General features: G+C 37.9%; 1 protein-coding gene across 1 annotated transcript; it reads right to left on the minus strand.

Moving 5' to 3' along the window:
• Window positions 1–7042: 7042 nt before the first annotated feature.
• PIG-L (phosphatidylinositol glycan anchor biosynthesis class L) lies at window positions 7043–45620 on the minus strand. Its single transcript, XM_083140664.1, has 7 exons — window positions 45364–45620; window positions 41950–42043; window positions 34388–34484; window positions 25806–25905; window positions 17614–17744; window positions 11357–11507; window positions 7043–7379 (listed from the first exon to the last, which is right to left on the minus strand). Exons 1-6 carry the CDS (start codon window positions 45590–45592, stop codon window positions 11367–11369), a joined length of 792 nt encoding a protein of 263 aa, XP_082996790.1. The 5' UTR covers window positions 45593–45620; the 3' UTR covers window positions 7043–7379; window positions 11357–11366.
• Window positions 45621–72089: the final 26469 nt, after the last annotated feature.

Below are 72089 nucleotides of genomic sequence, written 5' to 3' on the forward strand. Positions count from 1 at the left end.
GTTATCTTAACACAAGTGTGGAGTATTTTAACAAAGTTTTTAACATGCTGAGATTTTTTAAGTTTGAATATGGCAGAGTTTTTGTAAGTGTTTTTAACCTTAACCCTTAACCAAATCCTCATTCAACACTTCTTTTATGCAGAACTATGTTATGTGCCTAGAAACATCCACGAACCTGATGAAGGAGGCAGTTTGACCTCCGAAACGTTGTCCTAATAAGACTCCATACTCACTCACGTAAGTAGTTAAATTAATCAATACTTTTTAACGTATTTATTTCCATTAATAGTAAGTAACACGCACAAATCTACAATACGTTATTGTTACAGTTATTAACAGTATACAAACCGACAATCCACAAAAGCAATACCAAGAAAATGAAATGCAATACAATGCTGTACTGAATCTCTTAGGTTCAAATGCAATCATTAAAATACAAGTTTCATATTTCTAAAATGTCTTCTGTAATTAATTAATACATTTATGCCATCATCATCAATATTCTACTATCAATTTTTTTTCAGATGTGAAATGATTTTATGCATATTTAATGAAGATACAGGGTTATTCAAAAAGAAAGAGCAACTTTAAATGTTTATTTCTCATGAACTCTAATAGAAACATGCCATACATCAATGGATAGAGGAAGGTTCAAAATTTTATAATCCTGCCTATTAGTTCCATTCAATACCTGCAACGGTGTTTTTCTTTACAGGTGAAATGGCGACGCCACAGGAGAAGTCGTTTTGTGTGCTGCAGTTTGCGAAGAGTGAATCCATTGTTAAAGTGCAACGTGAATTATCTGTGGGGCTACATTAAAGACAAAGTGTATGTACCACCTCTGGCTGCTACTCTTCAAGATCTGACACATCGAATTGTTGTAGCTATCAATTCAACAACTAGGGAGGGACCAGTTAATTCGAGTGTCGCAAGAAATGGAGTACCGTTTGATGTTTGTCGGGCAACACATGGTGCTCATGTTGACTGCATACATTAAAACTTTCAACAATAAAACTTTGAACCTTCCTCTAGCCATTGATGTATGGCACGAGTTTCTATCTTTTATAGTTCGTGAGAAATAAACATTTGAAATCTGCTCTCATTCTTTTTGAATAACCCTGTATAATCCAAAGCTAATAGAAACATGGTCTCCACTTAACGTTTCACAAAACTTACGGTATAACCTCTGAAAATTTTGAAACTACAACACTGTGTACTATTGTTTTTAGTGTTTTATCAAACTGCAAAAATTAATGCAACTTGCACCTTGGGGTAATTACATAAGGATGAATGCATGCAGGACATAAATTGCCAAATACAACGGGTAGTAGAATCCAAATGAGGCTTCTACGAGCAAGCTGTTACTCTTGCTGTCCTATACACATTGTGAAAGTAGTCTGTGTTGTATGGCGACACCCTGTGTATTTGTGCTCAAGATGCTACGGTCGTCATAGCACTGCACTTGACACCGACGATGTGAGAACACTGGTGCAACTTACCTTAGTGGCTCAGTATAACATAATGGTGATATCTCGGGGTTACCAGTAGAAACACTTGGTTCCTTCCCTTTACCTCCATCTGTGATGCAGTTGTTCAGATTGCACTTTGAACTGTAGGTCCAGTCCCGATTAGCAGAGGCATAAAAGTGGGCTTGAAAAACACACGCAAAAAAAACATCTTCTGGATACTTTGTGATATAACTTTATTTTTACTTATCTGTGTTTACAGATTCCCATGAATATCTGATGCTGCTTTACACTTTAATCGTGCCCTAACCCTTAAAGGATGGGCTATGACACGGGTGTCTCGGCAGGTATTTCCCATAAGGACAGCTTGTGACACCGGTGTCACAAGCAGCTTTTCTCATGTGTTACTTTTTTAACACACTGTATCTTGGATAATGATCAGAGATACATGTTTTGAGTTCTGCATGACACTAGAGGTATGTAATTAACAATTAGTAAGGTTTAATTTCATTGTTACTATTTGGAGAGGGGTCAAATTTTATGCATGCAGGATTTCAAATTTCCTGCTGAAAACAAGCTCGGCGTTAGTGCATTAAAAAAATGTTCTTTCTCAGACAATACGAGGGTCACTATTTATATTTTGAGGCTAACAATGAAAAAACAGGAATTTGACATTGAAATGCTTTATTGTTTTTCGAAGTATTCTCCTTTATGGTCAATACACTTTTGCATTCGTTCGAACCATTTGTCAAAGCAGTTTTTCCAATCTTCTTGAGACACCTCCATAATATGGTTTTTGAACGCATCAACGGCGTCTTCCGCCGACGAAAATCGTTGTCCACGCAATTTATTCTTGACGTTCGGGAACAAGAAGAAGTCATTGGGAGCCAAATCAGGACTGTACGGCGGATGACCCATCAATTCGATTTTTTGACTGTTCATAAAGTCGGTTGTTAGACGAGATGTGTGTCTTGATGGAGAATGATCCGACGGCATTTGTTTGTTTTCCGTATTTGACCGAAGACCTCTGGCAAACAAATTGTTGTGTACCATTCAGAGTTGACCGTTCTACGTTCCTCTAAAGGCACAGTTGCCACATGATCAGTTTTCCCGAAAAAACAGGCGACCATTTGTTTCGATGTGCTTCGAGCGTGAACAACTTTTGTTGGATTGGGTTCATTTTGAAACACCCATACAGTCGACTGCTGTTTACGTTCCGGCTCATATGCATATATCCATGATTCGTCACCTGTTACAATCTTATATACGTCTTTTGAAGCACCACGATTGTATTTATTGAACATTTGTTTGCACCAATTGACGCGAGCGTCTTTTTGAGTTTTTGTCAAATTGTGTGGGATCCAACGAGAACGTACCTTTCTCACAGCTAAATGATCATGTAATATTTTATATATGCTGGTGGAACTAATGCCTATGGTTGCCTCAATCTCACAGTATGTCACATGACGATCTTGCAGTATTAGGTTTTGCACAGCATCAATGTTTTCTTGAACAACAACTGATTTTGGAAGACCTTCGCGAAAGGCAGCCACGATTAAATTCGTTTTACCAGCGTTTCACAGTGGCAAAGGATGGGGCTTCATCGCCAAATGTAGAAGTAAGTAGATCGATGCACTTTTGTCTTGATAATCCACGTCGAAAATCGTAACAAATCATCGCACGGAAATGTTCACGAGTTAATTCCATTTTATTGTTGTCGCGCAATCTCCAAGGCAACATAAACAACACAAATCAAGCTATTGACAAAACATTTGAAGTACGTTATGGTCAATAATGCCAGACGATTCCATGCAAACGTCAAATCGTGCCTAACTTCAATCAGTGTTGCCAAGGCTCAAAATATAAATAGTGACCCTTGTATTAGCAATAAGTGCATAAATTTTTCCACATCAATGGCAAACATACCAGGCATTATGCGGGTACCTTTTGGAGATTCACGTCCTGGCGTAGCTGCATGGGTGTCCGATGAATTTCAAATTTCGTGTAATTTCGTTACTTTCCCTTGTTTTTCATCTAACTGATTACGGAATTTTTCTTTTTTTCCATCACGAGTTGAGTTGAGTTGGTGATATGCACAGTAAGGCTAATCGGGACTGGACCTACAGTTTAAAGTAGGATCCAAACCACTATGTGCCTCCACCAGGTATCGAACCCGAGACCCCAATTTTTCCATCACGATTATAGCCCAAAGTATACTGAACAAAATGAGGCATCATTTGTACCTCTAAATATAAAATTTCATTTAGAAGCATGCAGAATTTCAAATTTCCTGCTGAACAAATGCTCGGCGTTAGTGCAAATACCTGGAAAATCAGCCTCGGCGTTTCAGGGTTAACAGCCAAGGTAAACACAAGAAAATTATGAACTGCTACACAAAAGAGGCAGGGAAAACTATGTGCAGAAAATGGACTTCTAAATATGGTTAGCCAGTCATTATCTAGAGATTTTTTTAAAAAACCTTTCCAATACAGCACAAATCACCAAAAGATAAAAGATATCCATTGTATATCCACAATGTAAAGATCAGATCCAAGGATATTATGGATATCCATTAGATATCCATTTCTGGGTATCCAGTGGACGTCTATTGGATATCGAGAACTAGATATCCAAAACACGTCCAATTGTGGATATCCAAAACATATTTATATCTTGTCCAAAATGGGATATCCAAACAAGTCCAATTCTGGATGTCCAAAACCTATCTATATCTTGTCCAAAACGGCATATCCAAAACACATCCAATTCTGGATATCCAAAACATATCTATATCTTGTCCAAAATGGCATATCCAAACCAAGTCCAATCCTGGATGTCCAAAATGGCATATCCAAAACACGTCCAATTCTGGATATCCAAAACATATCTATATCTTGTCCAAAATGGGATATCCAAAACACATCCAATTCTGGATATCCAAAACATAGCTAGAACCCAACAATGGATGTAAATAGGATGTGTTTTGGATATTAGAAAATGATCAAAATATTTTGGTTTCATGCTTTATCGTGGAATTCAAACAATAATTTTATTGAAGCATCAGGAGTGTCCATCCGCCCCAAGGCCTATGACGCACTCCCCCCAAAAAGGCAGAAGATTCCTCCCCCCCCTTATGCCGAATTATTCTCATATTTTTTATGGTCAGCCAAAATTTGCGGAACAATATAATACAGATATATTTAAGCAATGTATATTATATATTACTTTGAGTTTTGACATTGATTGAAATAACTTTTTACATACATGATAATAACTTCTGACGTTGCAAAGTTGTTGCAGCAAACTTATTATTTCCTAATTTTGTACCACTTTCAAAATTGTTAGTGTGCTGAACCTTATTCTTAAAAGTTTGTCTGCTTGATTAACCTTGTATAAATGTGAACACCACGTTCTCCCCCCCCCCCCCCCACCCTTTCCAAACAGATTCTAAAGGCATAAAGAGGTGGTGTTTCATTTCAATCCCATCCCATGATCACCATAGGCAGGTAGAACAACGGCACATAATAACCATAACTAAAAATCAATAACAAGTCAATCAAAGAAACCCCCACCCCATTTTTGTGTGATGATATATGAAATTGGTAACTGAACTATAAAAATTTCTCCCCCCAACAAAATCCCATGATGCAGGCACATCACAAATTCCCCCTGTGAAACATTAGCGTTTATAAACTTATTTACCTGTTATTTAGTGATTTATTATTTTTTTCTTAGAATCAGAAAATTTCGATTTAGCTTTATAACACAATCGAGATTAAAATCGAGTCAATTCTAACATTAAGCAGGAAAACCTGTTCCTTATATATAGCGTAGACAGTAGCTATGCTCATCATTTTCAGTTCGCGTATTTTACGCCTGAGGACTGAGTGAATCCGAAGCTTGTGAAGGTTTTCCTTGTTGGTGAGCGTCTTGTTATTTACTATTATTAGCTTCCGCGTGGATGTTCAGAGGAAAACTAGTTTGGCCATTGTCTGTGATACAGCGAGGCACGCATGCGTGCTCAAATGCATTCTCTCTCGCTGGTTGACGCCAGTTTGAATTCAAGAAGTTGCGATACATAGCAGTGAAGAACAAGCTCTCTCTATACTCTGCTTATCATGGAAATGCATGTGAATATAAGATATTTTTCGGATGTGTAGACGTGTGAGTTTGTTTGCATCCGTGAGTGGTGTGTGTTTGTGTGCATATGTGTGTGTGTGTGAGAGAGAAAGTTTGCGTCCATGAGTGGTGTATGTTTGTTTGTGTGTGTGTGTGTGTGTGTGAAAGAGAGAGAGAGAGAGAGCGAAAGAGAGAAAGGAGTGCATGTTACAAATATGTGTGTACAAATCTATGAAATCCCTTAGTTTCAGAAAAGTTTTTTAACTAATGCAGAGTATTTTCTTGTACACATGCGACTTCTTAAGGATTTTTAGATAATTCAGTCCAGGAGACATCTATTTATGTCTAAATGGTGCCCTAATAAAGTTATAAAATAATAATAATAAACTTCCCTGTTATATCCATATCAGATTCAATTGTAGTCTAAAATATGTCCATAGTATGTACAAAAAACATCCCAATTACATCCAAAAAACATTTAAAACTGATCCAAAAAATGTTCTTTCCACATCTAAATAATGTCCAGATAAGATCCAAATGTAGTCCAAAACGTGTCCATGCAATTGGCAAAGTATGTACAAAAAAAGGTCTAAATCAAAGCATAATGTCCACATTACGTACCCTTGATATCCAAAACAGATCTATTTCTGGATATCCCCTGGATATCACGTATGCAGACAAATGAATATGCAATGGATGTCTTTTTGGATATTCCTGGATATCCAATGGATATCTTTCGGACATTTGTGTGCTGAGTGGGTACAACTGATCTCTCAAAATTGTCCTCTCTGTGTGTAGTGATTATTATGACTCCTCCTTATTTATTAGAACAAATGTAAAAATTGTTACTTTGCATGTCATACCATAAAGAAAGTGTTGCATCAAATTTCCCATTGTGTAGGCACAATTAACAACATCGAAATAATTTCATGCAGGAATCAAAGAGAACACGAGGCCTGTAGATTATTTTAATCATATCCAGGATCGGATTTAAAAACCTGAGGCTAACAATATCAAGAACCAACCAATGTCATTTAACTTGTGAATGAGTAAAATTCAGAAAAAGAAAACATAACATTTAAACCCAGAGCAATCAAAGTGTTTTTTTAAGTTGTAATCTATGACAACAAAAATCAGGGATGTAGCAACACTGCTTTTCCACATGGAAACTCCCACATTTGGATACAAAATGTCTGACTTTGTTCTTTGATCGCGTGGGCTTGAGTTGGTTGGAACTCTGGGTTACAACACACGTGCACAAGAGACGCAATGCAATTATAGTCAGTCGTTCGTTCACAATATCAGTGTATAGCAAAGAGCAAGTATGCGCATTGCATGTCTGGAATATGTTAAATTATATTTTTTGATACTTGTACAACTATTGACACTAGCCAATAAAAATATGATATTCAACCACAGGTATGTTTCCTTTCAATCAATAAAAAAGAAAGTAATTTATGAATAAGTATTTATTGCGAGAGAACATAGAACAGTTTCAATTACAATTCCATTCACCAAGATAAATTACTTAAGTATTTATGCACTGTAACCAACAAAATGCCAACCATATTAACAAAATACACACCACTTTCAAACATTTCTTTTTGATTAATTCTATCACATTACAAGCTTATTATTTAAATATAACAAAGGATGGATTACGACATCTGCTCAAAGGAGATCCCAAGCAAGGCTGTAGACACCTTCATCTGTCGTAAATCTTTCACATTTGACTTCACTCGTCTCTCCGAAGATACCCTTCACAGGAGTACTTGCATCTTCTCTTTTGAAGTTCTGAAATAGAAATAGAAATAGGTTACAAACTGTCAACCCGTAAGTGGGAGAAAGGGGGGAAGGGGCAAATGTAGATATAAAATGTTACGAAAAAGGAAAGGTAATAATAAAAAAATCGCACTCCAAATTCAGTTCTTCACAGTAAGTAGTTAAGTTAAGAAACTGAACACTGCATTTTTGGAGTAACGATTCTCTGGTTCTCACGTGACGATTTGTACAACCTTTAACCTTTACTCGGCCAATGAGTCGCATGTGACCCATAGAAAATATAGGCATAGTCGGCCGATGGGTCACTGGTGACCCATCGTGCTGATCAAAAAGTTCATGTGCTTTTAGCACCTTCATACTTGTATGCAAGGTTGTAATTTCAGACAGGTGTTCAGATAAAACTTTGAAATGTCATGTGGAAGAAAACCCACCCATCCAGGAACCCCCCCCCCCCACTCCAAAGTTGTGTATGGAAGCTGGCGTGAATTTTAAATTTGTACTTATTTGACAAAAATTGTTATAACTCGTAGACTATTTGACCAATCTACTTTGGGTAACTTTTACGTTGCAGCTAAAACATCAGGGCATGCAACTGTGCAGGAATCAAAACGCCAAAGACAATAAGAGTGGTTCGGTGGGCTGCGGCCCCAACTTTCAATGAAAAAATCATAAAAATCTTTCCCTGGTATTTTGGGAAGAAGAGGTAAACTTTAGCCTTATTTTCAAAGAATGGTCCTTTCCCAACTGAATGAAAGTCATTTCATGTTCCTGGGTGCATTACATTATAGAATATGTGAAAAAACTCCCCATTTTTATGATGTTTTCATTGAAAGTTATGGGCCGCGTCCCACCAACCCCTCTTATTGGCATTGGCGTTTTGATTTCTGCACGGTTTCATGCCCTGTTGTTCTAGCTGCAAAACAAAAGTTACCCGAAGTAGATTGGTCAAATAGTCTACGAGTTATAACATTTTTTGTCAAATAAGTGTACGAATTTAAAATTCGCGCCAAAAGGCCTTGGCGAAACCAAAAAAAATGTATAACTCTTAGACTATTTGACTAATCTACTTCGGGTAACTTTTGTTTTGCAGCTAAAACATCAGGGCATGCAACCGTGCAGGAATCAAAACGGCAAAGCCAATAAGAGGTGTTGGGTGGGCCGTGGTCTCCAACTTTCAATGAAAAAATCATACAAATGGGAAGTTTGCCCTCTTTCCCTGGTATTTTGGGAAGGAGAGGTAAACTTTAGCCTTATTTTCAAAGAATGGTCCTTTCCCAACCGAATGAAAGTCATTTCATGTATCTGGGTGCATTACATTATCGAATATGTGAAAAAACTCCCCGTTCTTATGATTTTTTCCATTGAAAGGTGGGGGCCGCGGCCCACTTAACCCCTCTTATTGGCTTTGGCATTTTGATTCCTGCACGGTTGCATGCCCTGATGTTCTAGCTGCAAAACAAAAGTTAGTCGAAGTAGATTGCTCAAATAGTCTCAGAGATATAACGTTTTTCTGAAATAGGTGTAAAAATTTAAAAATCACGCACAAAGGCTGCAGCCAGAGAGGGGGTTACTTTCGAAAACCCGCTCGGCAGTGTAAAGGTTAACATCAGAAAATGTTAGATCTTAAAATTTCTTTAGAATAATTGCTAGATTCAAGTTAATTCCTCCACTTCTGGAGGTATTGTCGCCAAGTTAGAAATTGGTAAATAACAAAGTGGTTTGATATAAATCATGATGTCAAGTACATGGTGCATTTCTTCTCCGTTAGCACACAGCAGAAAACTGCAATAGAGTTGAATATGATTGTTGTTGCATCGAAGTTCATTAACATTAAGGTGATGCTTATTATTGCCTACTACTACGAGGTATCTTTCCTTTGTCATACAGTATTAAAGGGAGTTACCGTGAAAATTAAGTATTACAGTAACTTTCTGGAGAATCACATTCGTCCAGCTATTCGTCGGAAACAACCAACACTTCTGGCAGGACATCTGATTGTGCTGCACCACAACTCAAGGCACCATGTTGTAAATTCAGTGGTGCAGCTGCTTGAATGGTGGGATTGGGAAGTGCTATAGAATCCTTTCTAATCCAGACATGAGTTCTTGTGATTTGTTTTGGAAGCTAATCGATCCTCTACAGGGACATCACTTCAGGATCATTGATGCAGGCCATAGGGCAGCCCAAAACAATTCTGTACATTGAGTGAGAAAATTGTCAGAAATTTGGCGAGAAGTGTTACACTCAGCCAAAGACTATTACCAAGGAATACAAATAACTTGGTCCTTCACAATAATATAAGTAGACAGTTATGGGCATGTAATCATTTTTTTTTTTTTTTAAGGTAGATTTTGAACGGCACCTATATTTCTGTTCTTCTATTCAGCACTGATGATTGATTGATTTGGTGTTTTAAGTTCAATTTATGTACAGATAGGCTAATCAGGACTGGACCTACAGTTTAAAGTGGGATCCGAACCACTATATATCTCCAGTGGGTATTTACCCGGGACCCCTTGATTACAAGGTGACAAAGGTAGCAGTGCGTTATCAGGGAGGTCCTCAGCAGGTGGGCTGGAACTCATATTTCACCACAAGGTTATCCTAAATAGTTTAATTCCTGTAGAAAAATGCACTAAAAACCAACCTATTCCCAGCCAGAAAGTGACATGATGATTTTAAATAAGTGGAAATCGAAGATATTACGACGAGTATATGGACCAGTGGCAGAGAATGGATACTGGAGAATAAAAACAAACCAGGAACTGTATGATTTATACCGGGTGTTTCAACAGAAACGCCGTGATTTCAAATGGCATTTTAAAAATATTTATTAGAACTACACAAAAGAAAAAAAATACATAATCTGATAGAGAAAATCCAAAAGTTTAATGGAAAATATGTTCGAAATGTCCACCTTGGCGAGTTATCACTTTTCTCACCGGGTTGCAAATACCTGACAAAGGGTTCCATGACTAACTTGTGCAGTACTGTTCGATGTTTGATTGCATCATTTAGTGATCGCGGTCCTCGTTTGAAAACTTCCTGCTTTAGGAAACCCCACAAGAAATAGTCACATGGGTTTAAATCAGGGCTAGTAGGAGGCCACTCTAAACCATTTTGAAAGAAATGTGTGTAGCGATTTGAAATCACACGATTGTTGAATTTTGAGTGAAGGAAGGTCAGGACAGGTTCAGTTGTATGCGGCCTAGCTCCGTCTTGCTGGAAGCATTTCTGACGAATTGGACAACGTTTCCGACAAAGACCAGGACACATATTCCCCAGCCGGAACCGTCGTTGGACAGAAATAAGAGAGCGTGACTCAATAAACCATGTCACCAACTGAATCTTCTGCTGGAGTGAAAGTCTCCTGTCCTCCAATACTGTACTACTGTACTACAAACACCTGACAAACACAGATAAAAAAAATAATTAAATTAAATTTTAGACTTTTGTCAATCATAAGATTTACAAATTATTATTCTGAATATACTAAATATTTTTTTAGGGTTATTTGAAATCATGGCGTTTCTGTTGAAACACCCGGTAGAAAGACTTGGACATACTAGCAGGTATTAGATGACGAAGACTACAATTATAAGATGGATGAAGACAGATTGTTAAAACAAGTGTTGGATGGTAGACCTGGAGGAAGAAGAAAAGTAGGAAGGCCTAGACCGAGATGATTGGAGAGGGATTTGAAAGAGCTGGAAGTTAGAAACAGGGGGAGGAGAGCAGGAGATAGACAAGAATGGGCAAAGATCCTGAAGGAGGCCAAGGCTCTCAGAGGGCTGTAGAGCCAAGGAATAGTAGTGGTATTCCCAACCAAACTTCAGCTTACAATTCTTGTTATCTCATCAGGTGAGGAACAATTCAAATATTGTGTTAAAACTTAATCTGTGCAAGAAATACCAACGAAAGTAAATGTAAGAGTCACTTGTATTATTTATTCATAATTAGTTAATTTACAATCTCAAACATGTACTTACAAGTAACAATTCATTCTTCTTTTAAGTCATCCAAATGTTCCAAATCAATATGCTTTATTTCTTCTAATGTATTGATCATAACATATCTGCAAAAGATGATGTAAAGTTTCCTGAACCACACATACTGTGATTTATGTGCAGCCATGGCTTTCTACAAATAAGAATAAGTTAAATACGTTAGACATACTGATAGCAATGATATATTGTAATCATGCATTCACACTTGCACAACTTTTCGTGTATACAACTGTGTGAATTAGTCGTAGCTTATCATTCATTTCGTTGTTTGTGAAGGACTAACCTCACTGAGTATAAACACAACATGAAATGACATTATTCCCTGCAGTTTCTCAAAAACTAGCAATGAAGGGATGAATTTTCAAACAAATAATTCTCACTTTATTTCATCATTTCTTTAACACTTTTTAATTGACATAATACACGTATTCTAAATCTATAAATGCTCTCTGCTTTCTCAATTCAACACCTGAAAAATAAGAGTAGCATTAGCTTTCAAAAGTTCAGAAGTCTATGCGGCTAATATTCCAAAAGAACTCCTTCATCATTCATACGCAAAAATTGAGGCACACATGAACAAACAGAGGCAAAATAAATGCAAGTAATTAGGCACAAGGTGCAGAGATGTGAATGCTGTTTAAAAACTAATAAAATCACAGGGATAACAAAACTCCCCTAGTCATGGAGCTCTTCTCACATTTGAAAATATATGGAGAGGTATCCACGTTGTATTGAACTTTGTGTAATAATTTCTTACTTCACAAAACTTTTTTTATTTGGTCTAGGAATTAATTCGTGCGCCTGGACAAGAGATGGCGTAACGAGCGTATCGTCCCACAGTTCCGTGTAGCCACACATGCGTTGAAAACTCCTGTCAGCGCGCATCGTTCGTAGTATAGGGCAGTTGATTGACGCGTCAACAACAGCATTTTGTAGTCAACTGAACATGGTGCAGTTCGTGCCAGATAAAGTGTTTTTTGCGGAGTGTTCTGCTTCATTACTTTAACATGCAGAAAAGTGCTACCGAAAGTCATCGTATTTTGGTGGAAGTGTATGGTGACCATGCGCTAGCTGAGCGAACGTGTCAGAAGTGGTTTGCACGGTTTAGAAGTGGTGATTTCGGCCTGGAAGACCAAGAGCGACCTGGACAGCCAAAAAAAATTGAAGACTAAGAATTGAGAGCATTGCTCGATCAGGATTCGTGTCAAACGCAGGAAGAACTTGCAGAAGCATTAGGCGTTGATCAAACAACAGTTTCCAAATGCCTCAAAGCCATGGGAATGATTCAAAAGATGTCACATTGGGTTCCACATGAATTGAAAGACAGAGACGTTGAAAGACGAAAAACCATTTGCGAATTGCTGCTTCAAAGACAGAAAAGAAAGTGGTTTTTGCATCGCATTGTTACTGGCAATGAGAAGTGGATCCATTACGAGAACCCGAAACGAAAAAAGGCCTGGGTGAAGCCAGGTGAACCAGGTCCATCACAACCGAAACGAGATATTCACTGTGCAAAGGTTATGCTGTGCATATGGTGGGATATGAAAGGTGTGGTGTACTATGAGCTGCTGCAACCAGGTGAAACTATTATTGGAGAACGTTATCGACGACAATTAATGCGTTTGAAGCAAGCTCTGGCCAGGAAACGACCAGAATGGGAGAACAGACATGATAAACTTATTTTTCAACATGATAACGCTCGCCCACATGTTGCAAAACCGGTCAAAACCTATTTAGAAAATGTTGGATGGGAAGTTTTACGCCACCCGCCGTATTCACCAGACGTTGCTCCTTCGGACTACTACTTGTTCGATTGTATGAATAACGATTTGATTGGACAGCGGTTCACTTCTTCAGAAGATATCGAAAAATGGGTCTCTGACTGGATCGCTTCAAAGGATGAAGACTTCTTTCGCCACGGAATCCATAACTTGCCTGACAGATGGGCGAAAGTGGTGGCTCGCGATGGACAATATTTTTCTTAAGGTATTTATGTATTTTGTGTTTGAACTACAGCTTCAATGTGTGCGTAACAACCGCACAAATTAATTCCTAGACCAAATAATATGTAAGTAAATTATTCTATTTGTAGGACTGGGCAATAAAACATACACAGTGTGGCAATTTGAAATCGAGACTGATTCTTTTCCTCGGTAGGTGGTGCCACTGTGCGTGCGAACAAGTGAGGTGTATCTCACGAACAACCGGTGCAGATCTCGTTGACCTTGGGTGACATTGCCACATGCAGCATTGTTGAGTGTGGGCTCGTGTCGAGAAAATGAATCGTGATTTCAACATGGAACAAAGAGCAAACATCATGTTTTGTGCGTGCCTGGGTAAAGCTGCTATGGAAATAATTCACATGTTGCAGCCAAGTGTATGGGGACAATTGTTTATCCCGTACGCATGTATTTGAATGGCACAGGTGTTTCACATGAAGGATGGGAGCCAATTGAAGATAACGAGTATCCGGGTGCAGCAAGGACAGTGAGAACACTGGAATTTGAGAAAATAAAGACAATCATTCCTAAAGATCGAAATTACACACAGACTCTTATTGCTGTATTTTATCTTGAGGTTATTATGACATTTCAGGAGAAAACAAGCTCCCTTCATCAGACATTTATTTTTAGTTTGACTAAAGATACTAATCGAAGAGAAACATTTGATTAAAAAGAGAAGAGTTATAAAAAGAGTAACGGGAAACATAGATATGAATGTCTGGGAAGCTTCGTTCATTGCAGAACAACATTGGAATAAATTAAATAATTGAAATGGTAACATAGACCCACTATGGAGTTTTCTTTTTCATAAGTGGAGTTAGCCACCATCTTTAAAATTTAATGTAACAGAAAACATCAAGAAACTCTGTGAAAGTAATGATGATTTTGAATTGCCTGATATTTGGGATTCATAATATTTCTTTTAATAAAAATAATGTGATCAAAATTTTTATCTGAAATAAAAATAACACAGACTGCTTGTTTTTTTCACAGTTATGTTGCTATATTACAATAATGTAACATTGACAACATCCATTGTATAACGGATTCTCTTTTTTATTTAAAAAATTCTTAACCATTGTTATAACTGTATCTTTAGTCAAACTAAAAATAAATGTCTGATGAAGGGAGCGTGTGTTCTCCTGAAACCTCACAATGAAAAATTGTGTTTTTATGCTTGTAATAACATAGACTACAAGAAAAATAATTCTTCACAGTAAGTAGATAAGTTAAGAAACTGAACACTGCATTTTTGGAGTAACGATTCTCTGGTTCTCACGTGACGATTTGTACAACCTTTAACATCAGAAAATATTAGATCTTAAAATTTCTTTAGATTAACTGCTACATTCAAGTTAATTTATGTGTCCTTGAGTTGTTATTATTCAATGTACTAGGGCAAGTCAAAAAATATCTGTACTTTCACCATACTCTTATGGTTATTTAGCTGAGATTTTATCTTAATCGCTCCATTAAAAAAAAGGTAAAGTGCTCCCCTGTGCTTTGCACCATGCCATGAAGGCGTATAGGGGGTGTGGAGTTAGGGTCCCACACTTTCTTAATCTCGGCCAAAGCTGGGGGTGATGTGATCAGCACCATGCCCCTGGCTGCCTTTACTCCCCAGTTTCCTCCAGGTACCCCACTGGGTGGGCGCCGGAGCCGCTTGAACAGGTGGAAAAAATCCCAGTTCTCCCCTGCTGGGGATCGAACTCGGGCCTCTCGCATGGTAGTCAGATGATGCCCTAATGACTGAGCAAAGTACAGATAATTTTTGACTTGCCCTACTACAGTGGCTGAGATTTTATCTTAATCGCTCCATTTTTCTTTCTTTTACTACAGAGTAAACATGGACGCTCCACTGGTAGTGTGCACCAAGGGAAAGCAGAGATCAGGAATCTGAAGCTTGTTGTGGATGATTTCGCATACAGAACCATGACTAACAATGATGTGCCCAGAATTTTGGAACTTGTTTTTAGTAGTCGGTCCTCATTTTACCATCTTATCCTAGCTTTGACATTCTTTTCTTTAGGAATACTGGGACAAAGTGGATTATAACCCCCACCAACACCCCCCCTCCCCCTTGGGTATGCCACTGATGACTAATTTGCAGAGAAAACGCCACCTCATCGATGTGACGCGTCGGTTTGTCAGAATCATCTGTTCAGCTTGTTGAATCTTCCCATCATTGGTGGAGGTTGATGTGTGTCCTGCTCTTGCTTCTTGATTCTCTGGTTATTTTTAACCCTCTCGATCCACTCATACACACTTCTATGCTGCACCGCACTGTCCCCTTATTGTACTGAAAGCCTGTGATGAATTTCAGCCCCTAACACATCTTCAGACCAAAGAAATTGGATCACTGATCTCTGTTCATCCTTGGTGCACACTGGCAGCAGAGCGGCCATGTTTAATCTGTTACAAAAGAAAAATGTAGTGATTAATATGAAACCTTGACCATGTAACCACAAGAGTACCACCTTTCAGCATGCAAGCGCTGAAGACAGTGTGACCAACCTAAAAAAAAAATTATGGTGAAAGTGCAGATAAATTTTGACTTTCCCTCGTATATTGGTCCACCAAAATTTATCTTTAGAACTATCGTAATTACACAAATACTTATATTTGACGCACATCAATGACAAGACATGTAAATGTTCTATTTTGCAGCTTTGTTGGCTAGTACCTTAAAATTGAATAATTTTATATTTATAACCGTGATCAATGTCAAGTTTTGACTGTATGTCAGGAATGATTTTTAGCGTATCAGAGGATTACTGTTGTTATCGCTTCTCAAAATTTTAACAAGGCTACAGCAAAAGCAAGTGCAGTCTGAAGTAGCCAACCATTTACAAGCCCCTGAAAGCTACCAGTAGCTTGTGATCTTCACTTTGGTAATCCCTGTTCTATAGGACTCACATTCCTGAGCATGTTAAAATACTAAATCCACAATTCTCAAGTATTTTTGTGATTTTCACAAATTAATTCCCACACAAAAATGAATTGGCACATATTATTATTATTCACTACTTCTCATTCAAAAACTTCTCATTTGCATTAGCAAGCCTAAAGGAGTACAACAGACACTTGTGTATCAAATAGTTTGTTGAACTTATTGTTGGTCAAACTATTATGATTAATCTTCATTTGTTTGTCTCAACAGTGTATTTTGTTGACTGGAGAGGTAACAATTTCCAAATTCACTGTCACGTAAATTATTTTTTGTTTTGTAACAAAATTTCATAAAAACAAAATTACATTACTTTTGCAGATTTTTCACAAAAAAAATCACAAATTATTACAGTATATAATGTATATAAACTTGTGTGTAAGAATGAAACAGAATAGAAGACATACCTGAAGTGTACAATAGTAGGATAAAATTGATGTTTCAATCCTGCAAGTAACGATCTTCATCAGAAAGAGTAAAAACAGGTGTTAAATGGTAAAGGATGATAATTCTGTTTTATTAACTTGCCATGAATTTCAATGTGTATAAGAATGTCGTTATAGTTTAGCTAATCACTTACACTTAGAATCGCATATAACCGGGATTAGAATATTCGCTTCACTCTAAAGATAATAATGACAAGAGGAAGTGAGCAGTGGAGGTGAGGATGGGGTGCAAGTAAGTATCAAGAGTGAGATCTCGTGTGATACCTGCAATATATTGAATATTGATAAACACATAATTTTTTTCTAAAAAATCACAACTTTTATGCTGCAAATTATACAAAATTATCATTGAAAATTTAATAATCTACGAAACAGAAAATGTTAACATCAATGATAACTATTGATATTAAATTTATGTTAAATACTAACCATTCATTGTAGAAGATTTCTACATTGTAAAAGTTCAAAACATGGCCCATATTTCTAAGTATTTAATACAAAATGTGTTTTGTTTTCTTTCTTAAAGATAGAGCTTTTATTGGAGGTGAAATTTATACATTGTACCTCCCAATAATGGAAATTAATGGAAGAAGAATGCACATGTGTCCACCAAAAAAGTTTACTAATGTAAAATGGATATGTACTGTATTTGGGATACTGTTAAATAATAAATAAATGTTAATGTGTGTATATTCGTTCTTCTCTTACCCATCCAATGCACGTATGCAAAGAAAAAAGTAGATCGCAGTTTGTATTGCTTACTATTAATCTAATGCTCAATTATTATTTTAATGCTAAATATTATTGTCGAAATCTACATGTATATTTTCATTCACTTTATACCTGAATTTTTCTCCTTTCTGATAATGAAGCTGCAAATAATATTGATGACTGCATAAAACTCAAAGGCACATCAAGGATAATTGAATACTTTCTCAGGATGTTGACTGACTGTAAGGCATATGCCTTGCAACCTGTAAAAGACAAACAGAATGGATGTTCAACTTGACATCAATCAGTGCACTTTCGCAAGAAACATGCATGAAATACAGCAAACAGTTCTACATGTGTCAAGAAAAGTACATGAGAAGCCTTCTTATAAAAGAAAATACAGGGTTGCTATGAGTTTTTGATTATGAATTTCCTGACATTTCCAGGTTTTTCAGTCCAAAAAAGAAATTTTTCCAGACATGTTTGTCATCATAGCATCGTAGAAAATGCTGCTTTTTGGCTTACACAGCATCTGGAGAAATTTTCGTTGCATATAGGAATTCTATAGGAAATGCCAACAAGACTGTTAAACAAGATCTATAAAGTAATAGACAATAACCTCATCTTCACCAACCTTTCCGATAATTATGATCATATTGTCAATGTACTTTAGTTATCAATCAGATATCTGGACTGCAAGTTTTACTTCTATATTCTTTCTAATATCTAGTATTATAAAAGTGAAAATTTATTACAGAAATCTGAAGGAACCATAATTTTGCACAAGACTGAGAATCATAAGAACGAAAGAAACAAGTTTCTAAACAATCTTTTTTGGGAGTGGAATCACAAGAACCGAATCCAGAAGTGGAAGTGAACTGCTTGTTCGTTTTGCAACTTTTTCTCTTGCAGACTCCAAAATGTACATAAAATTCAGACGATCTGCAAAATTCCCTGACAAGACAAATTCCCTGACATTTTCGTTTTCCAGACACGTAGCAACCCTGAAATATGTTAATAACCTATCTTTTGAGAACAGTTAGGTTCTTCACGTATCTTAAAATGTGCCACCACACATCATCAACAAAGAATTGTCTAACAGCACTGTCATAATCAATAACACAGGTGTAATGGAGAGCAGAATGCAAGCTAACCTCATCATCTCACCATAGTAGTTGAAGATAGAGAGGTGACGTGTCCATACATGCTTTCACTACACAACTAGCATTCAATTATTTTAAGGTGAACAGTGACAGTTTTGCACTAAGTGTGTGTTTATTCAGTACTGTCAGAATAAGCAGCACTACTAGAAAAATAGTATGAATTTCTCCTAATGCTGCAAATGAAATTGTTTTTTTTTTTTCAAATGCTGCAAGTAAAAGTGTTTTTTCAAGCAAGACACAATGTTCTTCATGAATAAATAGGGGTGTGCGGGATACCGAGCAGTCGGAAAATACCGAATGGTCACTTAAAAAAAGTCGTTAATTCTCAACATTTTCTGCATTGCAAGTGTCTGGAACTTATCGGAAATTGTTAGTTTTTATTCCAGAAATGCAAAAACAATAACTTAAGGTGAAAATGATATGTATAATTTGAGATTTCCAGAGCTTCAGGAAATTTCAAACATTTCCCATCCCGAAAATTTCCCGATTTAGTTTCCCATCCTGATTCCATCCCGATCCAAAAAAAAAATCTGTCGCACACACACACCTTATCCTTGTGAAGCAAAAATGCAACAACACTTTTATGAAGAAAAAATGTAACAACTTCAAGTTACAGCTAATCAAATGGAAGCGTTTCCATTTTGCCAATGACAAATAAACTCTGTGTCCTCTTTCCATTCATGTGTCTTTCTACACCATCAGAAGTTTGATATTCCCAAGAGAACAAGTAAAACAAAACTCCCATAAGCATAATGCTAAATTTTCTCCCTCTCCTCCAACCATCCAAACACAGAGGCCTTTCTTTCTTCAGCTTGCCTGCGGAAAGGTCGGAGGGGAAGGGGTGCTTTAGGGTCTTTCCAGAACCTAATGTCTGGCTAGTCACTCAAACTGTTCCTCGTAGCCTTAATGTACACATGAAACGCACATATTACCAAAATTAACTGAATCAAATAAACAGGTATGTGGATATGTAAGCATGTTTCATGTGTATATTAATATCTTACTGTGTCTAAAGTTCCATAACACGAATAGAGTATTAAAAATCAATAGTTGATGTGATAATTAATGAAAAATCCCTACCAAAAGGCCAGTTAAGATGAAACTATATTTAATAAGAGAATTAGACGCTTTATTTATTAATACATCCTGAACTGCATTTGGTAGACTAGCGAGGCTCTGACGTCTGGATTCGCAGCCAATATAATCTTATGTGGGGCTTCTGTTGTCATCCCAATATACAGTAAAACCTCGTTAATCCAGACAGGCCAAAAAAAAAAACAATGCAAAGTTTTAAATGTGGCTAGAAGTCAACAAGAGAACTTCCGCAAGAAAAGGCAGTCAACCACTGATGAAATTCTGTTTCCTGCAGACTTTGTACTGTACTGTATAGTGTAGTTAGGCCTATGCCCTTTAAATACACCATAATAAACATGTTTTGTTGCAATAAACATAGTTTTAATTAACTTTCTACTGTTCTTTAAGGTTATTTCAGTTAATCTGGATCCGGACTTTTGTTAAACCGGTCAACTTATCCCCCCCCCCCATTAGTCCAGATTAACGAGGTTTTACTGTATTTGTGATTGTCCCTTCATCCATCTCATCTCACTACCATTCATCCCCATCTTCGCAATTAGTGAAAGGAGCAGAAAAGTGAAGTAAAAGAAACCAAATCAGTTATTGTGATAGCAAAAATTCTTCACCACAAGTATAATTTCTTGATTTTTTACTGACGTCTTGACCTACTTGTTGATTTCTTTACTTTTTCTTGGCTTTCTTCACCAGTACACACCCTGACATTAACGCTATCCACAGAATTCCACTCACTGGGTTTCCTTGAAATAGTGGTGGCACACAATCTGAGCATCGCCCCAATGAACAAGGTGGGACATGTTCAAATGGTGTTTTATTAATATACACCTGCAACGTGCTTAAGTATCTGCATACCTGTTTATTTACAACCTTGGTGACAATGAAGTTCGACCAGAAAGAAATACGTGATGAAATGCAGAGGCATAGGCGGTGGAATGGGTGACCCGCAGAAGTGACGCATGTGTGTAAGAGGAGGCGTGTGAGCAGGCAAGAATCGTGATCCCAGCATGTTGCACCCAAGGTCACGTAACGAACGAAAACGGGGAACTATACGCGTGACATTGAACTTCGACCAGGCACCAGACCCATACGGAAAATTCCAGATAGTGGCGCATTCGACGGAAGCATGACGTCACGGACACGATAAGGAAGTCCGCCGTATATAAGCGCGTGCTGTGCACCGAGGAACCGCAGTGCATCATCACCATGGCCAGGTACAAACCTATTGACAACACCGTGAGGAGAAGAGTGGTGGAGTTGCAACGGGATGGACTCGGTGAACGGGAAATAGGGCGCCAACTGAACTTACCCAAGTCAACCGTCCACTGCATCATCAAACACCACCAAAATATGGGTACTACAGAGCCAGGTAAGGCCCCCGGTCGATAACGCCTGCTGAGCGTGCGTGACCTACGGATATTTAGGCGCTATATCCAGACCAACAATCATGTTTCTGTGGCCGAATTACGACTGTAGACTTGAGAACGCTTTCACATTCAAGTGTCAACCAGAACCATTCGCCGTTACCTACAGCGATGCGGTTACCGAGTGTACAAGGCTCAACGTAAACCCTTCCTTTCCATGTTGAACAAAGGCAATCGACTACGGTGGGCACGAATGTACCGGGGATGGACATTTCGGCAGTGGAACAGGGTTTTGTGGACGGACGAATCCATTTTCAATGTTGTGTACGGGAAAATACGGAAAACAGTCATTTGTCGGAAGGAGGAACAGAATGAAGCAAAATGTTATGCACGTCGGGTACAGAAACCTGCGTCAGTGATGGTATGGGGATGCATGACGGCATCTGGGGTTGGCCCACTACACGTCTGTGAGGGCATTGTGAATGCACACGCCTATACACGCATACTGGAGCGGCATCTTCCCACAGTGCGAAGGCACCTGTTCCACAGGCGGCATCTCATCTTTCAACATGACAATGCCAGGCCTCATACAGCGCGGCTGACAAGAGAATGGTTGACTCGCCATCACGTGCGAACTCTGCCATGGCCACCATCGAGTCCCGACCTCTCGCCCATTGAGAATGTGTGGCGTGTTCTTAAGCGACGTGTGCAACAGAGGGGACCCACGACAGTGGCTGCTCTTATCGCCTGCCTGCAGGAGGAATGGCACCGCATCGATGTGGAATACCTTGAACGACTCGTCCGCAGCATGCACCGACGCATTGCCACAGTTATACGCCGACGGGGCGGCGTCACACCATGGTAAACAGGATCCCCTCTAACAGTGGTCGAACTTCAATGTCACGTGTAGATGGACGAAAATGTTTCATTTTGTGTGGAAATTTATGTTTTCCTTTGTTCCATGTAGCCTGCTGAATAAAATATGTTCAGCATATGCATGTGTTCTCCTTCATTCACAACGCACTCCTATATTTGTGACTGGTCGAACTTCATTGTCACTAAGGTTGTACTTCGACTAATTTTGGTGACCACCATCACCAACCACATCGTAACTCATGTAGTCCGCAACTACAATAGTCGGCAGACTTATCACCCACAAATTATACTTCCTTGATCCACTGGATAACCCAGGGGTGTATGGTGCGAATTGTCAGTGCAAGGCATATTACATCTACAATTTCGTAAAAAAAAACAAAATTCCCGGATTTTTCCAGACCAAGAACAAAAGGACATTAGAATTTTCCAAGAAATGCAATGCTGTAATTAGTTTTGTGATAGCTGTAACGGTACAAAAGTTATTGATCCTGAAAGATGGTAACCGTGTGCAGCGGTACCCACCGATATGTCCTAGAGCAGTGGTTCTCAAACTGTAGCAGGTACGCGATCAGCTCGGAAGAGAAATGTCAAGAATACACACATGACAACACTTTTGCTGCATGTGTGTAGAGAAGACCTAATTCTTTCGGACTTCATAGCTCTAACACTCAACAGGAAAATAAGGCTGATTTTGTCACTGACACTTATCTTTGTTTCATGTTTTGAAATGAAATATTAGTTTGAAATAAAATAATAAATTAATGATAATAATAAATTTCTTTATTAAGCGGGCGATGTTAAACCTATAGGCTGCTCTGCCACCCTATAATAGACTAAATTTGGAGCCAAATCTCTGCTTGAAAGTTTCAAGTGCACAACCAGACATCAAGAAATTGTGTCAGGCTATGCAGGCACATCCTTCTCACTAGAAACTCTGAGGATTTACCATAAAAACTCACAACAGTGCACCTACAGTGATTCCGGCTAAGAACAGACTTGAAAATTCTATTTTTGTCTTTTCTGTCGAAAGCCATGGAGGGTCTCATGAACCGCTCAACCAATCGGCTTTGTCCAGTTGCCATGGTGTGGGGGAATTCTCATTGTATTCTGCATTGTAAAATCATTAGTTTTGGGTCATTTTCAAAACAGGTGGTACCCTCATCAAAGCCAAGCACGGCGAAGCATAATGGTTGCAGCCACGTAGCAAGTGAATGGGTCTCCGATTTCCTGCCTGTCCCTGAAATGTGAGCGAAAGGGGGGGGGGGGGGGTTGTTGACAGGAAGAGGTGTCGTGGACAACTAGACAAAAATCAGGGGTATAGCAACAGGTAGCAACACCGCTTTCCCCCCTTTGAACTGGGGCGGAAGGTTTCCTCAAGACCTTTCTTTGTATAGGCGGACTTTCGAAGCCATTGGCATAACAGCACAGACCAGAAACCCAAGAAGCAGACTAGTACAAGTTCCAATGTGGATGGTGACAATGGTTACTGAAATTAATAGAAGTAAACAAACAGGTACGTGGATTGCAAGCATGTTGTAGATGTATATTAATATTTTACTGCATCTGAAGTCCAGTAACATGAGTATTATGTTGTGTCCATGGTGAAATGGACAACTCATCAGTGGAAAATGATTCTATGGAGCAATGAATCAGAGACAGTCTGGCGTGCATCTCTTGCCAGTGTGTCTTGTAGTAAGTAGTTGTATGGGGTTCATTCAGCAGGTATGGATTTTGATTCACTGGTGCCATGAAAGTGGCTCAGGGCCTTAACATTCCGGACAATCAGGCGCTCCTACACCATGGAAGTTCTATGAAACTGAGCATTACTTTTATCCAGATAACTATGCACTTTGCAACAAAACTGCACTTGAAATGTAATGGTTCAAAAGATGAGTGTTCAATGCCATGGCCCCTGCTGATTCCTGACCTAAACCCAATTTCATACCATTTTGAAGAATTTAAACAGCAGTTGTTATCTGGCGCAGTGTGTACAAAAAACATTGCAGAAATGGGGTGAGTTTCAATTGCTGTTACCTGCAAATTGGTGAGAGCCATCCGCAAAGAGTACAGCTTTTGATACATACCAAACAAAATGTACGTTGTAGCGATATCAAAAATGTCTTATTTTAGTCTTTGGACAATTCTTGGTACATAATGTATATGTGCTGTAAGCATGTATAACAATAAGAATACTAGAAAGTTTATAATAATAGAACATTAAAGCAGGCATGAAACAACCTAAAAATAAAAAACTGACAAATGTAATAGAATAATAAGAGTTTGACAAAGAACATCTTACATCTATTTAATCCATCCTTGTCATTACTACAGCCTCAACTTTGTTCAACACAAAATAAATTATAATATTGTTAAATTTATCATGATAATTTAATAAAATGGCTTCTAGACTATATCAGCTGAATTCAACCTGTTCGTCATATCTATTGTATAAGGTCAGGATAAATATAAAATGAACTGAACAATTCATATTTAATCATTAGTAACAACAGGAATAGGGGGCAATTCTGACCAATACACAACTTCCTGTTTTAGTGTATCTCTATTTAGTACAGAGACTGATGATAAAATCACTGAAAAAAAACCACTAAATATACAGGGTTATTCAAAATGATTTGTCAAGGAGCAGGTCATGAAACATTTGGCATTCGTAACCACACCAATTGATGGAGACACACTCAAAGTTTTCTTTTGTAATAGGCAGTGTCTTGTAGTTATGCATTTGACCACTAGGAGTCAGGGTTTACAAGATGGTGGGTCACGGCTTTGATAAGATATTTTTTTATGCTTGAGTTTCATCATACTCAGTCAGTAAGATGCTGTTGTCCAACAAAAAATTAACATCAAGAGTGACACCCACTGTTTCAGGAGACAGGGTGCCTGCGTAATGGCAAAACCAGAACAAGAAGTGGGCCACATTAGAAAGGCTTTCCAACAGAGTCCTAGAAAATTATAGAGAACTCGGCAAACCAAAGCGACTAAGAACGAAGCAATATTACCTATGCTGCTTTGAGCTTTAACACCTGAGGATCACAATCGAAAGAAGACTTTCAGAGAAGTGTGTCAGTCAATGACACTGACTAACTTTGATAGAATTCAAGGCAAAAAAAGGATTCTCACAGCCGTGATGAAGATATTGTAAAAACCTGAATCCTAACGGCCGAATGCATAAGTAAAAAGACACTGCTCATAGGTGTAACTTGGTGGGGACAAGGGGGTTACTTGTCCTCCCCCCCCAAAAAATGTTTAGGTTTATTGAAATTTACAAGTGAGCAAAGTAAAAAAAGAGTAATATTTGTGATTTACTAAATAATTTATAAATAATACATTATTTAGCAAATAATCCTGGATCCTGTTTTTATGGGATAGAAAACTTGTAGTCTCTATTTCCCCAAAGTTAAACCCCAGATTTGATTTTATCCCCACAAAATTAGGTCCCAAGGCTTGATTTTACCCCCTCAAAATTAGGCCCTTAAAACTAGTCTGAAGTCTGATTCTGCCCCTCAAAATTAGGCCCAAGTCTGACTCTGCCCCCTCAAAATTAGGTCCCAAGTTACGCCCATAACACTGCCTATTACAAAAGAAAACTGCAACTGTCTCCATCAATTGGTGTGGTTATAAATGCCAAATGTTTCATGACTTGCTCAGAAAACAATATTAAAACTCCCAACAATCATTTTGAATAACCTGTATAACTTGTCTTTAATATTTATCCGGGTCTTCTGGGACTGGAAAGAATGCATTATAGTTAATATTTGATGTATGTTTAATGCTTTTAATGCTCTTTTAGTAGTATCTAAGTTCATTCACTAACCTGATGGAAGTCTTTGCCCCATGCACAAACAGGCTGTGGCATAAAATGCAGAAATGTGATTTTTGTGGTTGCTCACACCATTTTTATCGAAGGTAATGACCTGAAAATAAATAATAACTATATTGAAAATAATCACATAGGTGCTTTTGTTTTCTAAATGATTCTAAACTTGCCGGTGAGTTCCCCAAAAGTCTGTTTCATAATTTATTAGTGAATGAAACATTTCATAATATACCTGAATTAGAGAATTTGTATTAAGTGTTTGTTTTAATATCCTCAGTGCAAATGTTTTGGAATTTAGTTTTTTAACAAGTATTTTTACGTGGTTTGACCAAATTAGATTACATTTCTTGATTGAGTAGATGTGAACATAACTTTCTTTCTGTCCAACATCCCCACTTCCCTGTAGGTGCCAATGGATGTTCTGCTTTTTATTTCCGGAAAAAGAATGATTTGATTATTTTTTGTTATTTGGCGTCACTTTTCTGTCACCTTTGACTGATCACTTGAGCTAGGAATTATATGTAATTACATATTCTATTCCTTTCTAGATACATACCTTGAGCACGAAAATGTCAACAAATTATGTAAGAGACATCATTTTTCATAAGTTTTATGTTACATATTTTTACATATGTGCTAATTTACTTTACATGAAATAACATATTTCGGCAATTTTTTCCTATCTGGATCCTTTTTCCTATATTTTCCATCTCTGAAACATGATGAAGAAAATTTGTAGCTCATGTGATGTCATGTTTTCTAATCAATGAGATACATAGTGCTTACGGTCACCTAAAATTCACTGTTAAGTCAAAAGACAGGCTGAAAAAAAAAAAAAAATTAATAAAAAAAAACTGGAATTGTTATTTATCAAAAGATGCTGGAGTTACTCCCCCTCCCCCCACCTTCTGGTTACATATTTTCATTTCGCTTTTAGGTTTAGCCAAAGCACGTAGAAACTTGGCATCAGTGGACAAGAGAGTTACTTTCCTGTACGTAGCGAGTTACACAATATGTTCCCTTGTACAAAAAAGTACAAAATCAGATATGCATTTTCATTCGATTGTTCTTTCTGTAGATGCTTTTTTTTTTTTACAATTTCTTTCGAAAGTTATATGAAGAGCTCTTGTATATATTTACATATTCTACAATAATTTATGAAAAGTAATTAATAGTTGACAAAATTGGTTTCTTAAATATATGCACGTTCCATTGCTTTTTTGAGTTTATAAATTTGATACAAATTTTAATTTGAACAACTTGTCTTTAAAATTACGTTGAACATGTTCAAATTAAATAATTATCTAGCAGAATTTTGATATTGCTTGGATACTGGATTATTATTAATATTACATATTCTATGATACTACATATTTAAGTACATATTTTATCAATTATTGTTACATGTTTCTGTACATATTTTGTACTTTGATATTACATAAAAATCCAGGCTCTACTAATCACGGTGTTGAGGATTATTGGGTCATGATGAAATTGCTGAAGGTACACTCGTAAGGAACACCCCTGCCCAGTCCAGGATTCAATCCCAGTACCTCTGCCAAGTAGGGGAATAACTAGAAATACACTTGAATTTTCTCTTACCAATTGATGGGTTCTATTCAGAGAACTTTCCTTTCATCTGCGGCGTTCTCTTTGTTTTCCACATGACCAGTGCTCGAAAAATTTACTTCAGAGCTAGGCGCCAGGTCTGAAAATCAGGCACCCGAAAACCACCTACTAGTAATTGTGGATACTATAAGCAGCTGAGCCAGCCCCTGTGACAGAGTGGTTAGCACATTGCGCTACGATGCCAGGGGTCCCGGTTTCGAATCCCGGACTGGACTAGGATGTTTGTACGTGTCCATTCATCAATTTCATCATATCATCATTCATCACCATGTTTGCAAATTAGTCAAAAGTGGCACAAAATGCAAAGTAAAATAAAGCAAATCAATAAGTCTATAAGCTGAGCACCACTGTATTCAAAACATCGCTAAATTATGTGAGAAAGCTGGAAATGGGTGGGTTGGGGGACAAAGAGTAAGAAAAGAAATTGTTACTGATTCTATAGAATGTTCACAACGTTGATAAAAGAAAATAATTTGCTAACTTACGCTGTACTGCAATTTGAACTTGAAAGTTTCGTACACTAAAACTTAAAAAACGGCAATATTACAGCAAGAGATCACAACCGACAAGCTGAAATTTTTAGTCGCCATGGTGACCAGGATTTTTCGAGCCCTGCACATGACATACAAGTCAGTTCATGTGAAATGTTGAACAATGGGTTTTAAGATAAGCATTGCTTACAACTTAAAGAGTTTAAAGTTGTATCCAATCCTCTGTACAATGCACCTCCACCTAGGATTGAATATGCGACCCCTTGATTACAAGGCAACAACGGAGATCACCATGCGATCGGGGAGGCCCAGGTGTTATTTGTGAGTGTCCCTTCATCACTCATCTTTGCAAAAAACGAAGCAAAGTAAACCAAATCAATCAATCAATTTCCCCTTCACAAGAAGAATAAAAGATTGAACGTACCTACTAAAGTACAGGGTGGTCCGAAAGTCTTTTAACCCCCTACCGAAATGTAATAAGAACAATAGAGGAACAATATAATAATATCAAACACATGTACTGTAAATATTGTTTTAATTTTCTATTTCAGATGACTGACACGAGCTCCTACAGTTTGGAAGATAACCCACAGGTCAGGGCGCCGCATCATTTTGTTTCACGAAAATGATGGTGTTCATACTACATAATTTGTATTCATGTCCAGATATTATTAGAATAATTAAATCAAGAAGACTTAGGTGGGCAGGCCATGTGGCACGAATGGGAGAGGAAAGAGGAGTTTACAGGATTTTCATTGGGAAACCTGATGGTAAGAGACCTGTAGGAAGGCCAAGACGAAGATGGAGGGACAACATTGAGATGGACCTAAGGGAAATCGGTAGGGATGGAAAAGAGTATATAGAACTTACTCAAGATAGGGAAAGATGGAAGGCCCGTGTTGCTGCAGCCATGAACCTTCGGGTTTAAGAAGGCTAGGGAGTTAGTTAGTTAGTTAGTAAGTTAGTTCATACAGACCTTCTCAATGTGTGACTGTGTCAGTGTCATTAAAAGTGAATATACTAAAACCAGTACATGCATTTCATATTATTATATTGTTCCTCTATTGTTCTTATTACTTTTCGGTAGGGGTGACAAGACTTTAGGACCACCCTGTAAAATATTGCAATATCTGCAACCATTGCCAGAAAGTCAGGGGAATTTGGGGGGGGGGGGACAAAATTTTATACCAATTCTATATAACTTCGCCCAAAAATGGGGGGATTGTTTCGTTTGATTGACTTGTTATCGTTATTGATTTGTAGTTATTCTTATTATATACAGTTTCCTACCTACCTGTGGGTGATTGCAGCAATAGGGTTGAAGTGAAACACCACCTCTTGAAGTGAAACACCACCTCTTGTGTCTTTTGAATCGGTTTGGTTGTGGAAGGGGGGGAAGGGGTGCTGTTCACATTAATACAAGGCTAGTCAAGCAGACAATCTACTAAGAATAAGGTTCAATAGGACACTAACAATGACAGTGAGCCTGAGCAGATTTGTACATTTTATGTTAGCAAACATGAAAGTGAACCTAAAGTATCAAAAGTAAACATATATTGCTTAAATATGTCTGCATTATATTGTTCCGCAAATTTTGTCTGACCAAAATTATTTGAGTAAATAATCGGCATAAAGATGGGGGGGGGGTCAATGTTCTACCTTTTTGGGGTGTGCATCATAGGCCATGGGGGGGGTGGGCACCCCTGCAGAAAGGAAAGCGTCAAACACATAAAACAAGAAAAACAAGCACAAACCTTGACAAAGCAGACAAGCTAAACAAGAAATCGTGCTCCCTCGTTGTTTGTGTCAAATCCCTTCATTCACCCCGAAAGCCGTTTAGTCCCTGCACATGGTGAAGTGGAAGGAACCCAAAGTGCACAAGAGAGTCAGAAGAGAAGATCCTGGAAAGTCAAACAGGAAGAATTTTTGAGAAAGAAGAATATGATTTATCTAAAATATTGATAGCAAAATACAGAAGTTGTGAAATATCAAGACAGTTTACCAAAGAGTAAATAATGATGCATTCACTACATCGAATGTATTCAGCTCTCTTGAAACTGCGAAATATAGGATAGAGTTATGCAGTTTTCATCATGCAACCCCAAGTATAGACTAAATTGAAGTGTAAATGAAGATCCTTGGACCTCATATATGGCAAGAAAGTGCAGCTAACACAAATATTCTAAAAATGTAATACTGGCACTATGGTACAACAGAGTATTTGGCACATGCATTCAAACAGAGAAATCACATGTAACTGTAATCAGATTAAAAATCTACCTTGAAGAATAAATTTGCAGTTTTGGTATACAATAATACTACCTTATGATAAGAGTTCACCTTGAGAGTTTGAGCTTGTAAATAAAACAATTCAAGAGTGTTGGAGATGAAAACTTTGAATCAAATAAACTTTATGCAAAAAAGATTTACATGAGCAAAGAAAAGAATGCGCTAAATTCTCTATGCACATTATTTTGGGCAAAGGTTCATGGAAAAAATTAAACATTTATAAGTAGCGGGCAGATTTTTGCATATTTTCCTACTTTATCCCTACGTGGTAAAACATAAGCAATATCTTGTTTATGGTGAATTGGGGAAAAATACATCAGATCACAAAGGATGTTACGAATCTGGAAATTCCAATTTCACTATCAGGGTAAGCAACCTGGATAGCTAGTTGGTACTAGTATTGGGTAATATTTCATCACAAAAAATTATCATCCAGGCGATATCAACTAGACGATATATTGTCACAATATATTGGCGATATACATCATGTAGGTGATATATTGTCATGATATTTTAGCAAAATATATTGTGTGAACTATATCAAAGTGTTTTCAATGCTACGGGGGCTTTCATTCGACATTTCACACCGTATCCTTTCATTGATTTTTCTATTCTTTCAGAAATTCCTTTACAGTAGGGAATGCCGACAAAGCATGTCCCCCTATCCTGTTCCTCCTTTTTAACGTCACTATCAGTAATATTAACCAGTTCCTTCCGTACAATTCTCCTCGCTTTGAAAAATGTTTTACGGAATATAAGAAAGGTTGAAGGGGGAACAAAGACGACCCTGAAGAACGGAAAGGTGTCTACAAAATTGTATGCAAATGTGGGAGGGAATATGTAGGACAAACGGGAATGAGCATGTGAATCCAATGGGGTGAGCAAGATAAAGATATCAGAGAAGGGGTTCCAAATACCGGCCTCGTGGAACACATTATTGAGAGCAAGCATAAAATTATAAAAAGGGAAGTTATTAGAAAGAGTAGTAATAAACTGGACTGGAATATATATGAAGCAGCATATATATGCACAGGAAGTGGCAATAAGCTCAATAGGGACGATGGTAATTTGGAAGAGGGGTGGATACATTTCCTTAGAAAATGGGATAATGCCGGTAAATATTACGATAAGTTGGGTTTTCATGTCACCGCCGAAGTTTTGAGAGTTGTTGGGAAGAACGCAAATTCTCATTGGATTGGGACGTTGCGGTTGAGGGGAATCAGTCCTGTGGGGGAGGAGGTAATCTCCAACTCTGCGCATGTAGACCATTACCCACGCACTTCACTTCACTGTTGGACAGGAGTTCCTCGGCTGCCATGTGGGCACCTGGTTTTTAGCCTTTTAGTTTTGAATAAGAGTATTTTTTAGAATGTTTCATCTGGATAGGGATTTTTACGGTTTTAATCACCAGGATTTTTAAGTGTTTTTAACCCTATTTCTATTTAACACGTGACACCATGTCTGGTGTCTAGATATCCAGTTAGACCTGAAGAAGGAGGAAGTATTTACCTCTGAAACGTCATCCGGATTAACTCACGTAGTTTGAAAAGTTTTAATACTATTTTACATATTTATTTTGTATTTGCCTGTCATGCAATACAGGGATAAGTTTTTTAATTAAAAAAAATTGATTGACTGAAATTAAAATTGTGGGTGCATCAGCATTTAGGCTATTTGCACCTATCACATTATACATAATCGAGCATCTTATCGTAGCTAAAATCAACATCTGTCTCCGACAATTAAAATTTCCTGACCTATACCCTGTCCCAGCTAGCTGTAGAGCAGGGCCACGCATATCGGCAGAGGAAAATCGAGTGGTGAAAGTGCAGTGTTGCCAACTGTACGGTCCTGACCGTACATGTATGGATGTACGGTCCAGACCTTAGTCCGTACGCTAAATGCACTGCTTGTCAAAATTTGCTCTTGCAGTTTTATCCCTAATATTTCTCTAAGAAATTCTTAAACCAATCGTACAGACCTGGAGACAAAAATACGGTCCGTTTGCCATGTGCGTTCGGTATTATCATTTTCAAAAGTTTGCAACGCTGTATAGCGAAGGAGGAAATTGGGTAACTACCGTCGCCCATTACACAATCCTGTTTCTCTTACTGTTCCTTGGTGGAGCCGTCTCATGTCACTACTTGTGCAGAGACTTGCTCTCGTTCGCCTGGTCTACAGTTAGCTGGTACGGAGTTAAGTTAAAAGCTGAGTCTATAAAGGGGCTACAGCACATATACAGACAAAGCACAGCACAACACACAGCCCTAAGGAGCATTATATTGGCCGTAGGTGCTAGAGATTCATTGGCCTGCAAGAAGCAGTTACTGGGGTGTACTCCTTGGAAGCAAGATTGACATGAGGGTGCCTTCTCAAAAGATTATGCCTTACACATTGCATTTGTCTAAATACCTATTTGCCTGCTGATTTTCATAATTTTTGGTGCGTATGGACCTGCATATTTCAGAGAATTTCAGTGACTATAAACCCACCTCAATTTAATACTTTTTTACACACACATGCTAGTTGGGACTACATCCAAAGTTCTGTGTAGAATCTGAACCATGACACTAACTTTGATTCCCCAGGATACTGATTCTTTTAATTGTAAGAGGTATTGGTGTAAATCTTACGCTATAACAGTGTAACGGGAAACGGACGGTTTTCAAATGGAGAATTCGAAGTAGGGAGGGGGAGTAGAGATGGAAGAAGGGTGGAATTGAACTGTCTCGGCCATGCCATTGTCGGCTCGGTTCGGATCAGCTCGGCATAACAGCAGTGCATGCAATGTCAGTTGCAGTAATGGCACCGTGGGAATTTGAGCATCGTCTCTTTGCATACGACAGTTTCATGAAGTGGCAAAAGGACTTATGATACCCGATATTGAAGCGGCGTTGATACACACACTGTGTTTCAAAAAGTGATTCACTACTTTTCACGAAACTGTCGTATGTGAACATGTGATGCTCTAATGTCTACAGTGCAATGACTTCAACTTAGGGCTACCATACGTCCTGGTTTTCCCGGACATGTCCTCTTTTCAGGCCCTGAAATTTGCACCCGGGTAAGTTTTTACTTTCTGTTAAAATGTCCGGGTTTTTACTTTTATCCAATCATCATAGGTCAGAGATCACGAAGTTACAACTTTTCGAATCATTAAACGTCTGATGTTGGCAGTACTGGACGATGCGCTAAGCGTTAGTCATTTGTTGTTACAGTTTCAAGTTCCGGTGGATGGGATTTCCGCATCATTCGTTTGTTCGTGTTTCGAAGTGGAAGTTAGAGTTTGCGAACATGGTGTAAGCTACTAATAAGCCTAAAAAAAAGTGCAAGTTTACTAAGGAGTTACAAGAATAGTATTCATGTTTTAGACGTGGTAGAGATGATTTTGAAGGCGAGTGTATGGTTTGTAAACCCGGTACATATGTGTCTGTGGCAAACAAAGGAGGGCTAGACTTGCAAGCACACGTGGAGTGCGAAAAGCACAAAAGAGCCGTCAGAGGTGAAGCTTCATCTACAAAACTGACTCAGTTTTTCACGAAACCTGGCAGTGAACATGAAGGTAATGTAAGTGCTGCAGAAGGTTCTTTCACGTTTCATACTGTTTCGTGCTTGTGAATAAATTGATGGTGTGTGTGGCTTTCGAAGAAAATATCCTCTTTTTAACATTTCAAAATATGGTAGCCCTACTTCAACTGACATTGCATGTACTAATGTTACGCTGAGCCAAGCCGATCTGAAAATGGTATGGCCGAGCGAGTTCAATACCACCCTACTTCCATCTCTACTCCCTCTCCCTGCTTCAAATTCTCCATTTGAAAACCGTCCGTTTCCCATGACACACCCTGTATTATATTCAATTGGAATCACAAAATATCTTGGTATCTCAGAACTATCACAAAGTTTTAATGATTAGCCAATGCTAAAGACCAAGTTAAGAGTAGCATCCCTTGTACCAATTCAGTACTCATCTCCCTTTACCAGGGACAACTGCCGGTTTGCTTGTTTCTTTTCCCATAGTTTATGCTCATGTTTAACATTCGCAAGCAAACAGCAACTCTTCGACCTCATAAGAATTCCATAGCAAAAAAGCATTATTTCGTCCAATGTGTTCTTATATAATACTGTCTCTCTTTAACCATAGGAAAGTTCGCTACTTTAAATATTTACCATGGTAATATTCAAGGACTCCACATATTGTAATATGATATTGGACACTATTTCTTCTTTCCATTGAACTTCTGGGTCATCTTCTAATACTGACCATCTGTAAAGGAAAGAAAATGTACCATTCAATTTTATGTACATCACATACATATATAAAAATGAGCCATATAAGCTACGAGGGAAAATCAAAAAATAAGGTGAATTTAGCTGTACAATCAATTGTTTCGCATGTGTGTAATTATAATTTTTGTATGTTGTAGGTGTCTAGGTGTAGTATATCTGACAACCACCAGAGCATAGCACGTTGTTTCTTCCGTTGAATAGGCCAGTCGAAACATGGTGTAGCAACTGGAACATTACACAAAAGTGGAGGTGCGTGGTGTCATGCCATTGTGATTTGGAACTGTCTCAGTGTTATACTTGTGGAGTTCCTGCCACAGGGTACACCAATTACAGCCGAGAGGTACTGCCAAACTATGGAGACTTAAAACCCAGAAAACGCCAAAAATGCAGAGGAGCACTATGACAGGGTGTGGTGTTCTTGCACGACAATGCGAGACTGCATATAGCCGAACACACCTGTGCACACATCGGTGGTTTCAAGTTGGTTCTTGAACACCCTCTGTACAGTCCAGATCTTGCCCCCTCAGACTACCATCTGTTTGGACCCCTGAAGATACACCTCCGTGGAAAACGTTTTGACACAATTCAAGCAGTGCAAGAGGCTACGGTCTCCTGGCTCAACAGTTTGGACCAATACATTTTTGTGACGTGGGATGAACGATTTGGTCTCCAGCTGGAATAAACATTTGGACAGCAGTGGCGACTATGTGGAATTGTATTGTGATACCATGTGCAAAACATACTGCAGTTTCATATTTGTACTCATTCACATTTCAGAATAAATTCCATATTCACCTTACATTTTGATTCTCCTTTGTAATATGGGTCATATTTTCAAAATACAGCGTGATTCGTTTGGGTATGGATAAAATAAAATGGATGCCAATTTTTTTTTTGTCAAATGTTATTACCTCAAATATTGTATACAAAAGACTGAAAGGTGGGAGTTTTTATTTTTATACACTACTAACAGTTTGGTACAGTTTTCAGTTTTCTACATGGCCTCCATTTCGAACTCTGCAACTCATAACGGTGATTCAATTCATTCCACGCCTGGTGTAACATCTCTGGGGTGATTCTGTCAAAAGCCTGTGTGATTTTGAGTTTCAAATCATCAATGTCTGTGGGTTTCTGTGAATAGACAGTGTCTTTAATGAAACCCCAGACAAAGAAATCTGGAGGGGTTAAATCTGGGGAGTTGGGAGGCCAAGCAATTGGTCCCCCACGGCCACACCAACGAGGATTGAAATGTTGGTCAAGAAAATAACGAACCAGTTGTGCCCAGTGAGGGGGTGCACCATCTAATGCAGTAGAAACAACTGCAACATGTCTAAGTAAGGAATATGACGTAGTGTGTTCTCAGAAAATAAAAATGGTCCATACACTGTATTGCAACTCACTGCACACCACACGTTAACAATAACGAATCAGTTCAAACTTCATTGCTGCCAACACACTACAGCAATACTCCCCATGTTTCACGTACAAAAACACCAACACGAAAATTTTCCTACTATCACATTTACGTTTCTATTTATGTTTTATTTTATCCATATGGATAACCCTGCACATTGCTATTCCTCAAGATTCCACATCATATATTCTGAATATTCCAAATAGGTGTATTTCTCTATGTATTGCATGCTTCTCATACAACTTCATACCTTTCTTTGATGGAGTAGTGGTTGTGTCCTCACCTTGTAATCAAGGGGTCCCGGGTTTGGTACCCAGTGGAGGCAAATAATGGTTCAGATCCCACTCTAAACTGTACTTCCAGCCCAAGTTAGTTTTCTGTGCATAAAGTAAACTTAAAACCAAAACTTATTTCATTGGACTTATCGCAGGGTGCATACAGATGATTAAATAGCTTTGCTTTTCTAATCATTTTCTTCCTGGCGCAAATACTAATGACGTTTTCCTACATGAGTGAATTTAAATGTGGATATTAAAGTAATAGCCATAATAAATCAGACTGTGATTGTGACTATCCCCGGTGATGGCTCAAATTATTAATTTTCTTGTTGTTATTATTATACTGTAAAGTTAATACATATCACCCACATACAGGAATAAGACAAAACTAAAAATAATTTTTTAGGGAAATATTGGCTAAAAAGGCCAACTAAAATAAAGCTACATATCTTGAAATGTGGCCTTAAAACACCTAATTAATACAGGATTGGAAGTAATTAATTCTTGCTCAGGAGTGGCCTTCCTGAAGAAGGCTCTCTCGGAAACACCATAAATAACAATGCCATACATATGGCCAACTCTACCATACCACTGGAGATTTTACAATTTGGCTAGCAACTGCGAAAAAAAGCTTATAGTGGCATATTTATTACTCTGATGTAATAATACAGGTGATACAAAACATATACTGTAATGGATTTGATTTGTGATTAAGTCCACTTTATGCACAGAATTGCTAATCCGGACTGGACCTACAGTTTAAAGTGGGATTTGAACCACTGTGTGCTTCTATCAGTCATCAAACCAAGGATCCGTTGATTACAAGATGACGATGTTACCACTATGACATCGGTGAGGCCCTACTTGTTATTAAAAAAAAAACAAGAGAAGGTCATGGTTATTTCAGTAAGTGAATTTGAATCGTATCAATCCCTAAGATTGTATGTTTATTTTATTAAGTCTCTCTGAACGCTTCATGTTGACCAGGGCATTCACTTGTTTTTCTCAGCTGTCTCAAGCCTCTTAGGCATGTTTACAATGCATTGTGTTGTGCCATGCAAACCTCCTGAGCATTCAGGAACAGGTAACACTTCTGGGTATGGTGTCAGCGGTTTGCATGGTAGCAATTATAATAAACACGATTCGGCGATTCGGCATCGAGGAAGAGCTCGATGGCCAGGGAATATAGAGGTGAGACAAGCTGGGAGGTGACTGACTTCGGAGTTTGAGTGGAGAGAGAGAAGGTGGTCAGCAAGGCAGGAGGTCAGTAGTGGAAGCACGCTTTGGTCAGCATAAGAGAGAAGCTTACAGAGGACTTCGCTATTTTCATTCAGCTAAGAGACTTCAGTTAGACAGGTAATTATCCTACACCCAGCCATGATACAGGTTCAACGGTTCACAAAATCCAACGAGTGACCATTGTCTTTTCAGTAGTGTAATTCCTTTGTGTAATTTGTACCTTTCGCATGCCAAGCAATAACTCGTCATGCTAATGACGAGTGGTCTCATCAAGAGGATGAATAATGAGTAGTTTACATCACCCCATCAATTAACTGGTTAACCTTCTAGGTGCTCTTAAGATCCCACGAACTTTAAGGTTCGTTACGTGGTGGAGATTAGCGGGCCTTTTCATTTTTTTTAGAAATGAAAAGAAATTGTTAACCGGTTTAAATTCAACCCCACCCCAACTTTCGTTACGTGGTGGAGTTGCTTTGGGTCTTTTCATTTTCTTCGGAAATGAAAAGAGTTGCATTTAATTGTTAGCCTAGAAATTTCCCCCTATCTCCAGCTCGTTACGTGGTGGAGATTTGGGCTTCCCATCCATTTTTTTCGGAAATGCGATGAGAAAAGAGTTTGTTAGCCAGTTTAAATTAACCCCACCCCAAAGTTCGTTACGTGGTGAAGATACGTGGGTCTTTTCATTTCTTACAAGAATGAAAAGAGTTTGTTAGTCAGTTTTAAATTCAAACCCACCCCAAATTTTGTTACATAGTTTTAAATTCAAACCCACCCTAAAATTTTGCTCAGTTGTTTAGTTTTTGGTATAGCCTTGCCAAAATTAATTTTGAAAATACATAGGGCTTAAAGCTTTTTGCATTTATGGGGGGAGAAGAATTTATATATGCCATGATAGATGTTTAGTCTAACATGAGGATGAATTCGATTAAATTTATCGACTTCGAGTCTGGGTCGGTAATCAGCGAAATGTAAGAATGCGGAGGAACTGCGCCCTAGCTCCGTCGCGGTTACCCGCGTCGGGCTGGCGCTTTGGTATCAGGAGCGTCCGGCATTCCGCGCGGCGGAAGGTTCGATGTCGGGTTTCAGGCAGCCACATTTTGCCAAAAATGCGGTCGGCCAGGGACGTCCGTGGACGTTTTCCTATCAATCTGCTCCTGGTAGCTCTGTGGTTCACTCACGAACCCGGTACCATGGCTACGACAAATTCCCACCTGGGAAATGTTTACCATCCAGAATTTTAAATAAGGAATAAGGGAAAGGCATTTAGATTTGAAGATTTCTTGCATTGACAGTGATTTTAGAATTTTTTTTTACATAATCTTGAATACGAAAATTATTACAACGTTGGTCATGAGGATGCAGTAAGCTACAGTAAACAGTAAATGATTTTTACCCTTAACATTTTAATTAATTAATAACGTGGATTACAAGTGGATTTTAAAGTTATTTATGAATGAGGAAAATAAATTAGTGCCACCGAGTTAGAGTCAATCAGCACTATGGTGCATTTTTTTTCATGGCAGAGAGTATGCTTGTCTGAGTCAATATTTTGTTATTATTATTAATTGAAATTCATTAAAAGTTTAATTTAAATTTGGTTTAAAACTGACCGTAACTTGTAAAGGATTTAGAATGCTTAAACTATGACTGCTAAGACTTTTGCAACGAGGATATTACTTTTTATACATATATAGTTTTGGGAACGTATAAGGCCCCGAGGACCACTCATTTATATTCTTAATGACTGAAGTCTCCTAGCACCTCATGAAGGGAGCTTAGATTAAGGAGATAGTCAAGTTTATACGAGATAGTCACTTGCCTTATGTTACCTTAACTTACGAATACATTGCCTAAAAATTTTCAATTCATGTTAATATGTAAAGAAACGAAACGCTAATTATATTCCTCGACACGCTGTACAATGTTCGTACCGTGATTTAGGGTATAAACCGCCCGATTAATTAAAAGTTCTAGTTGAGAAGTAATAGATGTATAAATAGGCTGCAGTGACGAGAGATGTCCGTTCACAGGTAAGCAGTTGTGACGAGAATGAATCCGTACACAGATATACATATACTTATATGCTTTAAGCAAAGTTAGGCACAGCCAACTTATTTTGAATAACTAGAAGAGAATTAGGAGAGCATCACACGAGAGCATCACACGGCGTGGACGTTTCTCACATATTAACGAGATTTTTTTTTGTTAGTATATATTTATATATTTTTTTTTCCTGTCCGAAACAATGTTTCGTTTGACAGTTGAATATTTATCCTTAGCACGTTGTAGCTTCGAATGTTAAAAACTTTAAAATGCAGATTATTTTGAAATCTTAAATATAAATATTGCAAGTTTGCTCCAAGTTACGGCATTTATTAAAGTGAAACAGGTCTAATATTTTAAATCCACTCGCGTGACACAATAATAATTTATAATAAAATAGCACTAATAATATTAAAGATTAAAAGCAGACTTATTATTTAATAATGTGCTTTAGGCACAAAAGTTTTTTTGCAGTATGTAATAATACTAGCTCAGCGAATACATCACTAGAATTTTATAGTTACTCTTCAGACGAAGGTATATGATTATATTAGCAAAGTTTATTTTTAAGCGCCAGTTATGAGAATATTTATATTATATGAATATGTAGACGTCGACGTCAAGATTTTATTGCGCTCCACTAACAAGTATTTTCCTTCGGATATTGGATAGCTACCGATAATCCTGGAAATCCATTCTGCCATCGCAGAATGATAATGAGTAAACCACAACGGTTTTAGTTTCTAACTTTGCCACAATAATATGCTAAGCATATTTTAGAATGAGTAGAGAGAATTAAAGATTCTTCAAGTTTTAGTGATGTTAGTATTTTAATGCACTTAAAGATCGCATAAATAATAATTATTATTTTATTTCAGGTAGTCAGGAGTATGTGGCCTTAAAACACCTAATTAATACAGGATTGGAAGTAATTAATTCTTGCTCAGGAGTGGCCTTCCTGAAGAAGGCTCTCTCGGAAACACCATAAATAACAATGCCATACATATGGCCAACTCTACCATACCACTGCAGATTTTACAATTTGGCTAGCAACTGTGAAAAAAAGCTTATAGTGGCATATTTATTACTCTGATGTAATAATACAGGTGATACAAAACATATACTGTAATGGATTTGATTTGTGATTAAGTCCACTTTATGCACAGAATTGCTAATCCGGACTGGACCTACAGTTTAAAGTGGGATTTGAACCACTGTGTGCTTCTATCAGTCATCAAACCAAGGATCCGTTGATTACAAGATGACGATGTTACCACTATGACATCGGTGAGGCCCTACTTGTTATTAAAAAAAAACAAGAGAAGGTCATGGTTATTTCAGTAAGTGAATTTGAATTATGGGGGGAAAATTTAGAAGTGGATTTGAAAAATCAGGCAACAGGTGAAAATTTTCATTCACCATGGCAACTAAGCACCCTGTATTTTTCTACCACTGCCTATATATATATATATATATATATATTTCAACCTGATGTGCGAGTTTCATTAACTGCTTAAGAACCAAACTACATCATGTTTCATAAGTTGGTATACTAACTAAATTTGGTCTTCTAATCACGAAACTGTTGTTAAAATGCGGGGGTCATGTCTGGAAATCATGAAAAAAGCTTACGTAAGTTGAGAATTTTTTTTTAAAATCTGTATCGCATTAACGAAGAAAATTTTAACTAAGCTTGCCTAACCTAACCTTACCGGAAATGGTTCGTGGGGCTATCCGTCAATGTTTTTGTGGGGCTAGCCATGCATGGTATCCATTCAAAATGTACTGATCAGAAGGCAAAAATTAGTTAATCTACCAAATATTAACGAAATTCAAGATACTTTCTTACCCTAACCTTACCGGAAAAAGTTTCATGGGGATATCAGTTAAATATTTTCCCAATGAGCACATATTGTAACAAAATATAAGTTTTGTATATTACTGCCCAAGACACCATTTTTCTAGCAGAACACTCGAACACCATTGCCAAAACTACCTCTAATCAAAGTCCGCATTCCATATGCTCTTCTACCGCGTCGTTCTCACTGTACAAGCAACAACTAATGCTCTGCAAGTAACGAAGGAACAGTGTGGCAACGCTGTAGACAGCGCAACGAATGTTCATATCATCAAACATGGTTGTTATGTTTATGTATGGAGAATGATTGCGGTAATGAAGAATGTAATTTTGCAACATACATAGACGTAAGTGTACAATTTTTACACATGACTCCACATACGTTACCAGGACTGCATATTTAGTGAGTATAAGGAGTAGGAAAGGAATTGGAGACATCCTCTATATTGTGCACTCATACCCAATCATTCTACTATAAATGTGGTGTGCTTGTGTAGCATGCTGGAAGTAGGAGTAAGTGAAAGTAGTTCCAGGCAAGACTTTACCAAGGGTTCAGTGCATTTCCATTTTTAAGTCATTGGAACATACCAACATAAACTCAACTACTTACTTCAACATGGTAATATTGCTGTCTGGAACTCCAAGGATTTTGCAGCTATCCCATAGCTCCTGCTTACGTACTTGGCCCTTGCCATCATAATCACCTAGGAAATAAAGTATTCAAGCATATAAGTACCCTGTAGACAGTTACAGAATAACATGGACAAGGTTTTTTTTATTTACTACAGGTTGATTTAAATCATTTTAAAAATAAAGAAATAATTTAAAGGATAATATACGTAAGTCATTTGTAGATAACAGAATCAGTCTGATGAAAGTGCATTAATATTGTAATCATTTAATGGTGTTTATTAGGCTATATAGATTGTTAAACACTATTAATATTCTCAAAGGAAAAGCAAGCGAAAAAATATATGTACTGATGAGGTGACGCTTACGAAAGGAAAATGTAATATGTAAATTATAAATACATAAACTTCTGTTGCTTTGAAACTCAATAACTTTCATACAAAAATTGCAAATATTTTGTGTAGAATATACAAAATGCTAGGGCTGGGCCGATACTGCCAGTGGTATCGTTATCGGAAAGTATTGACTGAAATTCATCTACCGATAGCAGCCAATAATTTCAGGCATATTGGTCTTCCATGGGGTCCACAAAAATACCGAGTTACATTGCAAAATTATGCAAAATTCGAACTTTTCAGAGTGCATAACATAGATCTGATGTAATTCTTGAATATTGTAAAGCAAATTTTCTTGGTAAATGCATGCATATAATTGGAGAAGAATATTTACACACTAATATTGATCAGTATTTTGAACAAATCTTAATTATTGCAATTTTCAAGTATCGGTAAGAATATCGGCATCAGAATCTATTCGAAGTGGTATAGGCTCAGCCCTACAAAATACTAATCATGTTAAACTATAAATAGTGTCACTATGATTAAGCTCTAAAGAAACGTGGCAGCTGGTAATATTTTGCTTGACATCCCTTGCCACTTGCAGTTTGGGAAGTAAATAACAACCACACATTATCTTTTTTTCCTCCTAGCCATTATTGAACATTTGTTGGTTGTCTACTTTATCCTACAAATGGAAGATGATCTTATTAGGAGAATACTTGCAGGTTGAGACACGCGCACGTGCAATCAAGGTAAAACAACAAATCAAAAACAAAACATTCCCCAATATATGGAATAAATAATGCATGCCCTAAATCGAAGGGCAGGAATATGACTGTTAACCTCTTGACAACATTAGTTTGAGAAAACACCTAACTTCTATGAAACTATTTAGGTTTTTCTTTTTATGTCACAAGCACTTCTTTTGATATGCAGGCCCTATAGAAAGGAAAGGTTGATCATAAAACACCTGTCACATTAAAAAAAAAAAAAACATATCTATATGCACTGTGCTGACAATCAAACAAGCAATTTTATATGTATTTTAAATTTCTTTTCGGAAATCACAAAATGTGATTTAAATTTTAAAAATAAAAATCCTGATTATTATCCATCCTGTACATAGAAGATATGTAAAAACTACCCACATCAAAAGTTATGGGTTTTATGTAAAAATTCTTCAGAACTCATTTATGGAAGATGAATCCTTACTGATGTTCCCAATTTGAATTACATACATCTGATAGAGTAAGTACTACAAAAACTGTAATAGCTAACAAAAGTGAACTCTGTGTGCTATTCTGTAAATCTACAGACAGCCTCATTGATGACATATTAGGAACACTGTCCCTTTGCAATCAAGGAGAACCTTGACTGATTCCTGATGGAGGCACAATGGTTCAGATTACCACTTTACACCCAGTTCCAATTAGCCTCCGAGCATAAAATGGCCTTAAAAATGAACTCTGTAAATCTATGAAGTAAAATTAAGCATACATCCCCACTCTAAATGTAACAATATGAAATTTAGCAATACAAATAACCATCATTGTAACTAAATGTATTTTCTACTGTTACAGCGGCTGATCCTAATGCTGTCAAGGGAAGTGGGGAGGTGGGGTGGGTGGGGAGTGGGGGCGTAATCCTCACTTTCCTTGCCAGAACGAGGACCAGCCACTGTAAGAGAGGAAAATACCTATAGCACCTGATGCCCCTCCCCTCAATGGTACATTCTCAATTTACACTTCTTCAAATACATATATAAGAAGTCATCAAATTGGGACTCTCCAAAAACAAACACTTCGTTACACCTAAGCCAAGGTTGGGTTACAAACATCCTGAAATTCTTTTCCAATTTCTTTGATAATTTTGACAATATAATCAAACAAACGTAACACTTGACTATGAGGTAACAGGTTTCAAGCCGGTTTTGCAGCCTTATTTTAGTTATTGCTAAAAGGTCTGACCCACCTAACCTAATAAAGAAGACTTTAGGGATATTTTATTAATGCTAAGAGCCCTAAACATGACCCACCTAACAACAAAATCATTAAACGACGAAATATCGCTTTGCACCACAAGTGAAGTAGCCGACAGCAATAGTCCATATCAAAGATGCCAGTAAACGGATGGCTGTTTACAAATAAAGAATTATGTAGGAGTATATAGATGGGAAAAACAATTTCCCAGAAAATGTGCAGTATGTAATCACTAAGACTGATGTATATGTTAACAGACATAATTAGAAAACAAACTATAACATAATTAAAAAACGAACTACGTAAAAAATGCCTGTGCATCATGATAAATTAGAAATTAAACAATCCGAACTTGGGCCGAGGGGTAGTAGTAGTTTGTATACAAGACAATAAACGAATTGGTACTTGCAAAGAAAGACATATGGACTACATGAAAACGAAAATTGTTCTTAACGAAACACGCAGTAAGTAATCAGTATGACTGAAGTATGTGTACAGACAGGGAAAGAAATCAAACCATATTAAGTGTGTGTGTGTGAAATGATTAGTTCGGAATGAAACAATTGTCAACTTTTGCCTAATGTGAAATAACTTTGCACAGTTACAAACGTCACTTTCTTCTTAGTAGGTTAGGATTTTTAGATTTTATTGCCTTGGTGTTTCCAAGTTTTCCTTCCCCTCCTCCATTTGCACAATTTTCCACACAAAATTAATGCTTCAGAAGGAAGCGCCTTACGAGAATTGATGCTTGTGCAATTTAAAACTGCACCCAATCTCTACACCACAAAAATTTCCAGTATTCTAAAAAACTTCCTAATGTCCATGTAAAACTTCTTAAGTCGTGGCACAGTCGGAACCACGACCATGTGTTACATGATTCGGTACCCTTGACCCTCTGTACACCCGTTAAAAGTGGAAAATTTTGCATGGTTTATGAAGGTTCTCCGTTGTTTTAGTTTGTGGAGATGTGTCATTGTGAATTGTCTCTGTACAGATGATCGCCTCCATTAATACTACTTTAAATTGATAAACGTCTCATTCAAACTGTAAAATTAACAAAATAAAAAGGGAACACACCTGGAGAAAGGCACAATAAAAACAATTCAGTATTTCTTTTCTTTGAAAGTTTAACTATCGTTGGTCCAAAAAACATGCACTCATCATCCGGATGTGCAATGACAAATAATACTCGCTCAGCACTTTCCTCTTTTTTCCTAGTTGCATTTTTTCTGAAATATGCTAGAATAATATAAAACACAATGCAAAACGCGACATAAAAAAACAATAGGTACAGAGATTGTATCATCTCTCGCTTGGTACCATGCTTCGGATGGTTGACACAGTTTACTAAATGCTGGTACTAATAATATTCCTTTGCCTCCCTCCTTTCAGAGAAATTCCATCTTTAATCCTTTTCGCATTATCCGGCTACTCTTAAGGCACACTTTCTTTCTTTACATCAGTTTCAAAATCTGAACTTTCTCATGCTCGAGGCTTTCAAAGTATTGATGTGTTCGCATATACCCTCAACCCTCAAGGAATATAGATATACCCTCATGGACGTCAGTCTTCTGCAGGATTTTTTCGAGGGAGGGATAAGCAAGCTATTTTTCTCCAAAGGGGACAAACCAGCCTTATTCCTCTTCATCCCCCTCCCCATAATAACGTCGTGTTACAAAAAAGCATTCTTGTCAGTCATGTTCCTGCAACGTCATTATAATAGGGCTAATAAACATAGATGACTGTGGTTGTGCGAAATACAATGTGTTTAAAAAAAATTGATATCATTACAGCTGTAAATATCTCTCTAACTACATAGTCAAGTTAAAGGAAATTAGACAGGTGTAATCCTCAACTCAATAAGATCTATGCATAAAAATTTGAATAAGAAATTCAAAGGTATAGTCGACGCGCTAGCTACGTTAACGACCGGCTGACTTTGAAGTCCACGGAGCACACCCACCAGCTGCAACAATCACATTCAACGCACAGTGTTGCCACACATCTACACTACGCCACCTTGTCCCTCCGTGCACAAGCACCTTCCCACGGTCTCCACACTGAAGTTGCAAAGTACGGCAACAGCGTATCCGCAGTCATGTGACTGAGACTCCACGTGGAGTAGACGAGCAGAATAACAGCTGCGCCCATTGGCTGCAGGTTGAGTGTGATTGAACGAAAACAACTCGCCCGCTATTTATCCCCACCCACGTTCGTGGCGGCGGCTTTCTTCAGTTCTTCGACGTTAACGAAGTAAACGCGTGGACTTTATGTGCATGTTACAAATGATTGTCCACAATTGTTCAATATGCCTGTGACACGGCACACGTCAAGTCGGTAGTCCAGCTCCTGTCAAACACGCTGCAGCATGTCTCTGGTTGGTAACAGCACAGCACAGACTTCTTAGTCTTTGGTCCCTTCTTAGTCTGTGGTAACAGTCTCCAGTGTGGCGGTGATTCTCTGCTGAAGTTCCTCTAGGCTTGTAGGAAGAGGGGGACATAGAAGAGGCTCTTCACATAGCACCAGAGAAAAATTAGGAGGAGTCAGGTCTGGTGAACGTGGTCGCCATTTCAAAATCCCATTATCTTCATCACCTAGCACGCCCGATCCATCGCCCTGGCAGTGTCTTATTGAGATACGACCGCGCATTGAGCTTCCAGTGAGTTGGTGTCCCGTGCTGTTGCAAAATGAAGTGTTCATGTTCGTTTATTACATTCATGAGCCAGGTCTGAAGCATTTGCATTTAATCATCTCCGGTCAGATTTCGCACAAAGAGAAACGAACCATGAAGATGATTCTTGGAGGTGGCACAGAAGGCAGCCACTTTTGGTGATTCTCTCAGTTGCTCGAGTGTGGCACGGGGATTTTCTTCGCCCCAAATGCGAACATTATGCTTGTCGACTTTGCCATTCGTATGGAATGTGGCATTATCACTAAAAACAAGACATGTATCAAAGTTGTCTTCATACTTTTCATACCACATTACACGTTGACTTTTGAGGGGTTTCTATGCATTCTGTTAAATTTTCAGATCATTTGCACGAGAATTGGTAACGTTATTAGATTACGAAATTATATCAATTTTTTAAAACCTGGATCACAATAATTCTACTCATGAATACCTTTCTATTTTTTTTTTAACTTTGTACGTTATTTAATATGTATGTAATGTACCGTTCAAATTTATAATAAATAAATAATTTCATGACCATGAACATTAGTTCGATTATAACTAGGCTTGTTGACAAATATAAAATTTGCTTTAAATTAGTTGATAACGACTGGATAACCTTTTAGTGTCCTCAGACCAATATCATTGAATTAATTTGGTAAGTGACGATTTTCAACATTTCCAACCAGAAAATTCCAATTAATCAGAATATTTCCACTTCAGTATATTTGTTAAAAAAATTCCTGTGCAAACTAAATTGGCCGTGGTGTCCGTCCGTCAACCTCAAAATTTGGAGGCGCGTACCTCGATTGGATGATTGATCCATCGCCCACTGTCTCGAAACTATTTTCTGTTATCGCAGTGGAAACCCGAACGAGAGGCCATATTTCCAGGTGGTTTTAGCTCGGGCTGCAAGTTGAAAACTTCAGGAGAACCTCTCGCGGTTAACAAACACTGCAATGGAGTAGCCACTAGTGTCATTCAGTAAAGCGTGCCAAAAGGAAACAGGAAATAAGTGATCCACCACTGAACAGTTGGTGGGGAACTGTTAAAAGAACAACTGTTAGGGGAGCTAGAGTTGAAGAATCCAACGTATGGAGATACGGAGCACCACCTCATTTTAGTGTGGATGTTCACAAGCATCTGTATGTTCAGGGGTGCCCATCCCCACAACGCCAATGTCATGTCATGCCTCCCCCCCCCCCAAATTATATTATTCGCGCACTGAAACCATATAGTTATCCCCACAAAGTAAAGCTCAGGACGATAATATAATACGGTCCCTCTTTGAAACAACTCACCCCCCTCCCCGTTTTCTTGGGGTAAATATAATTATTTTAGTAACCCAGAACAAAAATTCAGTGCAAATTTAACTTGCTAAAGTAAAATTTTTCTGTGCCGTGAAGTTAGAAATGCGGATTCGATATATTTTTGTTCCAAATGATTCACCTGCTTTAAATTAAGCAGTATACCAACACTAAGCATTAAGTGATCTTATTAATGAATATCGAGAATATCGCTTATGAGTCATTCCATGCGAAATCAACACAGCCTTTGACCTGACCATCTCCGATTTTCATGAAATTTGGGGAATTGAAACTATGCATGGAACTTAGTAACTATGGAAATTTTTAGTTTCGTGCGTCTTGTAATTGTTAAATTATTCAAGGTCAAAGTTAGCATAAATTGCCCTTTTTGAGCCCGCTTAGCTATACTAAATCTGCTGTAACTCCGCCCCTATTTTGCCTAGGAAGCTCAAATCAAGCTTATTGTACAGTCTTGGACACAGCTGGCTTGTAACGACCCTATTGAAGAAGCAGTGAAGCAAGCCCTCGGTGTCTGACCACCAAGCGCCTTGTGACTAGACAACCCAAACAGCATTGCAATTTTGCGGCTTGTATACCAGTCACGGGTATACATCTCTGTAAATTGAGTAGTGATGCCAAAGAGAAATACGAGATGAAGATTGTCGATCGTAATGTCTCGTGTTCTCGACATGGAATAATACTCGGTCCACGTTACGTTCCATTATTTAATGTTGTTTGGGAATGAACCTGACGGACTAGGTTTATATTTTCAATCCTTGCATTACAGTAAATTCCATATTTTACAATTATATTAATGCTTTGAACGAAAATAATGCCCAGAAAAACATCGAACACACGTTCACACCATTCTTCTCACGCACATGCACGTGAAAACAAACACACAAAGCTAAGTTTTAACTTCCAAGTGAATGTCCAAATAACAGTAAATGGAGAAGCACGATGTGCGAAACATGGGATTTTTCACAGAAAGAATGCGTCTATTTGTGACCTACGTGGTTTCTATTAATAGGCAATGAAACAATTATGAGAGAAATTAAGATGCATTTTCGTCTTCAGGTGCTGAGGAAGGAAACAGACTGACTGGAAAAAAGAAAGCATGGTGCTATTGATAGGCTGTTGGTTAGCGCACAGAGCTTTCATCAGTGAGGTCTAGGTTCGATCCCCACCAAGGACATCTATTTTTATTCTTTTCTATTAGTGAAGAAGTATGTAATATTGTTTTCTAGGCATTTTGACGAAAGGATACGCATCAAATTTGTTCGTTTAATCTGTATTTTCATTCTTCTAATAAGTTCTCTATCGCAATGGGATATAGAGATTCTCTATCTAGGCGATGGATATCTTCTCAATGGTTACGTAGCTACGATTCTCCAGTCCCTTACACCCACTTGTCTTATTTATTTACTTCAGTCTATATCTAACGAAAACACACAGATATAGTTAGAACAAGAAACACACCTCGCGTCGAAGGTTTCAGACTCGAGTTCTGGCTTTTTTTTTTTTTGCGAGGGTGATTATTCTTGTGTGTCTGTTTATCATCTTTGTCAAAAAAATATTCCTCATTATTGCCGTGATTAACCTAGGGAGAGACCAAAGCGACTGAAATAACAAAAGTACAGATAATGCAAGACACATCTGCCTAGGTATGTTATACCTTGGGAATTAGCAATCTGAAAATTAACTTGCGTTTCAGTCGACTACTTGCGAAAGATTTTCGTGTTGTCTCGTTTGGAGTGTTGGTTATCGTGTCGGACTAGCATGCGGGCAACCCAGTTCGAGCCCAGCGAAAGGCAAGTTTCTTTTTGTCTAATTTCATTCAACCTTATTTATAAAACTAAAGTTTCTGCAATACCTTTTGAATTGCATGCCACTTCGTATGTTGGTAATCTGAAAGCATCAAAGATGAAAATTTGATGTTTCGAAGCGACGATGTATTTTTGTATGTGTTGAAAAAACGCAGTTATTTATTAACGAAAAACATGCAGCCACGTGATCATTGAGAACGCTTCCTAGTTGTCAGTGCTAATATGGCAGTAACTACAGTCTGTCAACACACACCAACTTTCACGTTTCCCGTAAAATGATTACCTTTCCACGTTTCAAAATCATGAGTGCTGTCTAAAGCAATACTTTGATACTTGCGTTTGCATGTTCGAATCTAAAGTAATACGAAACCTTTTTCCCAACAAATGACATTCAAACCATTAATAACTGTTTGAAATGTGATACTGATATCATATATAGAAAGAATAAAAATGGAGAATTTCGCTTAATACAACTTATAAATAGGGAGCGGAAGTTGATGAAATGTCATCTTTTTTCTGACATCTCGGACACGATACCCATTAAATATACACAATATTACACTTCATCTAGAACCCAAAAAAGGTAATTTTAAAGCGCATTTGTTTTGCATTTGTTGCCATTTGTCAGGTTTTAGGTCATTTTCCCGGATTTTCGGCATTTACCCGTCATTTTTTGCAATATTCGGTATATTGTTTCATCATATTTTGTCACTTCTTTAATTTTGGTAATATTCTTGAATCTTTTCACCAAGGTATATATATCTCGCAGGATTGCAATTTACGAGCAAAAGAAATGCTGAACTGGTGACAGCCTTTGTTGTGTCGGGGGAAACCACCAGGTGCCCGTCTGGGGCAAACTCAGATTTAAGATCAGATAAGGAGAGGCTTGAAATACCATAGCTAGACCCCGTTTGCACTGAAAATCCTCGTTGCATATTTTAATTGAATGTGCATGTGCTATCATTTGGTGCCTTTTTTTAAAAGAAAGATTGCATTTTGTTTAATTTCATTTTCATTTCAATTTTTAAACTGAAACTAACAAATTTGATGGTCATTTTTTGCATTTTACGTCATTTTTTACCCATTTTTTAGGATATTCTATAGGTCATATACCTATATTTTTTAGGTCATCAACTTCCGCTCCCTACTTATAAATATATTAAATTAGGTGGATACCTGATGTGAAACGTACGATGCACGATCAGAGAGCCTGAATGTTGCATTGGAAACTGCAGAGAACAATGACTGACTTATGAACAGTGAAAGGTATTTCCATGCTCCAATGGGATTTTATTTATAACTATAAATAAACAAGGGAGAAGGACACAGGTGGGTATGATGAACTAAATTGTAATCTAAAAGTTTTAATTGAAGAAACAAAACACGTTCGCGGTTAAAAATAGGGCATTCAATTTCAGGCACTTTACACTAACTGAAAGACTATTTTCAAAATTAATAATATTTGGATAACCGGCAAATCCAAACTTGATGTTAACCACGTAATGCACTTGATAATCAAAGAAACATAATTTTTCTTGAGCATGCCCTTTATTTTGTGTCTTGATTGTTGAAATAATACGTTGAACGAACAGTAGTATGTTTTAGAGTGTGTTTAGAATCTCTTGTGTACTGCATAGGAATACTGAAGTCATTTTAGTATCCTAATCAAATAACAATTATTCAGTGTAATCCTTTAAAAGGAAAGCCTTTGTTTCTTTGCAGCTGTTCATGACAGAAATTCAATTGCAAGACAAGTTACCAAATTAGCAATAGTTCTCTTACATACTTGAAGACCCAGGGGGAAAAACGATGAATGTCGATTTTTCGCCCATTTTGAGATCGCAGCGCCATCTGATAGCTCAAAAGCTGTACTCTAAGAATGAGAACGGCCTTGGTTGGGAAACGGTGAGAAGTGCCTGAAAAACGCATTATTATTTTGGCATATATTGACGTATTTATGAAAGAGAAATACTTGTTTTTGATTTCCTGGCAAATTGTTTCGAATGAACATTCATCGTTTTTCCCCCTGGCCCTTCATTTGTGGTATGTGCTTGTCTGCCTTATACCGGATGATGAAGGAAGCAGATATAAAATATAGACAATTACTGTTCTTCGGTAGCTCGTCCTGCTTTTGTCAGAAAACCTGATCAGCATACTGAACCAAGCCATCACACGAGATACGACTTCAATAATATATTCCCGTTTCTGTGGTCAAATACCTCCAAAAAAAGGCAATAAAATTTTCAGTGTGAGGAGACGGAGAAATAAGTTCCTTTTATCTTACATTATACTCTGTATGCCTAGTGTGGTTTGTCTGTCCCAAAGCTGAAGACAAACCTCTGTCTGTTGTAACGCGTAGCATGTTTTCTTCCAGTTTACAAATCACGTAAAATACCTTCGTTCACTTCAGTGTGCTGGTTCTGCAGGCTCAAGGTCATGTCGACTGATAACGAGATAGACCACGTGACTCCGGGGCCAACTGTCAGCACCGAAGACAAGCTTTAGTAACTTTTGCCAGGTTCTTCTAGGCCTTGACAGAGCGCATGCTCCGTAATTATGTGCAGAAAACCCATGGGTTTTCTGTGTATAAAATTTACGTATGTTTGGATTGTGTGCTCAAATGTTGCAGTAAACATAACTCCGTGACACACAACAACAATTACAAGCGCTTCAAAGATTAGAAACTTAGCAAGCGTTACTCACAAGACGATTATATTGTCCGACTGACAGAAGACCAGGTGGTGGGTTGGTAGCGTGTAAGTTTGACACGCAGGAGATACTGGGTTCGATTCCCCTTTGATTGCCTCCAATTTTGTTTCTTAACTCGAGCGACTATATATTTGAATTTATTTATTGCGAACATTCTTATTTTATTTGCTGTGCGAATTGTTGAATTTTGTTTTCCAAACGATTACGATAATTTCTTGTGAATAGTATTATATGTATTTCTGGATCATTTTCTCGAAATAAATGTATACTTTTCGCCAGGCATAACATTTTGTTGAGTATGTTTGTAAAATGATGAGATATGTGGAAAAAACTATCGCAAAAAATAATTTTCACAAATAAAATTTAAAACGGTAAAGTAAAGATTTCCACCCAAAAATAAAGTAAAAATGTATTTAACTTTTACTCAAATAAATTATTAAATAAAATGCAATAATTAGTTGCTCGAGTTATATAAAAAAACATAGGGCAATAGAACGGGAATCGAACTCAAAACCTTCTGTACGTGAAACTTATCCTCTAGCACGGGGCCACTTGACCACTTGAAAATCATGTAATAGCTTCGCCTCATCAAGGCACTTGGAACTCATCGAAACCTTCAAGCGCTTTTCTTCGATTTTTTCCTTCTTTTTAAGTCCACTTTATGCACAGTAAGAAAACTGGATCTATAGTTTAAAGTGGGATTTTAACCACTTGGAACCACTAAACCGCGTATCAAACTTTTCCTCTGGAATTGTTGGCTAGCGTGCGATATTACCAATACTCGGTTCGGGCATGGATGTGGGTGTTTGTTCCAATGAGAATACAGATAATATAGAGGAAATTGACATGTGTCACAACTGAGAAAAAGGTGAAGAACGAGGATACTATTAATTTTGAAAATACTCTTTCAGTTAGTGTAATGTGTCTGAAATTGAATGCTCTATTTTTAACCGCGAACGTGTTTTGTTTCTTCAATTAAAACTTTTAGATTACAATTTAGTTCATCATACCCACCTGTGTCCTTCTCCCTTGTTTATTTATAGTTATAAATAAAATCCCATTGGAGCATGGAAAAACCTTTCACTGTTCATAAGTCAGTCATTGTTCTCTGCAGTTTCCAATGCAACATTCAGGCTCTCTGATCGTGCATCGTACGTTTCACATCAGGTATCCACCTAATTTAATATATTTATAAGTAGGGAGCGGAAGTTGATGACCTAAAAAATATAGGTATATGACCTATAAATAACCCACAGCTCTACAGCACCTTGAAGGGCCTTGGCTTACCTACCGACTGCTGGTCTCCCTCCCACACTGTTCCGCCGTCACCTTGTTGGAGCGTGGAGTTCTTAGACCAGTAAAGGGGTGACGGGTGATCAGCCCGACGAACCCCCAGCCTTTTACTGTAGGTCTTCTCGACCGGATTACGCTCACTCACTCGGAGCTTCCCAATTTCCTCACGATGGTGGGTTGCCACCAGCCCTATACGTAGGCCGAATAAATTCCGACCAGAGCCGGATTCGAACCTACGCCGTCCCGCAGCGAACGATCTCAAGACGAGTGAACGCCTTAACCCGCTTTTTTTTTTTTTTTTTTTTTTTTATTACATTTTGCAATTTATTACATTACATTTGCAATTTACATTTCAACTCATTGGGCAAGTAAACATTACAGTAAGAAAATTAGCATACAATCTATTTCTTTTACAGTCAGGTATCCTGTGGTATTCTTGATGGAGGTAATTTACAAATTGTATATTAAAATCTGGTTGCCGATATGTCGATAGGAAATAGGCATAGTGTCCTAGGAGCCATTGTACACTTTTACGTTTTGTTTTTGGGTAATATTCAAAAGCTGGATATAAAAGAATATCTACAGAGATGTTATACACTGATGTTCGACAAATAGTACTAACAAGTTTCCTTACATAAAGCCATGATGTTTCTATTATTTGGCATTCACTCAGTCTATGGACTAAACTATCAGATACATTACATTTAGCACACATTGGCGTATTTATTAATTTAAGATCATAGAGTCTCTCCCCAGTGATTAATTTTTGGTGGACAATTATATACCATGCTGATCGGATTCGTGATGTAAGATGGTGAGCCTGAATATTATTCCATATTTCTCTCCACTTCATTCTGGGATTTTGCTCAATAATTTTACATGTTGGCTGTTCTAATTTACATAATCTGCGATATATTTCCGATGTCACTGGTATTGTTAATATCGGAGATTGTAATAGGGCATAACTAATATCCACTATTGTTGCCTTAAAATACCATAAAGTGTCTACCAGTCTAGTAATATCAATAGGAGCCTCTAGTGAAATATAGTCCAAAGCGCTTCTCAAAACTTTACTTGTGAGGCTGAGTGGATGCTGAATCAATGTCTGCGTGTCAGCTTGAATACGTAAGGCCTGGCATTTGAGTTCTATATTCACAAGATTCATTCCTCCCTCGGCAAAAGGCAAACAAAGTAACACATGTTTCACCCTCAATATCTGACCGTTCCAAATAAACCAATTTACTGCACTCTTAAGTTTATTTATATCTAACTTCCGTAGTGGGAGGATTTTTGCCATGTACCATACCTTTGAGAGTGCATAGACCTGTACAAAGGTCACCCTTGACTGTAAACTAAGGCTACGAAATTTATTTGTTTGTAATATCGCTTTAACCCCAGTTAATACTCTATCATAATTTAATTGGATCATACTTTGAATAGAGTGCGTATATATTATACCTAGTATACGTATCGTTTGTACAACCTTAAAATTACCTCGCTGCAAGTGAGAATGAGCCAAATTTAAATTCAAAATTGACGATTTTGCTTGGTTTATTTTTAATCCCGACCATTTTCCAAATTTCTGTAATACTTGACATGTTTCATCAATATCCGACTGTTCATTTATTAATACAGTAACATCGTCAGCATAAGCTAACACCTTAATGGTAGTAGAGTGTATGTTAATTCCTTGAACTTTTCGGCCTATTTCAGAAAGAATGGGTCTCAGTGCAATACAAAACGCTAACATCGACAAAGGATCTCCTTGTCTTACACCTTTATAAATATAGAGTTCTTTTGTCAGAAAACCATTTATTTGAATTTTTGCTGTTGCATGACTATAAAGACTTTTAAATACTGAAAGAAAATGTCCACGTATACCGTAGCCCTGCAAAACTTTAAATAGATATTCATGATTTATCGAGTCAAAAGCACGTTCAAAGTCTAATGCTAATATAGCATTTTCAGAATTTTTGTTCTGTAGTCTATAACATGTAATTACTTCACGCATCGTTTGTAAAACATTTGTGATTTTCTTATTTAAACCAAAAACATATTGATCCTCTCCTACTAATTTGTCGACATAAGGCATAAGTCTGCCAAGCATACATCGCGCCAATATTTTGTAATCCGTACAAAGCAGGGTGATGGGTCTATAATGACCAGCTTCGCTTGGTTTTGGACATTTTGGGATTAGAATTATAATACCCGTATTGGAAGATTTACCCATTTGATACTTGCTAAACACTGCATTTATCCAGTCCGTTATTGTTTGACCCATCAATTTCCAAAAGGTTTGATAAAACTTATTGGGTATCCCATCCCAACCAGGAGCTGAAAATGATTGCCCTACCTTAACCGCTCGAAACACTTCCTCACTTGTATATTCTTTGTTTAAGTTTTCACTTTCTTCATCTGTAAAAACCTCCGATTCGGATGCCAATGCATCCATTAAAGCTCCATTGTGTGACGCTGGTTGGGAATATTGTTGCTCAAAATAATTATAAATGCAATTACGTATTTCAGGGGCTGAATTGATATTTGTTCCCCCATTATCAAATATTTCACTAATACATTGTCTTTTAGCATTTTTTCTTTCATGAATTACATGGCTGATAGAGGCGACCTCATCGTTGTCAAAATGAGGAAGTCTACTACGAATTTTGACCCCTAGACGCCTTTCTGCAGTCATTTTTAACAGTACAGCTTGTGTACGTTTGACTTCAGTTTGCACTTTTTTCCCATCTGTTGCTTGCTGAATTTGTTCACGCAACACCCTGTAGTAAAAATTATATTTATTTGTCCAATCTCTCGACCGTTCCTTACAGTAACTGATACAAAATCTTTTTATTCCCGGTTTGAGTATCTCCTCCCACCAGCGGATTATATCTATCCTCCTCAGACGGTGTGTTATCCATCTCGACCATTGGTCATTAAATGCTTGTTGGAAATTTTTCTCATTAAGAATTGAAGCATTTAATTTCCAACAACCGTACCCTCTAGGGACTATTGGAATGTCCACATTTATCATCATAATGACAGCACTGTGATCTGAAAAGCATGTAGGTGTTATACTGATAGACTTTACGCACTGACGTAATGTGGGTGTTACATAAAATCTATCCAATCGGGATGCACAATTGTCACGTATATACGTGAAACCCCTCTGCCCAAAACATTTATCACTCCAGACATCTGTGAAGTTAAAGCCAGTTACTAATTTTTGCAATGAATTCGACGTGTTAAATCCAGGTCTTTGATCCTGCGGATACAATACACAATTGAAATCTCCCCCACATATTATGTGTTCTCTCCTACCCTGCATTTCAACCGCAACTTCCTGCGCAAAAAACTCATCCCTTTGTTTTCTACACTGTGACCCGGATGGAGCATATATGTTATATATCCATACATTTGCAACTTTTGCTGATATGATTCTATTATTAGGATGACATACCACATTTGTGAGGGGAACCGTATTACGTGTTAACAAAGCTGTTCCTGTCGATTGGAAATTTGCATTATTATGAACTCTGATCGTTGGGGAAAAATTGAAATTCATTTGTCCACATTCTTGGAGAAATACAATATCTAATGATGCTTGTATAATAAAGTCCTCTAACGCCGCCTGTTTTGTAAGGGATTTCATTTTGTTTATATTTATCGTAGCAAAACGAAGGGTCGTCATCATAAATACTATGAACAAAATTTTTGGGATTGGGTATTCCCAATACTTATACTTCCACCTTTGCCCCATCTAAGAGTAATAGTTCTTACACTATTTTTATATGCCCCTAATGTTATACACCAAAAATTAACAAACACACTAACAATATTATTTTAGTAGGGGGGGAGGAAATACCCCTTCCCTTTGTATACCTTAATCCATAAATAACTACCACCACGCAATTCATTATCATTAACTTACTGACAGTCCAATAAAAATATTCATTCCAAATAATACTATTTTCTAATCTTAAAGTGATTACCTGTATCCAGTATTCACAAACTTTCATGGCCTATCGGACTCGGATCAATAACCATGTCTTGTACATTTGTTTTTACATGTCGCAATGATCGTCTTTTCGTCCGGTTGCTGCCTGACGCTTTCCTTATACTCTTTGGTCGTTTTTGTGAGCCGGAAACCGAACGACCCGTACTACTTTGGACACTTCCACTTTCACTATCCGTTTCCGAATCTTTTTCCTGTTCAGCTTCTTGTCTGAAGTCCTTTTGCTTGATCTGATTCTGCTTCCTCTCCTTCTTGCTCTGTAGCACTTCATCACTCGATTCCTCTTGCACTTTAGTTATGTCTTCTTGTCGTCTTAGTGGTCCACCCTTCTTCTGCTCCATAGTATCCAGGGAATTTTCTTCACTTTGTCGCGTAAGTTGAACATTTAACACAGGTTCTTTTGGTTGCTCTTGCATATTTTCTTCAGTTCCTTCCGCGGTCAAAGTTTGTTGATCATTCTTGTGAATATTGTTCTCTTCCTGTATATTTATTCCCTGTTGAAGCCCTTCTATCACCGTCAGTTGTGCTGATTCTTGACTCACATTTATACCTTCGTGTGTAGATGTAGACGGTGCAATTGCTTCGCTATAGGACCGAACTGCACGACCCATGACTTTGAACACTGTTGGTTTCCGTAAGGTACAATTAAACCGCATGTGATCACTACTACCACACCATTCACAAGTTGGGATTTGACCATTATATACTACATGTGCCGTATATTGGCCTATTTTCACAAAGGAGGGAATTGGCTTCTTAATTGCCATCAAAACCTGACGCACCCCATTATACACTTTGTACCTAAATTTGTCACTCCAAGTTTCTGCTTTCAATTCATCGATTGTCCCATATTCACTCAGTTTTTCACGAATTTGTCGTTCTGGCACTTCCAAAGGAAGATTAAACACTCGAACCGACTTCACAATTCGATTCGCATCACTCAGTTTCACTTGTGTCACAGCTCCACTACTATAATAAAAATTCACTTCACCAGTATTTTCTTCTAATATTTTTATCATTTTTCCCGGACGCACTAATTTCAAAAATACACATTTAATCGTCGTGGGAATTTGTATGGCTGCAATTTCATCCACACTCAGTTTGAATTTATCATGAATAAATTCATGTACTTCCAAAGGACTAGGTTTCAAAGTTCCCGTTTCAAAACTGATTTGTATCGTATTTTCGCGATCCATTCTATACTTTACTTTTGTCCAATTCTTCACTAGCACAGTTCAACAGCACACCCTCTCCCACACGTACGTACCGATTCGCGCTGAACTTTCACTTTTCCTCAAAGCGCAGAGCTCGTACAGCACGACCTACCTGTTCCGCGCTAGGCGCGAGACTGACCCGCTCGACTACGGAGGAGGACGTATATGACCTATAGAATATCCTAAAAAATGGGTAAAAAATGACGTAAAATGCAAAAAATGACCATCAAATTTGTTAGTTTCAGTTTAAAAATTGAAATGAAAATGAAATTAAACAAAATGCATTCTTTCTTTTAAAAAAAGGCACCAAATGATAGCACATGCACATTCAATTAAAATATGCAACGAGGATTTTCAGTGCAAACGGGGTCTAGCTATGGTATTTCAAGCCTCTCCTTATCTGATCTTAAATCTGAGTTTGCCCCAGACGGGCACCTGGTGGTTTCCCCCGACACAACAAAGGCTGTCACCAGTTCAGCATTTCTTTTGCTCGTAAATTGCAATCCTGCGAGATATATATACCTTGGTGAAAAGATTCAAGAATATTACCAAAATTAAAGAAGTGACAAAATATGATGAAACAATATACCGAATATTGCAAAAAATGACGGGTAAATGCCGAAAATCCGGGAAAATGACCTAAAACCTGACAAATGGCAACAAATGCAAAACAAATGCGCTTTAAAATTACCTTCTTTGGGTTCTAGATGAAGTGTAATATTGTGTATATTTAATGGGCATCGTGTCCGAGATGTCAGAAAAAAGATGACATTTCATCAACTTCCGCTCCCTATTTATAAGTTGTATTAAGCGAAATTCTCCATTTTTATTCTTTCCATATATGATATCAGTATCACATTTCAAACAGTTATTAATGGTTTGAATGTCATTTGTTGGGAACAAAGTTTCGTATTACTTTAGATTCGAACATGCAAACGCAAGTATCAAAGTATTACTTTAGACAGCACTCATGATTTTGAAACGTGGAAAGGTAATCATTTTACGGGAAACGTGAAAGTTGGTGTGTGTTGACAGACTGCAGTTACTGCCATATTAGCACCGACAACTAGGAAGCGTTCTCAATGATCACGTGGCTGCATGTTTTTCGTTAATAAATAACTGCGTTTTTTCAACACATACACAAATACATCGTCGCTTCGAAACATCAAATTTTCATCTTTGATGCTTTCAGATTACCAACATACGAAGTGGCATGCAATTCAAAAGGTTTTGCAGATACTTTAGTTTTATAAATAAGGTTGGATGAAATTAGACAAAAAAAAAAAAGAACTTCCCTTCCGCTGGAATCGAACTGGGGTTGCGCGCATGCTAGTCCGACACGATAACCAACACTCCAAACGAGACAACACGAAACTCTTTCGCATGTAGTTGATTGAAACGCAAGTTAATTTTCAGATTGCTAATTCCCAAGGTATAACATGCCTAGGCAGATGTGTCTTGCATTTTCTGTACTTTTGTTATTTCAGTCGCTTTGGTCTCTCCCTAGGTTAATCACGGCAATAATGAGGAATTTTTTTTGACAAAGATGATAAACAGACACACAAGAATTATCACCCTCGCAAAAAAAAGCCAGAACTCGAATCTGGAACCTTCGACGCGAGGTGTTTTATTGATTGATTGATTTAATTTATTTTACTTCGCGTTTTGTGCCTCTAGGCTAATTTGCGAAGATGGGGATGAGTGAAGAAATGATGAAATTGATGAATGGACATTCACAAACAACCAAGCCCGACCGGGATTCGAACCCTGGATATGAACTGAAGTAAATAAATAAGACAAGTGGGTGTAAGGGACTGGAGAATCGCAGCTACGTAACCATTGAGAAGATATCTATCGCCTAGATAGAGAATCTCTATATCCCATTGCGATAGAGAACTTATTAGAAGAATGAAAATACAGATTAAACGAACAAATTTGATGCGTATCCTTTCGTCAAAATGCCTAGAAAACAATATTACATACTTCTTCACTAATAGAAAAGAATAAAAATAGATGTCCTTGGTGGGGATCGAACCTAGACCTCACTGATGAAAGCTCTGTACGCTAACCAACAGCCTATCAATAGCACCATGCTTTCTTTTTTCCAGTCAGTCTGTTTCCTTCCTCAGCACCTGAAGACGAAAATGCATCTTAATTTCTCTCATAATTGTTTCATTGCCTATTAATAGAAACCACGTATGTCACAAATAGACGCATTCTTTCTGTGAAAAATCCCATGTTTCGCACATCGTGCTTCTCCATTTACTGTTATTTGGACATTCACTTGGAAGTTAAAACTTAGCTTTGTGTGTTTGTTTTCACGTGCATGTGCGTGAGAAGAATGGTGTGAACGTGTGTTCGATGTTTTTCTGGGCATTATTTTCGTTCAAAGCATTAATATAATTGTAAAATATGGAATTTACTGTAATGCAAGGATTGAAAATATAAACCTAGTCCGTCAGGTTCATTCCCAAACAACATTAAATAATGGAACGTAACGTGGACCGAGTATTATTCCATGTCGAGAACACGAGACATTACGATCGACAATCTTCATCTCGTATTTCTCTTTGGCATCACTACTCAATTTACAGAGATGTATACCCGTGACTGGTATACAAGCCGCAAAATTGCAATGCTGTTTGGGTTGTCTAGTCACAAGGCGCTTGGTGGTCAGACACCGAGGGCTTGCTTCACTGCTTCTTCAATAGAGTCGTTACAAGCCAGCTGTGTCCAAGACTGTACAGGGAATTGAACAAGCTTTCCAGTGATATATAACACGCCTACCTTTGGATAAAAATATAATTTTGTCACGTGACCTTGACCTTTGACCTTGAATATCTCAAAACATGTCATCACCAAAAGTCGTGAAAAAAATATATTTGGTCCCTCATTCCATACTCTAAAACATATCAAAAAAACATTCTGGGACTGCAATGGGATCAGAAGATACAAAATAATATGTGTAACTATGTGACTGATAAAAGCCCGATTACATGAACTATGAAGAGTCAAATGTCCCTTAACACCCCCTACAAAATGTGAAGGAGTTATCCTGGGTATAATTGGTCATGAAAGAAATAGGTTAGGCACAGGGAGATCCCTAGCCGTGTGTGTCAAGCGCAGGTCCGGCATATTGTTGACCGCCATATTGAATTCAACGCAAAAATTTCAAAGGAAAGGGGGTGATGTGATATATCAAATCAGGCTAGAATTTCACGAGAAATGAAGCGACGAAGGATTTTCCAACGTATCTTACGCCAGCAAAAAGTTATACACATATCTTTCACTTACGATATATGCACATTATAATGTTGTCAATGTTCCTGTGAGCAAACTCGTTGATGTCTCTCACACTCGCATAGAACATTTGGTAATGTAGCATGTGCAACAACATCGCAAGCAGCAACTATGCCTTCTCTCAGATGGTCAATATCAGGGACTTTTAGTGCATGCACCATTCTCTTCAAATGTTTCTGAAGGTAAAAGTCCTCCTAAGATGTTAGATCTGGGGAATGTGCAGGCCTTTTAATAGATCCCCGTGTGCCCATCAATCTACCTAGAAAATTACCATGAAGAAATTGCGAAAATGTCTACATAGTGTGGTCACACTCTGTCCTGTTTCAAAACTCTCGAAAAGTGCCATATCCCGTAAGCAAGGGTGAAAAAACCTGTTCACGTAACAAATCCAAGAAGCCCTCACCATTTAAGGTTCCGTTGTTGAATATGGACCAACCATTTCCGTTCGCCATACATTATACCACATAATTAGCTTACCAGCAACAACCATTCGACTGAGCAAATCACAGGTATTGCATATTATTTTTATTAATTTAACGTGAACATAAAAATTTGCCTCGTCACTGAAGAATTTTTCATTCCAAATGAAGTGTCACGTAATTGTTTGAGATACTTTTCCCAATATTCTTCACTATTCAACTATTTGGTGAATGTAGCTGATTAAAATCATATGCAATGGTGCGTATACTTCTTTCTCTCCCAAGATGTCAGCGGGATCTCGATGAGTTCCTAACTCGTTAGGAGCATTCCAATGCTTTGTTTTTAACACCTCGAAAAGGAGAAAATGGTTACAAGCATGCAGTAATAAATTTTTGCTGGTTAAATATATGTTGGATAAACCTTCGTCACTTCATTTCTCGTGAAATTCTAGCGTGATTTAATATATCACATCACCCCCTTTCCTTTGAAATGTTTGCGTTGAATTCAATATGGCGGTCAACAATATGCCGGACCTGCGCTTGACACACACGGCTAGGGATCTCCCTGTGCCTAACCTATTTCTTTCATGACCAATTATACCCAGGATAACTCCTTTACATTTTGTAGGTGGTGTTAAAGGACTTTTGACTCGTCATAGTTCATGTAATGAGGCTTTTATCAGTCACATAGTTACACATATTATTTTGTATCTTCTGATCCCATTGCAGTCCCAGAATGATTTTTTGATATGTATGAGGGACCAAATATATTTTTTTCACGATTTTTGGTGATGACATGTTTTGAGATATTCAAGGTCAAAGGTCAAGGTCAGGTGACAAAATTACATTTTTATCCAAAGGTAGGCTTGTTATATATCACTGGAAAGCTTGTTCAATTCCCTGTACAATAAGCTTTATTTGAGCTTTCTAGGCGAAATAGGGGCGGAGTTACAGCACATTTAGTATAGCTAAGCGGGCTCAAAAAAGGCCATTTCTGCAAACTTTGACATGGAATAATTTAACAATTACAAGACGCACGAGACTAAAACTTTTCATAGTTACTAAGTTCTATGCATAGTTTCAACTCCCCAAATTTCATGAAAATCGGAGATGGTCAGGTTAAAAATTGCACATATCTGTGTTGATTTGGCATGGAATGACTCTTATGTCTTGTAATGCAGCTATAGTATAAGACTTCACATTCACCCGCCAAAGAAACAACCATTCTTGCAACACATTCTTGTGAGCGAAGCGAGCAAAAAAATAAATTATATCCATCTCTTAGGAGGCTTTCAAGAATATTAATTTAATGGGGTGTCAATACTTTGTTAGGATCCCGAGATAATTAATTAGTCTCTTCGAGCTTCTTTTTTTTTGCACGTTCGGGGTCTAAACGTCGCTAAATACAGTTTTCAATTTAATGTTCGAACTCTCTCTCCACTACAGAAATTCCTTGACAAACTAAGATTTAACACTTTATCAAAAGCTTCCTATCTCCCCCTTTAAATTTAATAATCAGTCCTACCACCATAATTTCCAAGCCAATTTTAGACTTACTGTTGATATTGAAGAGTGGATATTGCCTTCTCCAAAAAATTAATTCTCAGTCTCCACACAAAAATTTCCGCAACAGTCTAAGACAATAGCAATACCCAAGAAATGGATACCCCCTCAATTTAATGCTCAATCCCCCTCTAACTAAAATAGCCGCCATAATCTAAGACCTAGAGTTGGATACTGTCCCCCAGTGGCGTAGCGCATTTATCTGGGGCCCTCCTCAGTGGAAAAAAGAAACATCGAGATGATGCCAGAGTGGGACGGACGCACAATAGTTATCACTCCCCCCCCCCCCAAAGTTGTAAAATGAATTAAACTTTAACCCTTGCTTCTAATTTTTTGTCATCGATTCAGTTTAGTAGTTTGTTGAAACTAAATCAGGGTGGTCTGAACCTCTGATAAATAACTGGATGAAGAAATTATTAGAAATATTTTCTCTTCCTTCAACACGGTCATGGGCGTCCGGAAGGGGGGGGCAAGGGGGGGCCGTGGCCACCTCCTGGAAAATGAAAGTCAACCAAAAAATATGTATTTCACACATATAATTTCATTTTAGCCACAATAATATGTGTTAATTATTGCATGAACACCATAAATTCAAATTTAAGCAATGTTTTTTAGGGAACAACACTATTTTTGGGGAAAATTTGCCTTCGTTTGCCCCCCCCCCTGGAAAAAAAGTACCTTCCTTGCCCCTCCCTGGAAAAAATCCTGCGGACGTCCATGAACACGGTGGCACAGCCAGGATTCTTTTTTAAGGAGGGTGGAGGCTTCACACAGCCAACTAGTTTGTTCGTAATCCTTTGTATTTTTTGTTCGAAACGTTTGTTTCTTTTCTTAATGTAGGTTACATATAACACACATATATTTAAAAAAACACTGTTTGGGGAAATTGTTTAAGGGGGAGAGGGACAATTTCCCCTTGGTCTTTCTCGCTGCGGCAGCTGCCGATCACTGTTGCCAACTTCACTCTTTTGGAGCCAGATCTGGCGGCAGCCGCCCCTGCCCCACTATGATGCCACCACTGGCTCCGGCCCACAAAGACCAACTTTTGCCATTAGTGTGAATTATGCTTGTGACTTGATATTGTTATATTGGCTGCGTCGCCCCACCTCCTCTTACATCCCCAGCTACTTTTATATAGCGCCGTGGCTAAGATGAAGATTACAATATTGTTATCCGGGAATCCTTCATTTTCGATTTCATATGAGCATCAGTGGATTATTGAGATGGGTGATGCCGCCAAATCTAGGCGGTGAAAATTAAGAAAAAATTGCCGTAACTTAAAACTAACGGTAATAACAGCGCCCCCACCTTTCCGACACCTAAAATTACTCTAGGAGGCATCTTATCTTTAAGCAGCTTTCGTTAATCTAGCTCCTTGAAGTTCATCTTTACCTCTATTAAAGGTGAAATTTAGCTCTTTTTAAGCACACCAGGTTTGGCAACACTGCCAGGATGGCCGTGTGAGGCAAGGAGACATGCATTAGGTTATGAGGCCATTATTTTATTCGTTCTCTCGGGAACATCAAACATCCAATGACGTAGAAAAGTACATAGACGGAAAAAGGACACGTTGAACTATGTCATAGTAGTAGGAAAAGACGAAACTCCCATTTGCTTAGCCGTAATCTGAAGTTGAAGTTGATTTCCCATAAGGAATACATGGGATTCTGTACGGACCAAATGTCCGTAAAAACCTGCGTGCCTGCATTCGTAACGGAGGTGTCCGCTTTGAACAAGACGTATAATGTTCTTTAATTGTACTGTTCATTGATTCCATTCACATGAAGATGAATGAAGTATTATTTCTTGTACACAAATGTGAATGTTAGCAACATTTGTACCTTGTTGGATAGCAGATGACACAAGGAAGTAATTTAAGTAATTTGTACGCTTCGTGTCATACCATTTTTGTTATTAATACGTTGCCAAGTAAACTAAGAGTGCATTTTTTATCATCACTTGTAAGTTTAGACCCACCCGTTACTTACATGTGATAGTTATTTGGGAAAACCTTTTTTTTTCAACGAACCACTTATTTGTTAGCTATGAGAAAATGCTGAAATAAGTTCCATACAATGAGCAGTTTTTTCTCAATTCATCTTTTTATGTGTAAAATTGTCATTTTTTTTAAAAAAAACAATAGAAATTCGATTATCTCGAAAACTACTAATTTTCGGACGGGGTATCATATGGTCAAATTTATTGCAAATTGTCTCTACTTTAACCCCTTTCAGGGAATACATCTAATTACCAGTCACCCTGTATACTCAAGCAAGCTTATCATTTCAGATACGAGAGTTGAACTGGACTTCTACATTGTCAATGGTGACCTAATATCAAAGGGTCAATTGCAATCTTCTGCTAAGAAATAGAGGCGGACTCAAGTCTTGAGAGATAGAAAATTAAGCAGCTGCTAGACTATATTCACTGAAAATTTGTCATTCAATGAAATGCCGATTGGAGGGATTGGAGCACTTCGAGCACTGTATACGTTGTATACCCTGCGTGGCGGACCTAAGGACCTAAGGGCAAAGGGAAAATTGCCCCTGAGCTCAACATCTGAGTTTTTGGGCCCCTTTGAAGTAAAACATAATAGGTGTGGACAATGTGGGAAATTTATCTCAGATCATATTTCAATCTCATACTGAGGCTTGGGGTGAAGATATTTGGTGGGAAGTTACATTTTAAATATCACGTAATGTTACTGGTAATAAAAAATGTATAAATTATTAAGTTTGTTTGTTTAGGTATTGTGTAACAATAAGGCATGGACCGGTTGAGGAACTGAATCTTTCTACTCGATTCACAACTGTACTACACTGCACTACACTACTATTACGAAAACCACGTAGCTATAAAGGTATGAGATGAGAGAAGCTTCCTATCGATTGCCATCATGAGCCATAATCCCCCTCTGTGGGCACCCCTGACTGTATGTTACCTTTCGTGCTCGCGTGGTTGGAATGAGGAGGCCCTGTCTCCTAACCTACCAGGTCACCCGACCCTATTTCACAGGATTTTTCTTCATCACTCGATGTAAGATCCCAGTGGACAGAGATATGGAATTAGTTGCTAGGATTGTCGCCTGCTGTGATTTGCAACACACGAAGGATATTTAGGAGGTTGCGGAAGAATATTGTACTTACTTGCATTGTGGTTGACGGCCGTTATTTTAAAAAATTGTTGTGAGGTACCTAATTGTATGTTCTTAACACCGATGTGTCAATGCCCATGAAACTAGTTTCCGAATGTACAAGCATATAACTCATATGCGTGAATCAGTGTATATAAATGTCGCTTCTTATTGCACATTCAGCATTGTCACTACCTGTCCATACATGTCGCGTTTCTCATGCCTATAGACGACGGTACGCGCTGGCGCTCGACATGTTTCAGCCCATATCTCGTTGCGCTGGCTAATCCGACCCTATATGTTCCTATCCGCAACTGAACAGTGGTGCATCCTGTTTCCTTTTTGCACACGTTTACTGAATCATCCTCTACATAACAAACCAAGTACGGTTGTGTCCTAATTGCGAACAGTCCTAGTTGCGAACATTACCTAAATCGTCCTAATTGCGAACACATAAAAATGAGGAAATACTTCCATGTCCTAATTGCGAACACATGTAACTGAAGAACCTGTTTTCAAAAACTAATAAGGGTAGTGACTCAGAGAGACAGATAGTTTGACTAGCAACAATAGCCAACGTGATTGACTTATCATGGTCTTCTACTTTGTAAAGACCTTCATAGTCAATTCACCCTTTCAGTCTATCGAACATTTACTTTTTTTTTGTTTTACGAAAAGTGACGAAGAGCACTAACAGGTATGAGGGGATTGATGGTGTACATAAATTTTTAAGTACAGCATAATGTTTTGAAATTTGAATTTGAAATTAATAATTATATTATGTTATTAAATAACGAAGCTCTTTTCAGTTAGAAAGTGTGCAGTATGTAGTCGTATACAGAAAATAGGCAACACTTCTATTATTAAATTATTTACACTTGGGTTACGACTTTAATCATGTTGAATTTTCTATATTCCAACAAGGCACTGACCAGTCTCAAAGTCCCTTAAAAAATCGTTAAAAAGACAAAGGAAGTGGAAGAGAAAGTTTTAGATCCAAAGGCAGAAATTGTGTTCGCAATTAGGACTGTTCGCAACTACGACTGTTCGCAATTAGGACGACACCGTTCGATGGTTAAAAGTCCAAACATTTCAACACGAAAATAGTTGCATGATAGATTGTAGTCTAATAAGTGATCGACTTAAACTCGCTTACTTTAGTAATTATCTTCCACAAATCCCTCTCTTTAATACCGTGTGCTCGAAACTTTTCAAATCTGGCAAAATTCAATACTATCGTGGTATTTTCGAAAAGCAACATCATTCTCTTAATGATGAATTAAATTATAATTATAAAAATATGATAGACATACCACACATGCACAATGAATATTGTGTCTAATAAATATAAAAGCAAACTGAAATTGAAAAGTCATATAAACGTCATCATTACAATCAACATTACCACAAGTGTCGCATCTGGAATTTTGAATTCCACCCTCTTTGATTCAAGGACTAACATGTCACAAACGGAAGCCCAGTCATGTTTCTTGTCCAACCGTAACAGCACCGTTGTTTCCTGCTGTTCCGAAGGTCTACAGATTGGTTCATAAAGTGGGTGAACTTCAGCGTCACTTCCCAGGGAAGGAGGAAAAAGGTTGTCTCTTTCCTTCCCAGCCGTTGCTCATCTCTGGACCACTAACCGTGGATATCGGTGTCCTTGCTTATCTCAATGCCTGTCCATAAGGATGTCACTTGCATGTCCTTGTTCTTCTCTACTACTTTCATAGCTATACTGATCGCAGGCCCAATTGGCGGATGACCTAATTTTTGCTACGTAGCTCTATCTATCCACCGGGGGTGTGCGCCTCGATGAGTGTCATCAACCTCAGTTGCGAAGTAAAAGCTGTAGGGGTAACATCGCTCTCCCGTTGCAACGTTGCCAAGCGTACGTCTGTTTTTGCCAGTTGTTTTCATTTGCATGTTTGTACAGTGTTTGAATGTTTTGTGTACTAATTTCTCCGTGCTTTGTGTACTATTGGACAAATTTTATCCAGTACGGCGCTGATCAACACTCTCTCTCTCTCCCCCGTTTTACAGTACGTTTGGCAACATGCTGTAACCGACGCTCCTTTATTCTTCGGTGTCTTGTGACTCGAAAATGCCCGATCACCGTCGAAGAGAATTGAAGTGATCGCTGATTCGTTGTTTTCCAGCCGCCGGTTGAAATTGCGAGCGGTATAGATGATGCTTAGATCATCTGCAAAGAACTTGTTCAACAGTTCCAGATGAAAGCATACAGTCCCGTAGAAAGGGGGATAGGGCGGCTGAAGCAATACACAGGAGGGGGCGCCATTCAAGCCTTTTTATTTGAGACAACAAAATCAGAATATGCAACGGAGAGATTTATACTGTGCAGAATAATTTTAAATTACATTTTTTTTCTGCTGATACAATGTCATTAATTTTGATTATTATTCTTAACTTTTTGTTATTTTACATTGCTGGAATTATCAGTTTCCCAAAGACGTAGGAATACTACGTTTTAAAATATGTTCTTCAAACACTAAGACATAACAAACTCGTATTCTTAAATACGGTATTTTTTTGTATAATCAGAAATGCAAACTATGAATCTTTCAATATAATCTGTATTATTTTTTAAGCAGTTCTACTTTCATTTTTAAATTTTCAGGATGTAAATATGACAAACCATGCAGTGGCGTGCCCAAGGAGGGTTGGTGGGGGTAATAACCCCCCCCCCCTTTGGCCCAGTATTCCTAAAAAAAATAATGTCAAAGGTAGGAAAATATGACAAAATGAGGGCTGACTACCAAGAAAAAGTATACGTAACCTCTCCCTTTCGAAAATCCTGGGGTTAAAATTTCTGGGGTTAGTAGTGGGGGGGGGGTATCACCTTCCTGCCTAGGGCGCCAAAATATGTAGCTACGGGACTGGAAAGCATGGCCATAAATAGATGAATCCACAAGCTGCAATCATTGTATAATATGTTTTCACATAGCCTATGAAGAAAAGTTGTAGCTTTTTTTTTTTTCTTTTAAGAATTCGAAAGCAACTTGTAACTTCTGTTGATTGATTGACTTTCCATCGCTTTTCTGCCACTTTTGGCTAATCGCAAAGGTGAGAATGAATGTGATAAAATGAGATGAATGAACCAACACACACATTTATGGACGACACAGCACGAGCTCCACAGAGGATTATACTGGCTGTGAGTCGAGACGCAAGAGCCTCGCTAGCCTGCAAAATGGAAAATGTTAGCTGGTGGATTGTTTAGTAGAGCCTTGGGGTTGGATGCTCAGATAATTAACATGATGCCAATGAGGCAGCTGGGGGGGATGCTTTACGAAAATTTTGCTACCTGGGGGATACCATCCCCCCTTACTTCGAGCACTGGCTCCAGGGTGTACAACGTGGAAGAAAGGTTGGCATTTTGATGTCTTTATAGAGAACAGAGGCGCAACCACGAATTTTTGTGGGGGGGGGGAGCAAGTACCAGGATAAACGTACCAACAACAACAACAATAACAGCAGTAATGACACTATTATTATTATTAGTGGTAGTAGTAGTAATAGTAGTAGTATCAAAAACGTTATTATCCTCATAAATTACTCAAAGAAAGGGATAGAAGTCAGTGCTAAAGCATTTGTTTGGAACAAAGTATTTGAAATATTTTTTCAACACCGTCAATTTCACATTAGCTAATAATGGAAAACAAGCAGTGGCGTGCGGTGACATTTAAACTAGGGTACGCAACATGGGCCAACCGAAATGAATTATGGGGGCCAGAAACCCCCCCCCCTCTCCCTGGCCATCATGTTATTCAGAAAATAAGTTTTTTCTACAATTTTATAATGGGAAATTTCTCATCCTTGTATCAATATCCAAATGTAACGAGGTAAAATATATGTATGATATTTTATATTCGCAAATATATTCTGATAGTAGCTACGTAGAGTCCAACAATTCAACTTTGATTATTTCTTTCATGCAGTGCGATGAACATTGAACGGGAAGGAAATGGCACAGTCATTTTCCGTCCTTTCAAATTTCATGTAATAAATTTGATAAATCTCAGTATCCTCTACTATTGCTTTCGCAGAGGAAACCAACGAATAAGGCCAACAATAAAGTTTCACTGTTTTTCTACTCAGTCAATCACTCTGTAGAGATATTTTTTCTTCTTCTCAAAAATCAAAATGCCTAATATACTGTTTACCATCCTTCACAACTCCTGCCTGAAACAATTTTTCCAAATCAGGAACCGACCTTCCATTTCGGATTGTTTACATTTTTTTCGTAAATTCCGAACATCCCTTCTCCAGTATGTCATCAATAACTCCCGGTCCCCCTATTTTATCACTTCACAGCACCGACAAACAATAGAGATCCTG

Source organism: Lepisma saccharinum, chromosome 18, assembly GCF_977018435.1.
Source record: "Lepisma saccharinum chromosome 18, izLepSacc3.1, whole genome shotgun sequence".
NCBI classification, from domain to species: domain Eukaryota; kingdom Metazoa; phylum Arthropoda; class Insecta; order Zygentoma; family Lepismatidae; genus Lepisma; species Lepisma saccharinum.

What these genes read in the sequence shown, in the direction of transcription:
- PIG-L (XM_083140664.1), bottom strand. Translation starts at nt 45,592, where the DNA reads ATGATACAATCTCTGTACCTATTGTTTTTTTATGTCGCGTTTTGCATT. An exon ending in GGGGCAAAGACTTCCATCAG is followed by an intron (nt 17,745 to 25,805) that starts GTTAGTGAATGA and finishes TGTCTTTTACAG; the next exon opens with GTTGCAAGGCATATGCCTTA. An exon ending in CAGAAAGGAGAAAAATTCAG is followed by an intron (nt 11,508 to 17,613) that starts GTATAAAGTGAA and finishes TCTTATTTGTAG; the next exon opens with AAAGCCATGGCTGCACATAA.